The sequence below is a fragment of the Vicia villosa genome, linkage group LG1 (assembly GCF_029867415.1).
Source record: "Vicia villosa cultivar HV-30 ecotype Madison, WI linkage group LG1, Vvil1.0, whole genome shotgun sequence".
Lineage (NCBI taxonomy): Eukaryota > Viridiplantae > Streptophyta > Magnoliopsida > Fabales > Fabaceae > Vicia > Vicia villosa.
Genome location: NC_081180.1, coordinates 250,655,045 through 250,726,942, shown reverse-complemented (window position 1 = coordinate 250,726,942; position 71,898 = coordinate 250,655,045). Strand labels below are relative to the sequence as shown.

The 71,898-nt window shown below is 33.6% G+C and overlaps 6 protein-coding genes across 7 annotated transcripts; 2 read left to right on the top strand and 4 right to left on the bottom strand.

Moving 5' to 3' along the window:
- Positions 1-8,760: 8,760 nt before the first annotated feature.
- LOC131645159 (uncharacterized) lies at positions 8,761-15,261 on the bottom strand. The gene is made up of 11 exons (XM_058915820.1): positions 14,698-15,261; positions 14,163-14,287; positions 13,259-13,703; positions 13,025-13,140; positions 12,007-12,781; positions 11,254-11,703; positions 10,848-11,036; positions 10,502-10,729; positions 9,894-10,230; positions 9,606-9,789; positions 8,761-9,520 (listed from the first exon to the last, which is right to left on the bottom strand). Exons 1-11 carry the CDS (start codon positions 14,893-14,895, stop codon positions 9,040-9,042), a joined length of 3,528 nt encoding a protein of 1,175 aa, XP_058771803.1. The 5' UTR covers positions 14,896-15,261; the 3' UTR covers positions 8,761-9,039.
- Positions 15,262-41,755: 26,494 nt separating this feature from the next.
- Positions 41,756-47,643, bottom strand: LOC131599128 (uncharacterized). The gene is made up of 7 exons (XM_058871598.1): positions 46,614-47,643; positions 46,061-46,502; positions 45,062-45,978; positions 43,734-44,954; positions 43,372-43,579; positions 42,422-43,278; positions 41,756-42,333 (listed from the first exon to the last, which is right to left on the bottom strand). Exons 1-7 carry the CDS (start codon positions 47,641-47,643, stop codon positions 41,756-41,758), a joined length of 5,253 nt encoding a protein of 1,750 aa, XP_058727581.1.
- Positions 47,644-49,007: 1,364 nt separating this feature from the next.
- LOC131645158 (uncharacterized) lies at positions 49,008-53,032 on the bottom strand. Of its 2 annotated transcripts, none has more exons than XM_058915819.1 (12): positions 52,596-53,032; positions 51,892-52,159; positions 51,719-51,809; positions 51,504-51,631; positions 51,329-51,419; positions 51,086-51,242; positions 50,842-50,999; positions 50,196-50,316; positions 49,926-50,096; positions 49,809-49,847; positions 49,673-49,720; positions 49,008-49,562 (listed from the first exon to the last, which is right to left on the bottom strand). In XM_058915819.1, exons 1-12 carry the CDS (start codon positions 52,731-52,733, stop codon positions 49,308-49,310), a joined length of 1,665 nt encoding a protein of 554 aa, XP_058771802.1. In that variant the 5' UTR covers positions 52,734-53,032; the 3' UTR covers positions 49,008-49,307. The 2 variants fall into 2 exon arrangements, with proteins under 2 accessions (XP_058771802.1, XP_058771801.1); XM_058915818.1 differs by having other exon boundaries at positions 49,011-49,562; positions 49,667-49,720; positions 52,596-53,031.
- Positions 53,033-53,667: 635 nt separating this feature from the next.
- LOC131645157 (serine hydroxymethyltransferase 7-like) lies at positions 53,668-57,173 on the top strand. Its single transcript, XM_058915817.1, has 4 exons — positions 53,668-55,031; positions 55,549-55,951; positions 56,202-56,303; positions 56,409-57,173. The coding sequence occupies exons 1-4, from the start codon at positions 54,000-54,002 to the stop codon at positions 56,630-56,632; spliced, it is 1,761 nt and encodes a 586-aa protein (XP_058771800.1). The 5' UTR covers positions 53,668-53,999; the 3' UTR covers positions 56,633-57,173.
- Positions 57,174-62,660: 5,487 nt separating this feature from the next.
- LOC131599118 (uncharacterized) lies at positions 62,661-63,047 on the top strand. Its single transcript, XM_058871589.1, has one exon. The coding sequence runs from the start codon at positions 62,661-62,663 to the stop codon at positions 63,045-63,047; it is 387 nt and encodes a 128-aa protein (XP_058727572.1).
- A 5,012-nt stretch (positions 63,048-68,059) lies between these two features.
- On the bottom strand, positions 68,060-69,645 carry LOC131625675 (uncharacterized). The gene is made up of 2 exons (XM_058896516.1): positions 68,973-69,645; positions 68,060-68,750 (listed from the first exon to the last, which is right to left on the bottom strand). Exons 1-2 carry the CDS (start codon positions 69,324-69,326, stop codon positions 68,121-68,123), a joined length of 984 nt encoding a protein of 327 aa, XP_058752499.1. The 5' UTR covers positions 69,327-69,645; the 3' UTR covers positions 68,060-68,120.
- Between the last annotated feature and the right edge of the window lie 2,253 nt (positions 69,646-71,898).

Here is a 71,898-nt window from a genome sequence, read left to right as displayed (position 1 = left end):
TTCTACCAACGTATTGGAATCATTTTAGCTAGCAGAGCACTATATGTGTGCATTTACTACTTAATTTTCTTTTTCTTAAAAACAAATAGCCACATTCTAATATATATATATATATATATATATATATATATATATATATATATATATATATCTTATATGAATTTTAACTCTACAAATACATATAACTACTACCTAATTACTAGAGTAAATTTCTAAATACTCAATTTTATTCTAACTTATCTATATCCTAACTAACTACTTAAACTATGTGTATTCTCCCTACTTACTTGAAACAGGCGAATAATTTCCATGGCAGTACTACTATTCAATTGAAAACCATTTTTATCTACAACCACAAAAACTAATTAGGGATTTTCTAGTACAAAATTAATTAAACAAAACAAGGATCTATAACTATGTTTCAATTAAGATGTTCAATCTTAAATCTCTAAAACATTGAAAATAGTATATTACATCAATCTAATTCTTAACTCAAGTTTAATTTAAATTTGTATGGAAAAAGCCCTTACTAGTTTTTGTGGTTGTAGATAAAAATGGTTTTCAATTGAATAGTAGTACTGCCATGGAAATTATTCGCCTGTTTCAAGTAAATAGGGAGAATACACATAGTTTAAGTAGTTAGTTAGGATATAGATAAGTTAGAATAAAATTGAGTATTTAGAAATCCACTCTAGTAATTAGGTAGTAGTTATATGTATTTGTAGAGTTAAAATTCATATAAGATATATATATATATTAGAATGTGGCTATTTGTTTTTAAGAAAAAGAAAATTAAGTAGTAAATGCACACATATAGTGCTCTGCTAGCTAAAATGATTCCAATACGTTGGTAGAAACATTGCAAAATAAGTGACCAAGCTACTGAGTCTAGTTAAATTAGTTAGTTAGAGTGAGTTCTAAGAATGAAGTGGTAAGTCTGCTTTGTTCTTGAAATAATATAATTAGATAAGAGATTTACTATTAGAGATTTAAGGTTGTTAAAAAAATTAAATATCCATAGAAACTTATTCAAATGCATATGGAGACTTATTCAAATGCATATAGCGTTTGTTGATGCATGCTTGTGTGGAATATGAATTGAGCTTGTGTTGTTTGACATATTGTTGGTTATTATTTACTTGTATTGGAGATATTTTTTTAAAATGACTTTATATGAGTGTTTAGATGCCCCTGATAGGAAATTCAGCATACTATGCAAACTGAATTCACCTGAGAACATAACTCAAGAGTTTTGATTAAATCTTGAATGATTCTAACTCGATAAGTTGTAGGAATCAAGGAATGGCACCAGGAAGCCCCACTGCTGCTGGTACTGGGAATGGAGCGAATATGACAGAGATCATGCAGACAATGCGTGATATGGCAGCTGCCATTTCCCAACAAGCTAGTGCGACGACCTTACAAGCTCAAACTCAGGCCCAGAGAGATGAGCAAAGGCAACAAAAAGAAGAAACATTAGCAGCAGCTAGAGGACTAGCTGAGTTCCGACGCCATAATCCGCCGAGGTTTGAAGGTGACCATGATCCTGACAAGGCTGATCTGTGGCTACAAGAGATTGAAAAGATCTTTGAAGTTCTTCACTGTACTGGGGAGACCAAGCTGGAATATGCCACCTTTTTGCTGATTGGGGAGGCAGAGAGTTGGTGGAGAGGGGCTAAAAGTATAATGCAGAACAAAGGGGAAGAACTGACATGGGGAGCTTTCAGACAAAAGTTCCTAGACAAATACTTTCCAAGAAGTGCCAGAGCAGAAAAGGAAGCCCAATTTCTTCGTTTGCATCAGGGTAGTGTGACTGTCGCTGAGTATGCTGCAAAGTTTGAATCATTAGCAAAGTACTTCCGCTTCTTCAACAATGTGGTTGATGAAGACTATAAGTGTGAGCGGTTTGAGAGCGGTCTTCGTTATGATCTCAAAGAGATTGTTGTTCCACATGAGATTCGACAATATGAAGCCTTAGTAGAGAAGAGTAAGAAAGTGGAGAACCTTAAGCGTAGTCGTCCAAATCGGGATTTTGCAGGAGGACCTATGAGGCACCAGGTAAAATAATGTATATAAGTATATGTATATATATAATTAAACATTATGTTATTCCTTATTAAAAGTGTTGAGAGTTGCATCACTAAGTTTATTTTGGCAGGGGAATAACTTTTCACCAAACAAGGGCAGACAACAAGGGCCTTACGCTCGACCCCAAGGAAATGGAAGAGATCGAACTCAGGCTGATAACAAAGGGAGTCAAAGTGTGCAAAATAAGAATCAAAATCAGGATCAGCCTATTAGGTGTTTTCGTTGCCAAGAGGAGGGACACAAATCGTTTAATTGTCCGACCAAGCAAAGATATTGCTACATCTGCCAGAAGCCAGACCACCTTGCTAATAATTGTCCCGAGAGGAACAAGAATAATTCTAGGAGAAACAACAATGACCAGGCTAGACGTCTGACGGCTCAAGGGCGTGTGTACCACATTGGTGGAGAAGAAGAAAAAGACCATTCAGATTTGATTAAGGGTGAGTGTGAAATTTATGGAAAATCCTTTCCTATATTATTTGATTCTGGAGCTACTCATTCTTTTATCTCTTGTGAATGTGTGAATTCCCTACAACTTAATGTGACACAATTACCTTTTAACTTGGTGGTCACGATACCGTCCGCCGAACCTGTTACTCTTAGTGAAGCCTGTTTACAGTGTCCATTGACAGTCTTGAACATGGAGTTCAAGGTCGATCTAATTTGTATTCCTCTTAAGCATCTTGGAGTCATTCTCGGAATGGACTGGCTATCCAATAATTATATTCTTTTGGATTGTGCTCGCAAGTCACTAATATTCCCAGACTCAGGCATCACCCGGTTCCTCGAAGCAAATCGAATGAAGTTTTCCTTGCGTAGAGGTGTTCAAAAGTATGTATTCTTAAATTCCATTAGCATGAGCCCAGAAGTTGATATTAGTGTTATTCCAGTAGTGATGGATTTCTCAGAGGTGTTTCCAGCAGATGTACCAGGCTTACCACCAGTTCGCGATGTTGAATTCTCTATTGATATTAATCCTGGAACAGGACCGATCTCTATTTCTCCCTACAGAATGTCTCCATTAGAGTTAGATGAACTGAAGAAACAACTAGAGGACCTCCAATCCAAAGGATTTATTCGACCAAGTGTTTCACCTTGGGGAGCCCCAGTCCTTCTTGTGAAGAAGAAGGATGGCAAATCTAGACTTTGCATCGATTATCGGCAACTCAATAAAGTTACTATAAAGAATAGATATCCATTGCCGCGTATTGACGACCTCATGGACCAGCTCGGGGGAGCAGTAGTGTTTTCGAAGATTGATTTAAAGTCAGGATACCATCAAATACGAGTGAAAGAAGAAGACATTCCCAAGACAGCATTCAGAACTCGCTATGGGCATTACGAGTACCTAGTGATGCCTTTTGGCGTGACCAATGCACCAGCCATCTTCATGGATTATATGAATCGTATTTTCCATCCTTTCTTAGACAAATTTGTGGTGGTATTTATTGATGACATCCTTATATATTCCAAGAATAATGGGGAGCATGAGGAGCACTTGCGTCAGGTATTGCAAGTATTGAAGGAGAAACAATTGTATGCTAACTTAGGGAAGTGTGAATTTTGGCTCGATGAAGTAAAGTTCCTGGGGCATGTAATTTCGAAAAATGGTATAGCTGTTGACCCATCCAAAGTAGAAGCTGTGTTAGCTTGGGAACAACCTAAGACCGCCACTGAAATAAGGAGCTTTGTAGGATTGGCTGGGTATTACAGAAGATTCATAGAAGGATTCTCGAAGATCGTATCTCCGTTAACTCAACTTACCAAGAAGAACCAAATTTTTGCATGGACTGAAGAATGTGAAAAGAGCTTCCAAGTGATGAAGGAAAAATTGACTACTTCGCCAGTACTTGTGTTGCCATAACCAGAGGAGCCATATGAAGTTTATTGTGATGCGTCTTATCAAGGATTGGGTTGTGTTCTTATGCAGCATAAGAAAGTTGTGGCCTATGCTTCAAGGCAAGTGAAAGTACACGAGAAGAACTACCCCACACATGATTTGGAGCTTGCTGCTATTGTCTTTGCACTAAAGATATGGAGGCATTATCTTTATGGTTGTACTTTTGAGGTGTTCAGTGACCATAAGAGTCTAAAGTATTTGTTTGATCAGAAAGAGTTAAATTTACGACAAAGAAGGTGGATGGAATTTGCTAAGGACTATGACTTCACCTTACAGTATCACCCAGGGAAGGCGAATGTAGTGGCAGATGCTTTGAGCAGGAAACGAGTCCATCTCTCGACCATGACAATGAAAGGACTAGAACTATTAGAGAAATTTTGTGATTTGAACTTAAAGGAGGATTCCTCAACCGGTGGTTTACATTGTGGTACAATTACAGTGGAAAATGAACTGGTGAGCAAGATCAAGGCTCTCCAACAAACTGATGAAGTGGTGCAAGAGAAGAAGAAACTGGTTGAAGCATGGAAGGCGCCTGAATTTAAGTTAGACTCAGACGATGTCTTGCGATGCCAAGGGAGAGTGTGTGTTCCCGATGATGCAGAGTTACGAAGGACTATCCTAGACGAAGCTCATAAAAGCAAGCTAAGTATCCACCCCGGTACGACAAAGATGTACCAAGACTTGAAACAGAGATTTTGGTGGCCAGGTATGAAGAAGCAGGTGGCTGATTATGTGGCGTCATGTTTGACTTGTCAGAAAGCTAAGGTAGAGCATCAGAAGTCAGCTGGACTAATACAGTCTTTGGATGTTCCGCAGTGGAAGTGGGATAGCATTTCCATGGACTTCGTTGTGGCGTTACCGAAGACCTTGCGGAAGTTTGACTCCATATGGGTGGTTGTGGACAGGTTGACAAAGTCAGCCCACTTTATACCTGTGAGAACCAATTATAATGTGGCCAAGTTAGCAGAGATTTATGTTGGGGAGATTGTCAGACTTCATGGAGTACCATCTAACATTGTTTCAGATAGAGATCCAAAGTTTACTTCTCACTTCTGGGAAGCGTTGCATGAAGCGTTGGGTACGAAGTTGAAATTGAGTTCTGCTTACCATCCTCAAACAGATGGACAGACCGAAAGGACTATTCAGACCTTGGAAGACATGTTGAGGGCTTGTGTCTTAGATGATCGGGGAAGTTGGGATAAGTTACTACCACTTGTGGAATTTTCCTACAATAATAGTTATCATGCTAGTATTGGGATGGCACCATACGAGGCTCTGTACGGACGCAAATGCCAGACGCCTTTATGTTGGTACAAGGATGGAGAAAGTTCGATTTTAGGACCCGATTTGGTACAACAGACAACTGAGAAAGTCAAGTTGATTCAGGAAAGAATGAAAACGGCTCAGAGTAGACAAAAGAGTTATGCTGATCAGCGGAGGAGAACCTTAGAATTTCAAAAGGACGATCATGTGTTTTTGAGAGTGACACCTACAACTGGTGTGGGTAGAGCGCTGAGATCTAAGAAGCTAACTCCTAAATTCATTGGACCATATCAAATCCTCCGACGCGTAGGCTCTGTAGCTTACCAGATTGCACTACCTCCGAATTTGGCTAACCTACATGATGTGTTTCACGTGTCGCAATTGAGGAAGTATATAGCTGATCCTTCACATATCATCACACCTGATGATGTCCAACTTAAAGAGAACCTCTCTTTCGAAGTCCCTCCAATGCGTATAGCAGAAAGGAGTGTGAGACACCTGAGGGGAAAAGAAATCAAGTTAGTCAAGGTGATATGGAATCAGACAACCGGTGATGCTACATGGGAACGAGAGGATTGCATAAAGGAGCTTTATCCCGATCTGTTTGTGATCGTCTAGTTTCGAGGACGAAACTATTTTAAGGGGGTAAGTATTGTGACACCTCTATTTTTCTATTTTTTTTATTTGCGCTTAATTATATCATTAAAAACAAAATATATGTATAGTAGTTGGTAAGTTAAAATAATTAATAGTATTAATTATAATTAATCTATTGACTATTATTATTATTATTAGTTATAAAGATGGAATAATTATACTAATTAAAATAGTAGTGTTAAGATATAAGAGAGAGATAGTAGTGTTAAGATATAAGAGAGAGAGGTGGTGTACGTGTATAGTGATAGCAGTAAGAAAAGGAAGGTGGCCCATTGGAGTGTGAATAGGTCACAAACAGTTTTTATTCAATAGTGACTTCCTATTTTCTCTCCACCTTCACTTTTAGACTCTCAATTAATATCTCTCATGCGGATACATCACAAAAAAAGGAAAAAGAAATTGTATTGAGGAAGAGAAAACTTTCTGCTCTTATTCTTATCGTCAACAACTCCTTAGTCTAATTCTGGTGTTTTTGAGAGAGTATTCCTCGAGTTTATCGCTAAGAGAAGCACTTAAAGGTAAGGGCTTTTTCCATACAAATTTAAATTAAACTTGAGTTAAGAATTAGATTGATGTAATATACTATTTTCAATGTTTTAGAGATTTAAGATTGAACATCTTAATTGAAACATAGTTATAGATCCTTGTTTTGTTTAATTAATTTTGTACTAGAAAATCCCTAATTAGTTTTTGTGGTTGTAGATAAAAATGGTTTTCAATTGAATAGTAGTACTGCCATGGAAATTATTCGCCTGTTTCAAGTAAGTAGGGAGAATACACATAGTTTAAGTAGTTAGTTAGGATATAGATAAGTTAGAATAAAATTGAGTATTTAGAAATTTACTCTAGTAATTAGGTAGTAGTTATATGTATTTGTAGAGTTAAAATTCATATAAGATATATATATATATATATATATATATATATATATATATATATATTAGAATGTGGCTATTTGTTTTTAAGAAAAAGAAAATTAAGTAGTAAATGCACACATATAGTGCTCTGCTAGCTAAAATGATTCCAATACGTTGGTAGAAACATTGCAAAATAAGTGACCAAGCTACTGAGTCTAGTTAAATTAGTTAGTTAGAGTGAGTTCTAAGAATGAAGTGGTAAGTCTGCTTTGTTCTTGAAATAATATAATTAGATAAGAGATTTACTATTAGAGATTTAAGGTTGTTAAAAAAATTAAATATCCATAGAAACTTATTCAAATGCATATGGAGACTTATTCAAATGCATATGGCTTTGTTTGATGATGCATAGATTATGTAGTTGCTTTCCAAATGCACATGTATTATGTGGTTGTTTTCTATTCACTAAGGTTGGTTTCAGTTGCATGTTGTGTGTGAAGTGTGTGCTGTAGTTGAAGCTCTTATACCAGGAAAAGATATTCTCTGTTGCGCGATAGTATGACAGTGGCCAATTTACTAAAGTGTTAATTATATAGAAGCAATAAACTAGTATTCAATATAATATATAGGTTGTTATATTTTGGAAGGAAATAATGATTTTATATTTTGGTGTCTAATTGGCTAGAGTTATGGTTGTATTTTATCAGCATGACAAAATATATTCATGCGGTGGTTGCCTTAGTGGCGGGTAAAGTTTCTGTGTGGTTGCCTTAGTGGCGGGTAATTATACTTTTATTTCCATCATGCATGACATGACATATGCATTTCTGTGTGGTGCCTTTGTGGCGGGTTATTTTCCCCATCGATATGGGATGAACTCTGTGTGGTGCCTTAGTGGCGGGCTGAATATATCCGGATCATATAGTTTAAGAGCATTCATACTTTGCATCTAATTCTCTGAGGTTGTTGTTGTTGGTGTGGTTACTATTGAGTTACGTATTTGATATGCATCCGGTTATGATTACACTTCAATGTTAATAACTTTGGTAAAATTGTTCTACTATTTAATTCTCTTGGACTTGACATGGTGTATTTATATTTGTTTGATTTCTTTTACTCTTGTTTAGTTTATTTTTGACATGGAATTTGACCCTTACAACAACATTTTAGATACTGATGTGGAGGACCAAAATGATTGATGTTTACCTGATGTGTGATCGCGGGGAAGAAGGGATTTTTTTTTTATAGTATTACGTAGTAATAAGATGTCCGCATTTCATTTTGAATTTTATTTAGTATTTTCCATGGAATTAGAAACGCGATGATTTTTCGCTTAGGAATTTGGATTGAATGTTGAATGGATTACATTTTTTTAAACCATTTTATTTTTGTTTAAAACAAGTATTTAATAATTTCTAAGTCATATCTCGGATGAAAATCCGGGGCGTTACACTAAGCAACATTTATATGTGTAATCTTTAAATTTTCAAGTCTAAAATCTAACGTCCATACAGACAAATACAGAAGCGAAGATTTAATGGTCTCAAGAGAGTTAAATCCTTTTTGATATTTTGAAAATTTTGATACTTCAATGTCTTCGTCAAGTTTCATATACCTACACTCTAAATTTTATTGAGGTGGTCCCAAAAGAGTTAAATCCTTTTTGATATTTCAATGTCCTCGTTAATCACCCATGTAAATTATTTCGATGTCTTCGTCAATCATCCATGTAAATTATTCATGCAACATTATCTTAATCGAGAGAGAGGAGTCGCTTGAAGAAGAACTGACCATAAAAGGTCTCTATACCAGTGGCCAACACACCACACCACAGATTAAATTTTCTTTCAAACCCTAACAAAACAGTAATTTTCTTAAAAACTTGATTTCCCAAACTTATTGATCACATCAGCATGTGTATTAATTTTCTTTCATAATTTGAGAAAATCTTGAAATAACAATCTTAAATTATAGCAATTTTAACCAAAATTACACTTAAATATTTATAAGATCACAAATCATATATTAGCAATTTATATAAATTCAAATATCTATTTACATATTACATCAAAAGCATTCTGCTAAAGACAACCATATCATCTTTTTACATGAGCATATGTTGTTCATTACATCAAAAGCATTGCTTAAGACAGACAACCATATCCACTAATCTTTACAGGAACCTACATTACATCTTACAACTTTACACACTCCTATGTACAGACAGATACGTGTGTAATATCATTATTCATGTAATTAACAAATAATTTATGTTCACATGTTGTCAGTCAAATATTTATACCATGGCCCATGAACACCAACTGATACAGTTGCTGCCACAATCAAAACACGAGCAGCTTCCACGACCCTTTCAGTCAGAGCACCAGCCCCAACTTTCAGTAGTGCCATTTCAGCTAATTTCTTCCCACGAGCACCGGTTCCGCCGAGTACAACTGCGCGCAAAGCTGAATAAACAGCATTGAACACTCTCTCAAACACAGCATCCCCAGCTTGTAAACTCTTCCCTAGCATTCTGGCAGCAACTGCTTTTCTTGACTGAACCTTCCCTGCATCTTCCTCCCCATCGACTGAAGGCAGATTGCAAATCACTCCTACGATGTCATCAATATCAGCATCTTCAACACGGTCTAAGAGCTCCAAGAGTTGTTCTGCACACTTGGACACCGCATTTTCCATATCTGCAGAGCTTGCTACTGCCTTTTCACTCAGAATAATCTGACGACATATAAGAACGCTGCAATGCCCAAAATATTGAAAAATATTCAGTAAAGACAATACAGTTCAGACTGTTTCTTGACACAAATAATCCCGCTATTTACCTCGTAGAAATCACAATAATCTTCTGGATTTGAGCCTGGAGAGACCTCAGCCTAGAGAAGTTAAGAGATAAAGTTTCTGGTAGATTATCTTGTGTTAGACCAGATATTCCACTTACTAGTTTTAGTAAACCAAGCCTCACAACAAGGTCAATTGGTTCTCCTTTGCATTCTGGTTGCTGATCACCTGATCAAATAACACGAAAGCAGGTATCAAAATAAGTGTTGCTTGGAAGTATGTAACAGCTTAACTGAAGAATCAGAAATTAAAGTTTCGTCAAAATAGAAAACCTTTAGTATTTGAACCGTCAGGAGAAAAGACCATTGGACTGCCAGTACTTTTGAGCATAATATTTCCCCCAGTTCTGAGAGTAGTTGAAGGGAGCCCTTCTTGGGATGAAATATCAGCCAATGCTGAGGAGGAATTCTTATATTCTACCCATTCCTGGTCTTTAAAATTTGAAGTAGATGAAATCCATCTGAGCGTTGAAGGAAGAGAGGTACGGGCACCAGACGGAGATCCATATTTATTTGCAAAAGCATTCTTAAGGTACTCCAGACCAGCAGGTCCCTTAACCAAAGGCTCCATTAATCTTATCCTTGCTTTGCTTATCTCTTTCTTAAGAATCTGTCAATAATTTATCATGTCACATAACATACAACCGGGGTAAAACAAATCTTTAAAAGCAAGTGATGCAGAGTTCACTCATTAATTTTTACAGCTTGACACAAAACACGGCAAGTTTCATGAAAAGCATACATCTAGCAGCTAAGATTATGTGAAAGTAGAGGTGTATTCAAAAGCATAACCCATATGTAACCAACAAGTGAAAGGAAAAAAAAAACTGAACATATGATCAATTAAAGAGAACCAATAAAGGAATATTAAGCAGACACACCTGAATCTGTTCTAGGACAAATTGCAAACCCTTAACCAAGGCTACAACACATGCATTGTTTGCTTCATCTTTAGATTGGCATATTTCACTTAACTCGCAGAGTAATGCCTCGTGTTTGGCCTTTATTATCTTCTCAATGGCTGGAGCAGAAAGCTTCTGCAAACTGACTAGCGAAAACTCGAGAATTTTTCCAAGGTAATCGACATCCAGTTTACCTGATTTAAGCACCTTTAGGTACACAGAAAACAGATATGATCAAAAATCAGAAAATGACAACTATAGTTAGGTATATATTCCAAATCCAATGATGTGTCTAACAGGCTTGTGAAAATAATATAGCTGCTACCTGAGAAAGAATGTCTAAATCAATGGCTGCAATAATATCATCCTTCCAGCTTATTGGAGCCATCTCACAAATTTCATCCCTAACCTCTTCCACGAGTTGAATGATCTGGTCATAGTTGGGCTGATCCTGCTTAACAGATTCCATAACACTATCCCAAAAAGCCTTCTCCATTGTCTGTTTGATTTTTCCCTGCCAGGTTAAAGAGTGAATGAGAATTTAAAATCAAAACATTTCAGCAATAACACCAAAAGGATAGATTCAATATTACAAAAATTTCTTAGTCGGAGGGATAACATGAACAGTAGATCAAAACATCAATGCCTCAGGCAAAACCAAATTATTGAAGCGTAACCCAAAATCAACCTTCAGTTAAATGGAAGTAACAAATTTATAAAGATGTAGTTACCTCAATGCTGTTTTGAATGTGATCGGGGACATCAAAGCCGTCAGCAAAACTACGGTGATGTTCATGGAGAAATTCATTCACAAGAACCTCGTTTGGTGCTACCAAATTTCCAGAGGTAGTACTGGGTTGAGTACTTGAACTTGTAATAGGTGAGGAGAAGCTTGACTCTACAGAGGAAGTGTCGGTTTCCTTAAAAAGGGAGCGAACCACTCGGCTTGTCTTATTGCTCTCATTTGAAATATTTCTTTCACTTGGGCTTGCAACAGTAGAAAGTGGAGTTGGGCTTGGAGACATGTATTGAGTCATTGGAGACCCCACTGGGCTTCCGCCATCCCTTACTCTGGAGTATCTAGACCTTGTTTCAGATAGTGCACTTTCCATGCGCTCAATCCCAGCATCTCCACTCAAGTGCATCACCTTTTCTCGCAAAAGTTTTTGATCTTCAGTGACCTGTATTGTAAAACATAGAAAATAGGATTAAGCCAAAGCATACTCTATTGCAACAATATTAAAGCAGTTAAGGGAAGAAAACCCAATAATAACTGTCCATACTTTTCAGAATTCACATGTAACCGGGCGAAGAAAATATTGTAGAAGGGAAATTTTACCAACAAAACAGAAGCAAATTTTGTTAAAATATATCAATCTTACCAGTCAGCTTTTGAGGTCATTGATGTTCCAAGACATTACATGTTCAACAATAATAGTTACCACTCAAAAGGAAAACTCACAACTATTGACATGGGAAATTACCTGGTGCTGAATAGCTTTCATATCATGACTAATACCAACTCCTTCTGGAGTTAACTTGCAAGTTTGAATCATAGAAGCCTCAAGCTGGCAAGCAGCTCTAACCAAATCTTCCTCCAAAGAACGAGCATCCTTAACTTTCCAGACCACAAAACAATTCAAATACGAGCACCATGCTTTATCAAAAGCAGCAAGCTGCGATCTGAAAGTACACCGCTTCTTTACAGCTGAGACCGATTCTTCATCAGAACTTTTTATTGGCCCCTCTAATATAATTTTTATCAACAGATCAAACATTTTGACAAATTCTTGAGCAGACTTGGCCAAAGCAATCTCACGTTCTCCCATTGTACTGAAAACTGCATCTGGATGACCCAGTATCATATAAGCACAAAGAACAACTCTCACTTGATACCTTGATAACTTAGACAAGCTATTGTTTGACTTCTTGACTGAATCTGCTTTTTTTGCCGGGCTTCTTGCAGAACTCCTAGGAGTAGCCTTTTTCTTGGGGGAAACAACCCGTTTAAGAAGGTGATCGATGTTATCCAAGCTAGAAAAATAACTGGCAGGAACAACAGTTGTAAGCACTCTGAGACGGCTCTCAAACCGGTCAATTAAAGTTTTCACAGTCTGAAGAGTAGAAGCTGATTCAATAAGAGCAGCAAACTGCTCAAATGGCAATGACTTGACAGATTTCTCGTTGATCCCCAGCACAGCATATGCCTTCGTCAAGGTAAAGGTTGTTCTATTCTGCCCCAAGAACCGCCTCCAGCACCTTCAGAAAATAAATAGTTAGAATAAATCATATAACAATATCCAATAAAAGAAGCTCAATACACCCAAGTTTAATTTTGAAGGGTACAAGTTTTGCCTGACAGATGGAAAAAAAACATTGCAAACAATATTAAGGACTTCTCTCCAAAATGACTACAATTGAAGAATAAAGCAGTGAAATTAGAGCTACCTAAAACTTGCAAGTTGCAACAGAATATACATATATACTTTAAATGCAAACAACCTGGCTAGTTTTCTGGAAAGATATTCTGCCTGCGGTGACATTCTAATCCAATTCTCGTACGTATAACCACGCGATCTTCCCCTGTGCCTGAGATATTCGGCTCTTTGGCTTTTTGCCTGCTTAATGTAAATTTGGAGACTTGGTTAGAAATAGCACCATACTAAGGCCACCATGTAAAATCTGAAATTTTTGAAGCAGTGAAAATGAACCCAAAAAAACAAAATAACACCATACCCTTTGTAATCGATCTTCCAACTCATCCTTCTTTTTCCTTCTCTCAATCTCACGCTGGTGAGATACAGACTTTGCCACATGTCTGGCCTGCAAGACTTGTGCGTGTGCCCTTTTCTTCTCAGTTTCAAGCAACCGGAGCCGTTTTGTTTCAGCAGCAGCTCGTTTTTGGTGAATTGCAGCACGCACACGCTCCTTGTATTTGCTCTCTCGAGTCATTCTCCTCATCAACGACTGAGATGACCTTTCTCTAAGAGACGCCCTTCTTTGCCTGTGAGCCTTAAGGATAAGCATCCTATTAGCCTCTGCCTGTTGCACACGCGATTCCACTTTCGTCCCAAGCTTTACCCGTTCATTTGCATCGCGCATTTCAACTCCATTTTTCGCTGCTTGACGCAGTTGATCTTGCCTTGCTAAGCGCATTTGGGCCTTTGTCAAAAGACTCAACCTGTCAGAAAAGAGATCTTACCTAATTAGTTTCTGTCATCAAATAAACATAACTGACTACTGATAAAGAAAAGGACTGAAAATCAAATACCATCTACGTTACCAAATAAAAAACAACCATTCTATAATCAGGTAAGAAACATATAATTATTTATGTTTTAACATAAGTGAAATTATAACTGAACATATAAAATTGGGACAGTTTTTTTTGTTTGTTTTTGGTTTCAGTGTATTTATTAAATATATGTAAGAGTATGACATCAAAAAATAGGTGAGAGAGATAGAGGTATATGGTGTTGTCACATGAGGTGTCAAAAAGTTGGTGTTCCCAAACCCACAACCCAGATCATAATATGTTGACAGTTACTTAGAATTCTTAAAAAGAAGAAAGAAAAAAAAAACTAGTACATGGTTAATATCACAACAGAAAACCCAAGCATTCAACCTAAAGGAAACCCACCTCTTCTGTTCAGCAGCTTGCAACTTTGCTTCAAGTCTCTGACCAAGATCCTCATCCTGAGATGAACACCTTGATGGGCTTCTTGGTTTTGCACGTGCCTTGCTTGAGAGTTTCTCATAGTACTTCTGCACTCAAACAAAACTTATCAATTATTACATGAGTACAAAGCAAAACAAAACTTAAAAAAAGAAGAGAAAAAAAAGATTTTTTTTCCTTAGAAGAGAAGAAACTATCAATAAGCCCAAATGAAAAGGAAGGAACAAAACAAACCAAAATATGAATAAAAAAACTTGAAATTTATAATAGATAGACTAAAAAAAACTTGAAATTGATAATAGATAGAATAAAAAAAACTATGTATGATCAAAAATAAAAATCCCCCAAATAGAGATTACTCTGTTTTGTGGTTGAAAATCAAAGTACAAAAATGGAAAATACAAAAAAATTCAAATATTGAAAACTCAAAATCCCTAAACTTTCTCATCAAACTAACAAAAAGAAAACAGTTCTTAGAAAAATAGAATCGTAAAAACACCTGTCTGCGAATTTCAGCATCACGAAGCTTGGCTTCGATTTCCTCCACGGAACTCGGTGACTTACACTCCGTATCAAGAAGCCTTCGCCGGAGCCTCTTCGGCAACCTCACCGGCGATGACACAGATTCATCATCACCGACCGGAAACTCCATCACAATCCCAATTTTCCCCTCCGATAATTCAACTCCGGCCGCCATACTTCAACAGAACAATAAACTAACGATCACAGTCAATACGTAACGGAGTAGCGACGACGGCGATGGATGAATTTCCAGAAACGACGTCGTACCGTACCGTACGAACAGAAAACCAATAATCGTAACAATAAAAAAATTTGAAAAAAATTTGAAAAATTGAAAATTGAAATCGGTGATTTATATAGAGAGAGAAGAAGAAGGTGAAAATTTTGAATTTGAATTTGAGATGATGATGATTCAGAAGAGAAACGTTGCGACGAGTGAAAGAGCTTCGAGAGTTTCGTGTTTGGTTTTGAGATTCTAGAGAGAGAAAGTCTAGAGAGAGAAAGTAGAGAGAGTTTTTCTTTTTTGTACGAAATGGAAAAGAAGAAGGACGTGTTTGGGTTTATAAACACGAATGAGTTTTAATTTTAATTAATTTTTTAATGCGTGTATTAGTTTTAAACACTGTAATTAATAAAGATAATTAAGACACGAGAGTATTTGACACGTCAGCGTATACATCACAATTCACAACGGCACTCTCTTTATTTTTGTTTTATTTGACGATAATACCCTTGAGAGAAAGAAGTTTTTTACTTTATTACCCTCTTGGTTGGTCCCATCTTTATCTACTACCTTCTCGATTTGACATTATTACTTTTTATTTTTTACTTAAAGTTTTGTTTTTCATTTTTATTATATGGTTTTAATAATTAATGTATTTATTATTTATTGTATTTTGTTTTGTAAGATGAAAAATGTGTGGTAGATAATGGAGAATGAAAACTATAGGCAGGTATATTTCCTTTTCCAAACCTAAAACAAAGTCTTTATTTTATGCCTAACTTTTAATATGGGTTTGTGGTGATTCCAATTTTGATTTATGAAATATATATTTCATCTTTATTATCCACATGAAATTAAACTACTTAAATTTTAATTCATACTGTACTACTTTACTTCTCTTGTTTCTTTTGAGACACTTGTTTGACTATTAAGGTTCTGAATTTTATGAATGTAGACTATATATATAACACATGAACCTGGACTAAATATCCACATGTATACATTATAAAAAATTTCTTTTTCTATTTATAAATGTAAGTATATTTTATAAAAGGGAAATATATCACTAGTAGTAATAGTATTATACAATTTTTTTTATTATGGTAATATAATAAGAGTTTTTGTACAAGTATGTAAAATGACTTACTTTATGAGATTACTTGACATGTATTGTAATGTCTGTATAAAAAAAATTATCTTATTAGTGCATTACAACCTTTTATGATGATACTTTAAATATGATTAAAAAAAAGTTAAATATATATATATTAACATAGTTATAATTAACTGATAGGATAAAATATATTTACAATTAAATTTTTACTTTATTGAAAAATTACAATGCATTATAATTTATTTACAAAAACAACTAATTTGATGCTTCTCAAAATTCTAACAATATTGATTCACTTAAAATTTTATTTAATATATGTAGCACCTTGCACCACCTTCAAATAATTAGAGTTAATCAGGAGAGAAATGTCCCGAACGGTAACTTTGTATAAATTTTGTATTTGTTTAGTTAACACTATTTTTTTTAAAATAATTAGAGTTAATCAGGAGAGAAATGTCCCGAACGGTAACTTTGTATAAACTTTGTATTTGTTTATTTAACACTATTTTTTTTAAACGTATTATTAATAGCAGAGTTAAGTTTTGTCGACATTAACTTGATGTCAAGTGAAAAAATTAAGTTTAATGTATTTTTTGATCTCTTAACTTATTTTAAAGTTTCACTTTGGTCTATTAGCTAATAAATATTACTATTCAATGTCTCAAAACTTGCCCTTAACAACAAGACATTGTGGGGGATATAACTGAGATGAAACAGCTGTTGAAACTTCTGAATGATAACAATTATGTATCTAGGTACTGAACATGCGAGGATGATGTAACTATTTGAGATATATTTTGGACTCATCCCGATTCCATCAAGTTGTTCAATATGTTTTCTACTATGCTCATCGTTGATTCAACATATAAGACCAACAAGTACAAGCTTTTGAGAAGACTTATTATGTCGGGTTTGCATTTCTAGAGAGCGAAAAAGAAAAGGAAATGTTACTTAGGCTTTAGAGGTGTGTCAGACAATGTTGAAGGATAAAGAATACACGCCGAAAGTAAATGTCAGCAACCGTGATACCGCTTTGATGAATTCAGTTGCAGAGGTTTTTCCTACTTCATGTGCATTACTTTGTAGGTATCACGTCACAAAGAATATGAGAAGTCAGGTTAAACCTGCGGTAGGGACAAAACGCATTAAGGGCAAAGACGAAATAATTGTCAAAGCTAGCGTGATTGTTGAAAAACAATGGATGCATGGAATGTCATCAGGGTCGGTCCTTTGAATTTGGGTGCCTTGGGCGTATCAAAAGAGTGTTGCCCCTATAATTTTTTTAACAATAAATACATAAAGATAAAAGAAATAATTGGATAAAAACACATTTTTATTTGACATTGTCCAAAAAGAATAAAAATATGGATCTTTGAATCAATGTTTATACTACATCAAAACATAAACCACTATAAAGAGACTTCTTCTTCTTCTTCTTCTTCTTCTTGATCCGGTCTTTTTTCCTATAAAAAAATTGACCAAGCCTTTAAAATTATTTAAATATCATCCTCTTAGCATTTTTTGTTGCAAAATCGTTAATGATTTGTTCATAATCAAGGTTCTTAAAAAAAATATTTTCAATTGAAATCAACGCACGACTATTTAATCTAGAGAATTTCTTTAGCCACCTCCTAACCTTCTTGCCCACCCCTAGTGAATTTACCACTCTACCCCTTGTTTCGGAAGTTCATTTCCGAAACGGTACTTTTTTTTGCAAAAAAGGTGTTTTCGGAAATGAACTTCCGAAAACGTGTTTTTTTTAATATAAAATATTGATTTCGGAGATGCATCTCCGAAATAAAGTCACTTTTCAGAAAATGTGGTGTTTCGGAAGTTCATCTCCGAGCGCACCCCCCTTGGAGGAATTCGGAAATGCACTTCCGAAAATAGGTCTGGACAGAAGAAAATGAACAATTCGCTTTATTTAATCGGGTGAAAATTACAACGATAATATTACATAAAATTAAAGTTACATATTGTTAAACACGGGTAGGTGGGGATGAGAGAGTGGTGGGGAGAAAAAAAGGCTTCCAAATTTCAAAAGGTTTATTTATTATTTTAATAAAAATACGTACAACTGAAAGTAACAAATGACGGAGGAGGTGTAACCGGAGCCGAAACATATGACGGAGGAGGTGGATGTCCGGAGGAAGAAGACCCGGAGGTACGTCCACCGCGAGACAAAGGAGCCAATCAATGTAAGCTATAATTTATCATTATCATCAGGGGACGTCATTACAAAAAATTGGAAAAAAAATCTTATTATTTTTAATCTTGATTTTTTAGAAATGACGTCCCCAGATGATAATCATAAACTATAGCTTACATTGATTGGCTACTTTGTCTCGTGGTGGACGTATCTCCAGATCTACTTCCTCCAGACATCCACCTCATCCGTCATATGTTCCGACCCCGGTTACCACTTCCAAAAACTAACATGATAAATCCAATACAAATACACTGTGCGATACAATCCGAAATCAGAACAAAACAAAACAAAAACATGTTATTCTGCCCGACGAGCGTTACAAAATACACATCAAACAAAAAAAACACGTTATTCTTCCCGACGAGCGAACTCCTCCGAATGAAGATAATTATACCAATCCTCATCCCACTCAGTCTCAGAACCATCAGCGTTGATCACGACTCTCACGCCTGAAGACTGAGCTTGAGCATCCGGGCCCCGGGCCCCCTGGGAACGAGAAGTAGAGCCGGTCGAAACCTTCTTCTTCTCCTTCACCTCCTTCACCTCCTTCACCTCTTTCACCTCTTTCTTTGAAGAATCCTTTCTTCCCTTAGCGCCCTCTCTAGAAGACATGTTCCTGTAAACAATTGAAATCGATTAATATGCGAGACAAAATAAAAAACAAAAAAATTTGAACTTCTGATATATTTCGGAAGTTCATTTCCGAAAACTGGGATGGAGGTGTTTTCGGAAATGAACTTCCGAAACAACCATGCGATGCAATTTCCTGCAACTTCCATGGCAGACCCCTAAATCAACCTTCAAACCAAATCAAAATGCTTCTAAACAACCTAAATACTACTAACAACCTAGCCATATATCATTTATGCAATTAAAACCCTAAATAACATGCATTTGAATAATAGATCTAAAAATTTTAAAACTTACAAAGTGTTAGGATTGAGGGCTTTTGAATGTTGTTTAGCAGTGTGATTGGAGCCTTGATGCAGCTTTGGAATTCTGTTTGCACAAATTTTCGCCTCTGCCACTTTTTGTTTTGATTTAGGGTAAATGATTGGGGGAGGGGGAGTGTTTTGATAAATCTGCAGAAATCGCAGTATTTCGGAAGTGAACTTCCGAAATAATTGTTTCGGAAATGAACTTCCGAAGTAAGTCAATTTTTTTAAAAAACACGCTTTCAGAAATGAACTTCCGAAGCAGGGGTAGTTTTGGTTTTTCGCAGGAGGTGACCACCCATAGGGAGGTGGGTAAAGAAATTTTCTTAATCTATCTTGTGATATAGTAGATCTCAAATAAAATTTTAATTTAGAAAATTTTCTTTCAGCAGATGGAACACTAATAGGAGTAGTCAATATTACTCTATAATATATGCATGCATTAGGAAACCAATTAAAAGTCTTTAAAGTGCTCAACTGTTAAAACTTCTCTAATAAGTTTTCAGTTCTTCAAACAAAATTATTAGGGTTAATACTACTTTACCCCCCTGCCATATAAGCGAGATTCGGTTTACCCCCCTCTAAAAAAAAAAACTTATTGGACAAACCTTGCAAAATAAAGATTCCATCAAATTTGACCCTAATCAGTTTTTTTGGCCAAGATTCTTAGAATCTGGCCTACATGGCATTTTTGGTAGTGCTGATTGTACAGCACATTGCTTATGTGGCACAGTCAGCACTGCCACGTGGAATTTATTTTTTTTTTAATTTTTTTTTTTGAAAACTTTTTTTATTAATTTTTTTTATTAATTTTGTTGATTTTTTTTAATTTTTTTTTTAAAAAAATTAATATTTTTTTTTACGTTTTTATTATATATAAATTATAAAAAAATTGAAAAAGAATTATAAAAAATTGGAAAAATTAAAAAAAAATTACGTTTTTACGTTTTTATTAATTTTTTTTAAAATTTTTTTTCCAAAATTGTTTTACTGTTTTTTTTTTATTATATATAAATTCGCAGGTATTTTCAAATCCGTAGGTAAATCCACAGGTATTGTCAAATTTGCAGGTAAATCCGCATGTATTTTTAAAGGTAAATCCGCAGGTAATTTTAAATTCGTAGTTAAATCCGCAGGTATTGTCAAATCCGTAGGTAAATCCGCAGGTATTTTTAAATCCGTAGGTAAATCCGCAGGTATTGTCAAATTCGTAGGTAAATCCGCAGGTATTGTCAAATTCGCAGGTATTGTCAAATTCGTAGGTAAATCCACAGGTAAATTCGCAGGTATTTTTAAAGGTAAATCCCCAGGTATTGTCAAATTCGTAGGTAAATCCGCACGTATTGTCAAATCCGTTGGTGAATCCGCAGGTATTTTTAAATCCGTACGTAAATCCGCAGGTACTGTCAAATATTTTTAAAAACGTAAAAAAATATTAATTTTTTTTAAAAAAATATTAATATTTTTTTTAAAAAAAATATTAATTTTAAAAAAAAATTAATTTAAAAAAAAAATTAGTTTTTTTATAAAAAAAATATTAATTTTAAAAAAAAAATCAAAAAAAATAATAAATTCCACGTGGCAGTGCTGCTGTGCCACATTGCTTATGTGTTGTACAGTCAGCACTACCAAAAATGCCACGTAGGCAAGATTTTAAGAATCTTGGCCAAAAAAACTGATCAGGGTCAATATTGATGGAATATTTATTTTGCAAGGTTTGTCCAATAAGTTTTTTTTTTAGAGGGGGGTAAACCGAATCTCGCTTATATGGCAGGGGGTAAAGTAGTATTAACCCAAATTATTAATAATATAAGCCTTTCAATACTAAACAAAAATCCAAAAAATATTTTCATATGTGTTATACTGCTCAAATCTTCTATCAAGTGAGTCTATTGTTTGATCTATAATATATAAGAAATAATGATTTCGTAAAGTCTCTTCTGCAGACTCAAGATTCAGCTACCAAATAATCATAGCTACTAAAAATTCAAAGTTTCCAATTCCACGAGTTTATAAAGATTCAGCTCCACTCTTAATTTTGGAATCATTATCTTGTTCAACTAGTTGAAGTAGTGCTTCACTCTTAATTTTGGGATTAATAATATAAAATATTTTCTATATCATTATTTTAATTTTAGTGTCTCAATTAAACTCTGTAGTTGCTAAAATTATCGATAAATTAATTAATTTTATTTTAGAGAAATTAATTGATTTTATTCTTCTTTATATTTTATTTATGAGAAATTACATTCTTTTATTAATTTTGATTTTGTAGTGCCCCTATAATTTTATTAACCAGTATTTTTTTTAAATTTCTAGCAAGTATTTTTATATTCGAAAATTATTTTTTAATATATAAAGAGATAAGAATAAAAAATTTGGTGCCCCCTAAAATTATGGGGCCCTGGCTCCCGCCCCACGAGCCCGTGCTCAGGGCCACCCCTGAATGTCATAATAATTCCTTCTGCAAAAGAGTTATATGTCGTTGATGTTATACATTCCAGGAAAGTTTGTGAGAAATATATTGATGCCGATGCTTTTATTTTTCACGATTGAGAAATAAGAAAAGATTGAGTTCAACAACTTTGAGCTGAAGATGAGTGCATATTTAAGGGTTACGTGGAATACATTTTTCAGTTACGAAGCAAAAATTTCGATCGAGCTAGATTCGATGATTGCGAGATCAATCGAAGATTTTATGAAGATGTTGGAACGTCCACCTGAATATTGAAATATAATGTTCGATTTATGTTAACAATTACCTATGTAATATTTCATTTTTTATGTTATCAAAAGTTAATTTTATTTTTCATTCTGCATCTTTATGTTTTTGAGATTGTTTCTGGTTCAATATAATTTGAAAATATATCTCCATAAAATTTACGGAGATACATTTTCAAATTCACCTCAGACAAAATATCTAAAATATAATTCAAAATCAGCCTGAGTTATGTGTATTGAAATATGTTTTAGAGATGCATCATCAAAATCAAAAAGCATTTTGAATTTTTCACAGGAATGTACTAACAATTATTACCTTTTAAGTAATTCATTATGTTTTCCATAGCCAAAACTTTTACTATCTCGAGAGTTGAAACCTATCATAAAAGTCATTGAAAGATACTTTTATAATTCATTGAAATCTAGAAATGTTTCACTATTTTCGACTAAAAAATTTATTAATAACACTTCAATTTTGTTTTTTGTTATCCGTAGTTTGTGGTGAAAGCAAATGGTATTTAATAAAACAAAAGTAGCAATTTTAATTTAAGCAAATATTTGACCAAATAGATATCCATTCTGAAAAGCAAAGGTGTTAAGTATTTATAACCATGAAATCATGTGGCCACCTCATGAATGAAACGTACACAAAGATAAGGGTGATAATGACTAATTAATTAATCTTGATCCATGCCTTTTCTTCACTATAGGAATATTGTTCAACTTTATGCACACACGCCATGAGAAATTAAATTATCATGTAGGGTATTTAATTGCCTAAAAAGTTCAAGCATAATGGGTACTAGTATATGCGTAAAAGAATTGTAGAAGATAATTCTTGTATTTCTCTTGACCTCCACAAGATCATAGTGACACCACTTTTCTTTGTAAGGTTTTGGTTGAAAGGTTGAAAGAGAATTGAATTTTAGAGGGAGATAAAAAGAAAAAATAGATAAAGAATTATTTTTTTCTAAAATAATTTTTTTTTATAAAATGATATATAAATATTGTGATTAATATATTTATAATATTTAAATAATTATAATAACATAAAATAAATTTGAATAATTTATCAAAAACATTTCAAAATCCTTCTTTAATATAATTATTGATTTAATAGAGCATTTTGTACCATGAAGAAAATTAAACCTTCTCAAAATTTATTTATTTAAAATTTTAATTCTTTTCACTTCATTTTTTTTTTCAACACTCTCGTTTCCTCATAAATTCCTAAACAAATACTAAATAATGTTTTGTAGAAATACTTAGATGCGACCTATATAATTTAACAGTAGTTTAAACCTTTGTTAGTTGTGACTTCGCTCAAGATATTTGGAGATTGTAATCTAACAAAAAAGAGTTACATAACAAGAAATAATTATATATATTTATTAAAATAATCGTGATAACTAAAGAATTAGGCTTAATTGCAACTTTGGTCCCCCTATTTAGCATATTTCTTGATTTTGGTCCCCTCATTTTAAAAACCACTATTTTAGTCCCTCAACTTTGATTTTTTTAGGATTTAAGTCCCTATGCAAATTTGAGGCTAATTTTAAATGACATGGCATATAGTATGTTGACCTGTCAGATGCCAACTCATTTAAAAATTAAATTATTTTTGTAATTTGTTATGTAATTTAATAATTTTCTTAAATGTAATTTCCTAATTATTAATCAAATATGATTATATAAATTCTTGAATAAATATTGAACCCTAAAAATTGGGAACACTACGACTCCTTCATGCGCCTCCTTCATCCTCCAAGCAAACCGAGTGATATCTTCATCATCTCCAAACGCTTTTTTTTGTCTCCAATATCAGATCCATTGCTTATTTATCTTCTTCTTTCATCTTCTTCTCCAACCCATGTCTGAAAGAAGTTTTTCGTTTGCCTCAACAAACCAGTCTGGTTTAAGAAGAAGAGGGAGTAAATGTTGGTGTGGAATTGAGTCACCATTGATGACATCATGGACTTATGAGAATCCCGGAAGAAGATTTCATGGCTGTGGTAATTATAAGGTGATGGGGAAAAAAGGATGCAACTTTTTTGAATGGGTTGATGATGACATGAGCAACCGTGCAAAAGATGTGATCAGATATTTGAAGAACAAAAATGATGAGGTTATGGATTTAATGAGGGACACGCAGAAAAAGGAAGACTTGTTGAAGATGAAGATAAGGTTTATGGGTTATTATCTGGGTTTGTCGACCGTGTTTGTAATGTTACTTGTGTGTGCCATAGTTACAACACATGTATTCAAATGAAGTTTTTTCTATGTATTGATGAGTAATGGTTATGAGTAATTTCTATGTATTAGCTAAATATGATGACTGTAATTTCTCAGTATTAATGAAATATCAGTATTAGTTAACCATTGTGTTATCGCTTGTCTATTCTTAGGTGTCCTGTGACAAGTATGTTCATTGGTGAAACTAACTAGTTGCCAAAATTGGTTGGTAGACCGCATGCTGAACCTAATATGAAATGGACAACCTTCAATGCATTTGACAACCACTCTCTTCTTGTCATTTTTCTTAATTTCAAGATTCTTATTCTTCTCCATAGCATACTCCTTTATGGCATCTTTGATTTGCACTTTGTCCTTGAACATCATCCCTACTTCCAAATTTGTAGTTTCTTTAAAAGTTGGAAACTTTTCCATATAAACTTCATCATCACTATCCGGCGGAGTATGCAGCACATCCGAATCACAACTTTCATTATCAGAAATATCATGCATCATTGACAGTTTTTTTGTAGTAAACGTGGGGAGAATTGTTTGCCAATCAACAACAACATCCGGCTCTAAATCCAACTCATCTAAGACAGCTTCATCATTTTCCACATCATCCTCACTGCTCATGCTATAATCTGGATCTGTTTCGCTGTCTTCATTTGTAACCTTAACATTTTCTTCTACATTAAACTCCACATTTTCTTCTTCACTAACTACCTCATTAGTAACCTCAACATTTTCTTCTTCACCAAACTCCACATTTTCTTCTTCACTAACTACCTCATTAGTAATCTCCACATTTTCTTCTTCACCAACTTCTTCAATAACTTCCTCATTAGTAACCTCCACATTTTCATTAACATTTACCTCCACACTTTCCTTAACATTTTGCTCTATGTTTGCTCCCTCAACATTTACCTCCACACTTTCCTTACATTTTGCTCTATGTTTGCTCCCTCAACATTTACCTCCACACTTTCCTCCTCTAAAATAACATCATCAATAGAAATTTCTTCAACATTGTGTTCAACATAGATGTCAACGACTTTAAATCCTCTAACATCTTCCACCAACCTTAACAAATCGTTGTCACTATTTAGAGGTCGAAGTCCACGTGAGAAGGAATAGTTGGGGTTCCAATATCATAAGCACTTTAGGTTACGATACCCCTCAGCTTTGACCAATTCTTCAATTTGCATATGAGATAGCAAATCCACATCCAGGTCCCAATCTATTTCTGTAACAAGCTTGCCAACGTACAACTTGACTGGATTATCTACAAAATAGCCCCGATGATGTAACCTAAGTCTGATAAATTGGGTTTCAGGTGGCCTGCAATTGGATATGAAACTTTCAGAATCTTCAGAATAAACAATGAACACAATGCAGAATATGGAACTTTCAACAATTAGGGACCACATTACAATAGAGTACAGCAGAAATTAGGGACCACAACAATTTCAGAACATTAAATTACAACAATTCGCACAACATTACCGTTTCAGAATCATTTCAGGGACCACAACATTAACTTACGGTTTTGCAGAAATTATGGATATCACACACAAATCACATAAACACAAAAGAAAACGCATATCACTTTACAAATCGCACAGAACAAAAACCACAACGAATCACACTGAAAACGCAGAGCAAATTCAAATCGCACAGAACAAATGATCGATTTACTTACCTCGAAACATAGCTTGGGTTTGCCATGCCAATCGATTCTGAAACGTATCGTGTGCTTGTGTTCTTCGTGGGTGATGGGTTTCAACCGTTAGGGTTCATAGTCGCTTGTGTTCTTCGTGGGTGTTCTTCGTGGATGTTGTAACGTTGTTGCTCCTCTTGGGTTCACATTCACTTATTATTTAATTGATATTTATTTAATTATACTCTATTTAAATTAAATGGTAAATATAGTAATGTATATTTAATGTATTAAGATGACGTGAATAAATATTACATGCCAGCTCAACAAAAAATGTGCCATGTCACTGAAAATAGGCACCAGATTTGACGGGGGACTAAAATTCACATAAAAACTTAAAAAAGGGACTAAAATAGTGGTTTTTAAAATAAGGGGACCAAAATCAAGAAATATGCTAAATAGGGGGACCAAAGTTGCAATTAAGCCAAAGAATTATTAGGACTGAATAAAACAAATATTTTATATTTTATTTATTGTACATAATTTCTGAAAAAGTAAGGACCGAATAAAACAAATATTTTATATTCTATTTATTGCAGAAACTAATCATATGATTAAATAAAATAGATGACAAAAAATTTAACAAAACATGAATTTTTATCTCTCACTAAAATAATGAGACATTTTTTTGTCTCAAACATAAATTATAAAAAAATAATTTAATAACACTTTTAATTTTTTTATTTAAAGTATATATAGTTTTATAACAAGTTATTTATCATTCAAATTTTAACATTTAAAAAATAGTAATTATAAACTCTCTCAAAAACACACAACTATAAAGCTCCCAATAATTAAAAAAACTACTGTTGTTTTTGGTGAAATTCAACCTAACTTTACTAAGAGTCACTCATTGAACTTTGAAAACAACCTTTTTCATTTTTCAAACCTTATGAATACCATTGAATTCATATGCTCCCTAGTCTACAAATATTTTCGTTTCTTCTATTCAGCAACATTTGACTTTGCTTGGTTGAAAATGTGGTGCTTAATAGTTATGGCCTACCAATAGAATAGAGGTAATTTCTTAGCAATGAAAATAATAGCAAGGGTATTATAGTAATTACATTAACTAGTTGCTTTTGCTTTGGAAAAAGTTCATTCCTTTGCTCTGGAGGACACCGCACTTTTTGAACTGCCACGCTACCCAAAAGTAGGGGTGGAAATAGGCTGGGCCGAGCTAGGCTTTGCCAAGCCTAAGCCTGGCCTGTCAAAATAACTGAAGCCTAAGCCTAGCCTGTGGCCTGTCGTAGGTTTATTTTTTAGGCCTGAGCCTGGCTTTTTCGGAGGCCTGGTTAGCCTGTTAGCCTATATAAAAGCCTATTTGTTTTAGACATATGTATATAAGCAATTAAAATAATGTTTAAATAGATTAACTAACTAAAAGACCAAGAGACTAAAAATTTGTTTGCATTGACTTATTTTAACTTACCTCTTAACATAAGTTCTAGGAGACGATTTGTTTAAGAGAAGTTATGAAAACAATGTTCATCAGATGTTTTCATCTTATTTTCACAAGTTCTTCAAGATAACCAAATATTATTTATATATTTTAATTCAAAGTATAAAACATAACATAATGATGATGAAAAAAGTATTCATATTATTTAAATAGGCCGGCCTGATAGGCTTAAAAGGCTTCTTTTATGGCCTGAGGCCTAGCCTTTTTAACTAAATAGGCTTATAAAAAAGCCTAGGCCTTTTCTATTTAAAAATAATGTGTGGCCTGGCCTGAGCCTATATAGGCTAGCCTGTAGGCCCCTATTATCGGTCTGGCCTATTTCCACCCCTACCCAAAAGGTACATCCACTTTTGTTATTTTAAGGGACCCATCCACTAATATAAAGAGTAGAGTTAATTTTGATAAATATTATTTTTTAATTATATTATTTGTTTAAATTATTATATTGATGTTAAAGAAACATGAGTGAGAAGGTAGTACAATATTAGTTGAGAGCTTGAGATAGATGAATTGTAAGTTGTTGGTGCTAGGAGTTTAGAATATCAAATTTATAATAAATTATAAGAAAATTGTTTTGAAGAAAAAAATTTATGATATGATAATATAAAACAAAGTTTTTTAAAATTAAATACGAGTAATATGAAATAAAATGAATTAGTAGTTTCCAGAAAATGAAAGATAAAAACAAAATGGATCGGTAGTGGTACGAGTTGAGAATATTAATGTTAGTCTTGAAGGTTTTTGGAGGAAAACATAAACACTTTAATGTTCAAATTAATGATTATTAGAAGTGAGAGACATTTAGGTTAGAAATTTGTGTGTATTTTGAATTGACGTTTGTTGTCTTATATATAAAGCATTTTTTAAGGTTTGCGGCGACTTAAAATAATTCTTGGACAAATGACTATTGTTAAATAAACAAATTTCATAATATACTTTATTCTATCATCTGACGATCCATCTTCAGTCATTTTCTCTGATCAAGTGCCTTATTAGGACATGTCCATGTTGGTTCCCGAGGTTCTAGAGCATTCCTTTAGTTTATAGTTGTGTGTACGATATTGTATCTCTTGACGTCATTAGATAGACGACATGTGGATATACCAATATGGACACCTGTTATGTTATTCGGCTTCATACCTTTGGGACTTTAGTATATTTGGCTTCATAACTAGTCCGGCGTAGTTAAGGTGTTGCTAAGTGTCATATTTATGTTAAATATGTCGGCACTTATCTTCTTATTTTACAAGAAAATATCACAAAATCCCTGATTTGTGTGTAAAAAGTAAAGAAACACCTGGCTAGACTTTTCTTGTATGCATTTATCAAAAATAGGTGAGAAGAACTGGAAAACTACGAGTTAGCAAGAAGAAAACAGAGAAAAGAAAAACCCTGAAGGATCAAGACTTTCTAGGGTCCATCTACATGCCTGCTAGGCAAAGTATAGGGCTAGGTGGCAACACTTGGTGCAAGTACTTGATGGTGAAGCAAGGGTTATGCGTTGGTCGAATGGGTGGTACGTTAGGAGAAAAAATACGGCCAGGAACATGTGGAAGACATGCAAGCATTTCTTAGTGCGAAAGATAATAGGTTGGTCAAGGTGTCAAAGAAGGGTAAGGGCGTTGGTTGAGAGGACATTGCGCCCAACGCGAGGCTCAAAATTTTGCCTATAAATAAAAGTTTTCAGTTCAGTGCAGAGGGAATTTCGGTGGATCGGAGGAGTACATAATTATAGTAGGTTCATTATGATCTATAACTAAAGAATAAGAAAGAAAGTTTGAAGGCGGGATCGTTGCTTAGGTGACGGGGAAAATCCTGTCTCTAAAGTCGACGTATATAGAAAGACCAACTGTTTTGCTAACCATGTGTAAGTGTAGCTAATATTTCTATTATTTGGGTAGTCATAATATTTATATACTAAATAGGTCATGACGTTCTATGTAAATCTACTCATGTTATAATATTGGCGATTCCTTAATCTTAATGTTTGTTTTAGCTTTGCAACCTAAAACATGTTTTCATGGTGTAACAAGACATTGATACATGGTTTTTACTAGGGGTGGCAAAACGGGTCGCCCGCCCCGCCTAAAGCCCGCCAAAAAACGAGCGGGCCAGCCAAGCCCGCCTAGTAAAATGGGCATAAGAATCATGCCCGCCCTGCCAAGGTGACGCGTTAGCGAGCGGCAGATTTGCCCGCCTATTTTTTAATTTATTTTTCTTTTATTTTTTAATAGATTAATAGTCTTTTTTTTACCTTTCAATTAAATTTTTCACTTATTTTTTAGAATAATTTTTTATAAAGCATCTTTTAAATAAGTTTTACCTAAAAAAATATTGCATAAATTTACAAATAAATGTATAAAATAAAACCGTCAAGAATTTAAATTACTAGAATTAACTAAAAAAAGACAGACTTAAGGCGAGACAAGCTTAACAAATAGGTGAGACGGGCTTTAGAGGGAGGTGGGGCGAGCTTTGGTGGGCGGCGGACCCAATATCCAAACCAAACCCGCCATTTTTTGTCGGGTTCACGGGTCGGCCCAGCGGACTACCACCCATTTTTACACCCCTAGTTTTTACATCGACATTTCAATTGTTTTTTAATTCATTTTAGCAGTATAAATGTGTGTTTCTTCTTCTTTTGTGTGTGTTTTTAGGAAAATAAGGCTTGCATAAAGAAAAGGATCGAAAAATACACCTCCCAATACATTTTTCCAGCACCAAACACGTGCAGGCCATGTCCATCAACGCACATGTGTTGGCCATCAAAGAAGTTCCCTCAAACATGGTACTAGAAGCCAACACAGTTGGACCGTGCTACCCAGCACTGACCGTGTTGGCCACCAGTGTAAAAACCTGTCAACAACACATGTGGGTTGTGTCAGTTAGCACACCCTATGTTGCCCAACACCACCACCCCGTGTGCAACAACAAACTCATGCTATGCCCAATTTTATATGTGAATTTTAATATTTTGTAATGTTTCTCCGATCTTTTAGCTTCCTAGCTGTTCAACGACAATGGTGTGTCTCGTTATTGATTTTAATATGAATTTACAACTCTTTGACTATAATCTTTCTATAAGTAACTTATAATTCATATGAGAAAAAAAACATTAGCTTATGCCTTAGAACTCTATTTTATTTTCTCTACAAGTTTTTTTTTTGCAAATTCATTTCCATTACAAGTGCTATAAAACTTAAGCCTGCATTGGAATTTTTATTTAATCAAGTTATCTTTATCTTCAATCCAAGTTTTATTTACTTATTGTTATCGTTATTGTTTTCTTTTGTTAATGTATGAAATTGTGATGTATGTTTTGTTTGCTTCATTGTTAAATATGAGTGAGTGGTCCTCTATGGACTAAGAGTCATAAGGATTGTCTCATGACATATCTCTATCGAACCCTTTATTGTTTGATTATGAGAAACTAAGCTAAAAATTATTTTTGGAATATGAACTTTTAAATCATATATCTTAGACGAAAGTAAAGGTAATTTAGGTATCAATCATACCCTTGAAGGGTATGTTTCGATACCCGATAGCAGAATTTTAGACAACTGAGTACAAGAATACAAAAGTGTCTCGGACTCAGTTGAGAAGTATAATCCTTATAGCTGCATAAAAAATGATCTAAGATAAATAAATCGGACCAGCGAGAGTGGATGAGTTATTTATCTAAGACACGATAACACACTGACGAAAATAGGTGTTGTCGAATTTTATCTATTTTCTATAATTTATCTTGTTTCTCGTAATAGAACCAGAGATTCATTTGAGTATGTGTAGACAAAAATCTTGTACCCTAGGTCCTGATCTTTTAGTATAATTTTCTACCCTTACAATTTTACGTGTTTAAACTAAAAACCCCAAAGTTTTCAAATCATTCTACAATTTATGATATTGAAATGCGTATTTTATTTTTAATGCTTCCGATTACTTTTAAGGAAGAAGAAGCAAAGTTGTTTTTCTGAAAAGCAATTGCAAGCTTGAAAGCTGAGAGGTTGCGAAAACATCCAAATTCTTGACTCACTCTATTTATAAGCAATGGCAGTTGGAGGATCAAGACCTACAATGAACAGAGATCACCAAATAGATAGATCTTCCCTCATGGATACACATCAAACTTAAGTGCACTAAAGCACTCCGTGAACTACGCCACACCATAGCTGGCCACATCACTGCACATGTTAGTAATGGGTGACAAAGTGTCTCAATGACAGATCATGTAACGCCCCAGACTGCTTTCGGGGTGATCGACTGACCCTACAAACCAACACGGGTCTTTTCAGCATGCTTTGATCTCACTCGCACGCTTTCTGGGAAAGTTCCCAGAAGGTCACCCATCCCAATACTACTCCAAGTCAAGCATGCTTAATTGTGAAGTTCTTATGGAACGGGCTACCGAAAAGAAGATGCATCTTGTTGGTATAGGTAGTACCCATCAATCCTTATAAGCTTTCCTTCAACCATGCAGTCTCATACCCGCACAGTCTCAGGATCCCTCTCATTCCGATGTGGCGACCACCCTTGCCCTATTTTGCCTCAGGTGTTACATGTGGTCCAACCACCCTTCGCCTTTTCCGGCCTTGGGTGTTACATAACACCTTTAAATATGAAGGGTTGATGACTTTTTGTTCCTTATAAATACCTCAAAGTTCATTTTTAGTCCCTCTAAAATTTTCCTTCAAAGAAGAGTCCTCCCAAATTACACATATAATGAAAATAGTGAGATTAGAAACAGTGGCTATTACAAGACATATTGAATTGCAAAACAGTTCCGTTTGATCGAAATAGCTGAATTAAGCGATATAATTAGTTGTCCGGAATTTGATGAAAATTTACGTGGTAGTTAAGTTTAATTAGTACATTAACGTGGTTGTGTTCTTTTGTCGGAATTATGATATTAATTGGTCGATTAAATTAATAGTTGAATTAATTTTTAATAAGCCTATTTAATTGGAATAAACTTGAACTTAGATTAACTATTCAGTTTATCGGTAAATTACGATATCTTGAGAATTTAATCGAACGAATCAAATAACCGGTAAAGAATAGAATTGTATCCGAATTAACCGGTTGAGTTGTGTTTTTGGTGACTTGGAAGTGTAACCCAAAAATTCGTAAAGTCGTGAAAATTAAGGATTAGGATATATATAATTAATTAGAGAATATTAGGTGAATGGATTTGGTTAGTTGATAGTGGGTTAGTGGGTTAATTAAACGACTAATTTATAGAGAATTATGAGACTAATGTGAATTGACTCAATGTGTTGATTTGTTGTGATATACCGAAACATGATGATATTGTGATGATTTTGTTAATATGTGAAGTTATATGTTTGTCGTGATATACCGAAACATGATGATGTTGTGATGAGTTTATCGATATGTGAAGTTATGTGTTTGTACCGAAGCATGATGATATCGTGACGATTTTATTTCTATGTGAAGATGAAAGATTATTTGTAACGTTGAATTACCTCTGATAATTGGTAATTACCAGTGATGTAGGTGTATGCCTCGCAGTGACGTGTGATTGTGATGAGTATGTTGTGTATGTCTTGTTTGTCGAGTCACATTGCATATGCATACTCTATGATGGCCTGGATTGGCAAATTATTGGCGAAGGCTTATGCCTTATGCCTCAGATTCGGGAAATTGGTGACGGGGTGCTGAAGCTCAGATTGGTACCACATGCATATACATGAGTCATGTCCCATGTGTCTTATGTGATTCATAGTTGTGATGTTTTGTGACTATATCGTGATTGTATATTGTGACTTGTTAAATGATGGAAGTATGTGAAGATGTGAATTGATGATTTTATGAATAGTATGATGATGTCAATGTTGTGAATGCGATTAACTGAATATGTCTGGTGTGACTTATACATGATTTTTTGTGATTAGCCGTATATGTGATATTTTGTAATTAAATGTATATGTGATGTTTTATGACTAGATGAGTGACTTATATGTTGTAATGTTTTAAGACTAAAATTGTGATTTATACTCGTGATGTATCATGATTTGACTAGCAAGTGAATGACTGATATGTTTATATATAATTGATGCGAATGTGAAGTAGTGTGACTTATGATGCGATGAGAAGTATGTGAGATTTGTGAGTTAGTGAAAGTATGAAGTGTATGGCAATATTAATACTGGTGATGTGATAACTATATATGTCTGAATTCAAATATACAATTTATCATAATTTATCATACGTTCACTTATATGATTTGATATCTCACCCTTTTCTCTTGTTCGTCGCTGCCTTTATACTAGTGACGTGCAAGTGCTCGAGTATGAAGATTTAGTTGACGTTAATCGAGTCGGTTGTCGCTCTGATACGTAGCACTCGGGGGGATAATTTTATGATATATCTATGATGTTTATGATGTTGTTGTTTATCATTTTATCTTAGTTGAATAAGATGTTATTGACTCGAAGGTTGAGAATTATGATTCCGTCATGTTTACATAAAATAAATTATTCTGTTTGAAAGTATTATATGTTGAGTAATTGTTTGATTGATTAAAGAAGTGCTATGTATCCGCTAAATGCGATGAAGTGATTTGTTAATGAAGTGAATATGTGACGCCTCGTTTATTTGTTTGAGAAATTTTGAAACTCTGATTCTTGTACAATTATCAGGTAGAAATGGGGTGTTATGTTAGTGGTATCAGAGCAGGTCGTTCCGTCCGGCCAAGTTGTCGAGTCTGTTGAGTTTGTACGACAATTGAATATTGTCAGTGTTTTATCTTGTAGTACGCGACAGGTGTGTGGAACACTGTTGGTACTTGTTTGTTTTATTGCAGGGAGTAGTTTGACGATGAGTGGGGGAGAAGCCTTGCTTCTCGAAGAGGTTTCTGTTGTAAGAGATAGTCTGGTATGCTGTCGATAGGCAACGATGCAAGTGATGCTGAGGGTTTTGGGATGTTACCCGGATTCGAAGGCGACATGAAGTTAAGAATGATTTTGGGAAGCAGAAGTTAGAGAGCTACGATATTCAACACGATTGAGGATTGTGAATTTGTCAGTGCGAGTAACCTTTGTGTGAAATGCCGATGTTTGAAGAGTAAGAGAGTAATGAAGTTGTAGTGAATATTATGTTGGACTCGCATAAGTGATTGTCGGGTGTAGTTGATGCATGAAGTGTTGTGAATCGCGAGTGTAATTGTAAAAAGAATTATTTTCTCGGTGATATCAATACTGGAATTTCGATGAAAGAATACACCTCTCGAGTTATAAAGAGTTTAAAGATGAGGAGTTATGCTAGAGAGTGTCTGAAACATGCTTAAGTCGAAGAAAAGTGAGTTTCAGAGTGGGATCTCCGTAGGCGAGTCGCAGGAAATTCAGAATCATTATGAAACTTTAAGAATTCATGACTAGAGTTCCGGATATCCGACTTGAGCTCCGTTTGAAGCGTCGGAAAGATAACAAGATGAATGGTATCATAAGAAGGATTGTAGAGAATTTTTATCACCAAGTTGATGTGAGGAAGACTTTGGTTGAGACGAGATGAATTGTGAAGCATGAGTATAGAAGTAATTTTGGAGATGGAAAGACGTTGAGGATTGTGTGATGCTAAGTGACCGTGAAGCGAATTTTTTAATATGTTTGGATGTCGGTGTCTCATCGACGACATATAATGAGTAGGAAGTTTTGGGGATCATAAAAACCCAAAGTGAATTATTGGATTATGACGTGTTAAGGATTCAAGTGAGAATTCGGGAATGGAGCTATTACGAATTAACGACGGTTTATACTCCACTATGGTTGTCGAATACTAATTGACAATTTGGGGAACTGATCACCCTCAATCCATTGTTAATGGTAGGCAAAAATCGTGTTGGATGTTATAGCTTTGTCGTGCTATCCTAATAGTGGGGAAAGAGTATTGATGTTGTATTGTGAAGGTAGTCGTTCACCAGTTTGTGTAACTTGATGAGAGTAGTGGTTGAGTAAGAGTTTGACGAAATGAAAAATTCAGAGTAGTGAGTTTTGTGCAAGCGAATGTCGCAAGGTGAAAGATTTGGAAGTAACAAGTGAAACAACGATGTGAGGATGAGTATTAAGGAGAGTCTGCATTGGATTGAAAATTGGTAAACTATACAGTTGACGGAATTTTAACAAGGTAGTAACTTAAAGAAGGATTGTCAGAGTTGCACAACAGAAGCATTATATGGCACTGTTGTTATACGACTTGTAAGAAGTGAGGGACTATATGTCAGAATTCTGCAAGGTGGAGTTATGTTGATGTGTGGATTGATAGACTGTTGGAATAAGTGCAATGAGCCAGGATGATGCATTGAATTGTAGATTTGTGAATCTTGTAAGAATAGCGATGTGAATGTATCGTTATGGAACCGTTATTGGATTTTTGTGACTGAGTGATTATCGGAATTATTTTGTTGTTGTGCGGAGTTACCGAAATATTTGTGGTGTTGTGTTATCTCAAATTATTGGTAGTAATGGCAAGTAAAGATGTTAGTGCATGTTGATAATGATCGCCGTATAGTTGGTATATATATGTGCGCGAGGGAAGCAACATTCGTATTCTTATATCAAAGGTATCGAAATGGCAAAAACGTGTGCATTGATTTATATCTTGCGGAGTCGTTGTTGTGCTGAAGAGGTAGCGATTGAAATTATTACCAAGTGCGACTTGGAGACAGGAGACTTGGAATACGAGGTTTGTGTTTGGGATGGTGTTAGTAAAGAAAGAAGAAAGAGAGGCTATTAATTATTGTTGATCCATTTTCACCGTTATTTTTGTTCTTACTATGTTATTTCTCTTATTTTTTATAAAATAATTTTATTAAAGTTTTTTTTGGCTAAATTAAAAACTAATTTAATTATAATATTATATAATAATAATGATTTTAATTAATTTAAAATTTATCTAATTCAATTAAGTTATTAGAATTGCATTTAGTTATATAATAAATGATTTTTTTAATTAAATCTTTTAATTCAGGGTATTTTAGTTCTTTAAAAATAATCATCGCTTTTTTCCCCTCTATTTCTTATACATTTCTCTTCTACCAATCAATATATCAAATCAACTCTATTTCTATCATATTTCTCTCTTCTTTAACCCTCTCTTTTCAATTTCTTCTCATTGCCAATTAAACTCTTCTTGTTTCATTTAGGTTAGAAATGTTAATATTCAACATGCTTTAATAATAAATGTTTCTTAGGTTTCACGCGGATTACTAATGACAGAATCTTGAGCGTTGATAATCATCAAATAAACGATAAATATTTGTTTAAGACCACTGAAAATCCTAAAAAAAACGCTTAACATATTCCTCGGTTCAAATAAAAAACAAGGTGAATAAGTTTTTTTTCTTCTGTATTACATTGTTTACACCGAATACTAAGCTACACTGTTTACCACAAATCTCCGGTGATATTCAAATTTTGTTGTATACCCTTTGTTCCCCCAAAAAAAACTCCACAACTTATCCAACTTATGATTAATTAAACATGTTAAATGTTGCATATCAATTAAATTGTTAAAAAAACACGACATACAATTATGATTAATTAACCATGTTAAATGTTGCATATCAATTAAATTGTTAAAAAAACACAACATACAATTATGATTAATTTCAACACTCTCTCAAACACTCACTCTCTTATTGTTTGAAACATGTGAGAGTCCTCATTTTAGAAACTAGTGTGTATACCCGTGCGAGGCACGAGATACAATTTTTTAAAGTAAAAAATATATTTTATAACTACTTAAGATTTTCAAACCAAAACCAACCATCCAACGAATGAAAAGTGAAAAGGGAAACCAAAACAAATAATTATAAACAAATATAAATAAGAAAGAGTGAACAATATTGTTAATGAAAAGAAACTCGATCAAAGGACATTGTTCAATTTTAATCGTGACATCATCTTTTTTAAATATTTTGGTCAAATTTTACCTATGACAACACATTGTGTAATATTGTATGAACATAGATTTTTTTGAAAAAAGGACTTTATGGAACTTAAGTATATTTAAAGTTTTGATGCATGAGACAATTGCCGAAAATTTGTTTTGAAGTAGCAGCCAAAAATATAAAATAACACCTTATGGATTTATAATATAGAAATTTATCTGTCCAATACACTTTTTTTACTACAGGGACTCAAATTTTAAATGTTTTGAAAGTTTCAAACTATGAAAAATAGACACTTTATTTGCCTTTTGTTTGATACATGATAATTTCTTACATAATCTAACGAGTACTGGAAAACGTTATACACTTTGACAACAATAATTACATCTTTTCTAAAATATGAATATTTCTTGTCTAAGATTTCTACTCTGTAATTTAAGACGAACAAAAAACTGAACTAACCTCACAAGAATTTAAAAGACAGTAATTTGCATTGCAAAATTACTAAAATATCAAATGGAATGCAATAATCAATTTATCAATTACAATCATAAATTAAGAAAAATACATGGTGCAAAACTATATGAGCTTCTCCTTTATTATTTAACAATTCAGTTCCAGCCAGATCTAGATTCTTTTCGAAGCATATTGATAAACTTTCGTACGACATTCAAGTTTCAAGCAATAGCGGAGGACACTGTGCTATCCATGAAATGTTTAAATCAATAGTTTGGATTGTACTTATTTTTAAAGTAAAACAAAATCAACAAATTTCCCAAAAGGCTTTAAACTATGCCACTTCGAATAGTAGAAAGTTGGTTATATTTTGTTAGAACATAGAACCACATATTTTACAATAATTTATTACGCAAGCAAAAGATTACAAAATGTATAAATTTTTTGAAATAAATTATAAAATGCAACATGTATAAAAATTTACAATTTCTCAAAAACGTATAAGGGTGATTATGAGGCTGCTAGGATGCATAAGATTAGATGCAGGGACTGATTGGGGCTTACTAAAAAAAACTACACCTTAAAATAAGTGATTGATAAATATTCCAACTCAAATTGATCTAGAAAAGAAGTGGAAAAGAAAGGAAACACATCAATATGATTTGATAAAAGATTACTTATATGTTTAACTTACCATCTTGGTCAAATGAGAAGCTTGTTCAACTTACCATGTTGGTTTAATGAAATGCTCCCTTTTAGTTTTGTTTTAGAAATAGCTAATATAACAGGACTTGAGATTTAAATCCGTTGAGATTATATGTAGTTCCCAAAACCAAATTTGTGGTGACAGAAGAAGTGTTAACCCGAGTACTTTGATACTTCTTTTGAGCTTCAACGAAGCTACTTCCAAGAACATGTTCAACCCAATCTTCCACTACTTTTTGATAACCAAGCAGCTGCAAGTATCTATAACAACACCTCAAAATCAATTTCCATCACATAATCCAAAATCAAAACGGCTTAAAAACCACTTTTCAAAGAGCATTGCAACTAGGCCACCTATTTTTAGTATATTTTATCTGATTACCCACAATTTATATACATTCTTGCAACTAAATTTGTAATTGAATTTAAGAAAACCAAAATCAATTCGAACAATAAAAATCATATATTTAAACATGTAACTTGAAAAAGTGAAGTTATAGTTTCTCCAAAAGGTTATTAGTAAACTTAACTCGATCGTCGTCCTTGTTAAACTTGTTACCTGTTCATATTTCCAAAATCAACTAAAAACCAAATGAAACAAAGAAAATTAACAAATGGCAGAAAAAGTGTGAAAAAGAATTGCTTACAAATCCTGCTGCAACAATTGTGAAATCCCATTGAGATTCAACAGAAAATGAATCTTGAAGTTGTGTATGTTGGTATATAAAACGGTGCTTTCAACGTTTCTGCAATTGGAAGTATCGAAAGAAGTGTGAAATGGGAGAATAAATTGTTCCTATTTGTATTACTTGGAAGTGTAAAATCAACAGAAATTGAAAAAAAATTACCTGAAAATTGAAGAAATGACATTGATGATTAGAAATTAATAGAAGAGAAATTAGAATTTAAGGGTTTGCATGGAGAAACCCATTTAAAAGTGAACCGGAAAAGTTGTTGTTTGTGTTCAGATATGGAATTCTAGGGTTTATATTGAGAACCCTAAATTGGACGTGAACAAACGGCTTGGTTATTCTCAATGATTCGCTTGTTTTAAGAAACCAAAATGGGAGAAGAATCGGCAGAGAATTTGTTTGTTTCCCAGCCCAATTTAATTAATTATTAATAATGAATAATGAATTTAAAACAATAAAAAATAGTTAGAAAAATATAAAAAATAATTAAAGATAATTATAGGAAGGTTACTATTAATAGCAAGTTTTAAAATAGTAAGCACTCTAAATGATTGACAAATGGCAAACTTGTCAAATAACTCCTTTTGCTTTATTATATTTAATGATAACTAGTAACAAACCCGTGCATTCGCACGGGTTCTCGTACGGGACGCGCATTTATTGTAGATGTACATTTTTAAATAGAAAAATGTTTGGTATCCGTGAAAAAAATAATAATTAAAGGTATAGAAAAATGTCTGGTACCCGTGAAAAATAATAATTAAATGTATAAAAAAATGTCTGGTACCCGTGAAAAAATAATAATTAAATGTACAAAAAAATGTCTGATACCCGTGAAAAAATAATAATTAAATATATAGAAAAATGTCTGGTACCCGTAAAAAAATAATAATTAAATGTATAGAAAAATGTCTGGTACCCGTGAAAAAAATAATAATTAAAGGTATAGAAAAATGTCTGGTACCCGTGAAAAAATAATAATTAAATGTATAAAAAAATGTCTGGTACCCGTGAAAAAATAATAATTAAATGAACAAAAAAATGTCTGATACTCGTGAAAAAATAATAATTAAATATATAGAAAAATGTCTGGTACCCGTAAAAAAATAAAAATTAAATGTATAGAAAAATGTCTGGTACCCGTGAAAAAATAAAAATTAAATGTATAGAAAAATGTCTGGTACCCGTGAAAAAATAATAATTAAAGGTATAGAAAAATGTCTGGTACCCGTGAAAAAATAATAATTAAATGTATAAAAAAATGTCTGGTACCCGTAAAAAAATAAATTGAATGTATAGAAAAATATCTGGTACCCGTGAAAAAAATTAAATATTTTAATCAATAACTTCATGTTCCCATTAATGTTCAATATTTTGATCAGTTATTTGACAGTCCCGTTAATATTCAATATTTTGAACAGTCACTTCACGTTCCCGTTTTAATTATTTTAATTTGGTGTTATAAAAAATAAAAATTATCATCTTAGTAAAATACTATTTTCAACATCGAAATTATCATTTTTAAATATATAATATATAAAGAAATTGTTACTCATTCATGTTATGCATACAAACACACACAAAAAAATTCAATAAGGAAAAAATTGTTGCTATATTTCTTCATCCAGAAAAAATAATTCAAATCTAAACAAAAATTAAATTTATTTATATATTACATTAAAACATCATTGGTATGCGTTTAATATATAATTGCAAAATAGTTTTATATAAAATGAATTTTGGGGACTATATATAATGGCTAGTGTAATTTATTATATTTCATTTTTAATTGAAGTCATTAGTCAAATTTGACATTAACTCAATGAAGATTTAATATGTTGAGACCATGCACCATGTAAAGTAATTATCCAATCATTTCAAAATAAAAGAAGTGTGAGCATAGGTAGAGTAGGAAAAGAAGAAAAAAAGTTATGTTTCCAAGAAAAATTTGTTTAATTTTTTAATTAGAAATATTGAAACATACAATGAAAAGTAATGGAAATAATGCAAGAGTAAAAAAAGTAAAAAAACTGGAAGGAGAAGTGTTCCACGTGGCACCATAATAAAGCAAAGGGGCAGATTGGTACTTTCCACAACAGTTTCTTTTCTTATATTGTAGATGATAGGTCTCACATAAAGTGGTAAGACCCACACATCTTTTAACAAATAAAACTAGTAACAAACCCGTGCGTTCGCACGGGTTCTGGTGTTCGACGCGCATTGTTGCAAAAAAAAAAAATTATAGTTAAACAGTAAAAAATATGATTAATGTTAGAAAAGAAGAAAGTTGGTTGAACGATATAAGTAATTTTATTAGTAGTTGAGTTAAAATTTTTTATAAAAAATGATATAATTTAATTAATGTAATAAATGGTTATAATAAAAATAAATTGTATAAAATTAAAGAGATTATAAATGAAATTCAAATTTTAAATGTCGAATAAAAGGCCATGAAGATTTAAAACTGTTAAAGTCAATCATGTTGAATCCTTGCTGGTGATAAAATAACTCCATGCTGTCAATAACATATTTCCTTGCAACATTTAGTAATATGTAAATTGAAAGTGTGAATCAAATTTATTTTGTGTGGAAAAATAAATTACATATGCAATAGTTGAGAGGAATAAAATGAGGAAGGGATGGTATAAACAGTTACCATTTATATATTGGCGAAGACCTCTTTGTAAACGACGTTTGCGGTAGACGACTTTGGCTTGTTGTTTTCGTCGTGAATCAAAATCTTTATTCCTTTTTTACTTGTCACTCTTGATATGGCCACGTATAATTGGCCATGACTAAAGACATCTTTAGGAATATATAATCCAACCGAGTCCAACGATTGTCCTTGTGATTTGTTAATTGTCATTGCGTAAGATACAATGATTGGGAATTGTCTCCTACTCAACTTGAAAGGCCAAGGTGATTGGGATGGTGACATATCCATCCTTGGAATGTACGTAAGTTTGCCATGTCCTTTTCCCCCCATTATTTGAGCTTCAATTACGTGATTTGCCATTTTGGTAACAATTAACCTAGTACCGTTGCACAAACCCTCGGATTGATCAATGTTTCGCATAAGCATAATTGGGCATCCAACTTTTAATGTTATTTGATGGTTTGGCAATCCAGAAGTTCGCAATGAGCTGAGAAATTCAGGAGTTAGGACTTGAAGGACGCTACTGTCATGAATTTCTGACCGGTCGACTGTGTTAGAACTATAATATTCCTTTGATTCTCCTGTGGAAAAGTAACTTTGTTAGGTCAAATTGATGTTATATTATCTCTCTTCCAAAATAATAAATAATTTATGCCGACATAGACATACCTGGCATCAAGTTAAGTATGTGATTATTTATTTGATCAACAACATCAATGGTTGATGCTAAAATAGCCCTACTTTTGAGGTAATCGTATGATTGGTAATTATCCAAGAAAGAAGGATAAGTACTTTCCACAATAGCAACAATAGGGTCTTGAAAATCTTCAATTAAAATCTCCTTCGGAATTTCAATGTCGGCATAACCATCATTTGGTTCGGCTATCCTGCCCTCACCTAGTTTTAGAAGCCAGTTGGAAAAATCTGCAATATCTTTCTTCTCTTGATCAGATTGACCTCCTTGCAATCGCATATTTTTAGTTAAAGTTAATACCTTAACTGTTTCCCAAATGTAAGATACATTGATTGTAGAGTGAACAATATCCGATCGACTGCCTCTAGGGATAACAGGTAATATTTGTCTGAAATCTCCGCCAAAGACGACAACCTTACCACCAAACACCTTCTCAGAGTTACCGTACGTACTCATTACATCCCTCAAAGTTTTATCCAGGGCTTCAAAACAAAATTTACTTGCCATCGGGGCCTCGTCCCAAATTATCAACTTACTTTGCTGTAGTAGTTCGCCGTAGTCATCATCATAGTCAATGTTGCAAGTAGAATTTTCTAAAGTTGGTACAGGAAGTTTGAACTTAGAATGTGCTGTTCTACCTCCGGGTAACAATAAAGACGTTATTCCGCTTGAAGCAACAGTTAATACAATTTCATGTTTTGACCTCAAAGACGTTGCAAGTGTTTTCCACATGTAAGTTTTGCCCGTACCCCCATAGCCATGCAAGAAAAAAACTCCTCCCTTTTGATTCTCTACCGCCATCATGATTTCATCATAGATCCCACGTTGTTCAGCTGTGAATATATGTTTCAAGAAGTTAAACTAAAAAAACAGTAGTAATAAATTTAACAAAGTAGCCATATTGAGATAAATACCTGTTAGAGCTTTGTAAAGTGATTGGAATTCAGACTTCATAACCGCAACATTGTAGCTTCTTTCTTCATATATAAGTTTGTTTCCTAGTTGTTCAAGAACATAACCGTCTGGATATGGAATCGGCTTGAAGTCACCAAGTGTTCTCCTATTAGCTTGGAGTAAGATTTCAATTTCTGTTAGAGTTAGATTCTTAACATCATCTTCACTCAGTTCCAGCTCTGAGACACGACATAAATTCAAATAAATGTGATGAGTGATGTATGTAAGACACTGCATGTATTACGTTAACCGATACTGGAAATAGAATAACAGGCGCTAAGATAGTGGTGCATAACATGAGTTTCAAGTAAGACATATTTGAATTTGACATACCTGGATTATTGGCTAAAATGCGCTGATGGTGTAAAACTCCGTCAGAAAGGCATTTCCATGTTTCATTCCATAAGTGCGCAGGTCTACTTACCGCACCCGACAACAGCATAATGACGAATAATTTCCGAAGAAAATGTCCAGAACCCCAAACACTTGCTTCTATAATTGCACTGATATATTCCCTATCATCCGTAAGGAAACCCATTGCAAAGCATGCATCACGAAATGAATGATATTGTGTATCACCAACCTTTCGGATATCTTCGTAAGTTTTCGGTCCTTTGACAATAGTGAGCATCATCCTAAGATAATATAATTCTCCTGTAGTGGGTGGAACCCAAATTAGGCGGCCAATGGTAAATCCTTTTCTGCGGGGCTTCCATGTTCTCTTCTTCTTATCGTAGACAAATTTTGAAACAAATTGTCCATAAGTTAATTGAGAAGCTTCTTCATACTGTCCGTTAGCAATCAACCATGAACTGAACATTGATTCTGTTACACTTGCTTTCTCTAGTACGTTCTCCATTCTTTCATGATCGGTATAGTAAACAGCTTTCTCACCAATTAGATGGTAAAACATGCGTTCCACAGCTGGCTTTCTTCCATGTATTTTGTAGGAAAAGATCCTCCAGCATGCCTCGCTGGGTGAGACGTACCTACAATCAAGGTATTCCTTGATTTCATCAACCGTATCAGGATCAACAGACGATGAGCTTTTGGAAGGAACGACGGATGCCGTTATCCGATCATATCCTTTGTTGATATACTTGAACAGGTATTTAATTGAAGTGCTTTGGTTACACCATTCCATATTGATGTGAGCTTGATACTTTAGAAGTAACCGTGTATTATATGGAACCACAAACCTATTGTCCAAAGTTATACCATTTTTTACAATGCTGTGTGACTTTGAACTCCTCTTGTAAACTGGATAACCGTCGTGATCTACAATGGTTTCTTCATTGTATTTCTTGGGGAAAAACTTAGAGCATTTTCTGTTTTTCATGCAAGTAGAAATAGGTCGTGCAAGACCGCAAGGACCATGCATCATGTGTGCTTTTACCAGGTTATACAGTCTTGGATGAAGCTGAGGGTCAGGAATTTCAGCAGATATGATGTTGTCAATGTCGGACGGTGTCGGGTACTTACTTTGTGGATGCAGGAATAGAAGAATGTGAGCATGTGGAAGCCCTCTTTTTTGGAATTCAATAGTGTATATGACTGTAACAATAAAAATCGGTAGTGAATATGAATAATACATGTACAGTAGTTAAATACATCTTTGAAACGTTGTAATTCCATGATAGTATCAGAAGTAGAACACTTACATGCTAACACTCTGCCAAGAACATGTCGTTTTGTTAAATCAGCCATCATTTCATCAAACTTTATCTTGAACACTTTAGAAACAATATCGGGTCGATCATGCGGCTTCAAATTGCTTTTGCTAAGTAATCTAGTTATTTCCGGCCAATTTGGGTTGCACGTAAAAGTGATGAATAAATCTGGAAAGCCGAGTGCACTTGAAATAGCCATTCCATCAAAATAGAGCTGATCCATGAATCGCTTAGATCCGACAAATGACGAAGGCAAGACAATACGTCTACCACGTTTGTGCCTTTGATTAGGATGTTGTTGCTGGGATTGATCATTAAGCTTCTGGTATTTACCGACTCGAAGTTTGGATTGGTTTTTCCTCAACCAGTTTAGACGTTCAGTCTCCATCATTGTGAAGCCATCAACTAAAAACTGTTGCAGGAGTCTTCTGGAATGCAGTAAGGTTTTAGCCTCTTCAGTCCGTTCTTGTAATCGAAAACATAACCATTGTTTTACTGTTTGACGATTTTTCCTGGTTATAAGTTGTTCATGTTTATATTTGTGCAGTATGTTTGGTCTATAACCATCTTCCCCATAAGGGAAGATCAAAGGGTATTGGTACGCAAGGTAACTTTTGTGGAACTCATCAATTCTCTGTAATTTTCCATCACGATGTTGAACTATGATGTCTCTCTTAGATCCAGAATCAATATCCCCAACGATTAGAGCAGCAACTTCAGACACGGTAGGGTGGTTATAAACACGACCTTCCTCAGATCTGTCAGCAATAAGCTTTAGCTTCACTTCTTGGTAACCAGTTTGTTTCATCATATCCCTTGCCATCCTGAAAGCTTTAGCATGAGGGTTGTACTCATCCAACATCAACTTCAACTGTGTAACTATATTCTTATCTATATTTGTATTGTCCCTATGGAAAGCACAGATAAAATTAGAACAAATGAAAAGTAAAAGGGATGCAAAGTTTTGATAGATGAATCAAATTGTCGTACTTGAAACACTTCATTCTGTTATCGACCTCATTGTCAGTGTCAAAGATATATAGTTGAGCATACTTGGGAGTTGATCCTTCTGCAGGTAACAAACTACCGATTCGGTGGCACGTCTGACCATGTAATCGTAATGTAGGAGGACCTGCCCCGGTGGAATGTGTAGTGTCAAATTTCATCCCCGGTGATGTAAACGAAAACATGGCGTTGTATGTTCGTATGCTTTGTTGAAAGTTCTTGGCGTCTGGATGATTGTGATGAAACAAAAGCTTATTTAATACAGGTGGCGGCGTTTGTAACATATCAAGGACAATTTTCCCTCCTTTGCAACACAGTGGAAACTTTGGCACAGTTGTATGTCTGGACTTATCTTTACGTTCTTGATACCACATCAACGCACCACAGTGTTGGCATTCCCATACCGGATCACCGATATCCAGAAATTCTGCATGTAACATTAAAAATTAAATAAAGTATAAGATTAAACTCAGTAGCTATTTAGAAATGCAGATGAAGTTGTTAATAACTATAGTGGTGGTATTGAAAAGTCTTATACCCTGGTTATTCGGATTTCCTAAAGCAACAGGTATTTCACAATCATCCAAGTCAGAGTCGTTTTCAACAGAGTTGTCGGAATCAGAATTGTTTGAATTGTCATCTGTAGAATCTCCATGGTGGAATGAGTTGGGAGGGTATATTGATGGCATCATTGCAGGGGTTGAAGTTGGTGCAACATGGTTATGTGAACGCTCTATATTTGGATTCTCGTGTTGAGAAGGTTGTGCAGAGTTGAACATGTTGATAAGGTTTGCTCCATGTTGAAATCCAGTTCTTGCTCTTTTAAAAGGATTTCTTATGTTGTGATGACGTTCAGAGGAGCGGGTATGCAGTGGATTTGTTCTTGAACTTGACGGAGGACATTGATGGGGTGCATAATTGAATGAAACAGGAGTATTAAATTGAGCATTAGGACAATCATTTGGAGAAGGTTGCGGAGGATTAATCATGTTGTTTCCATTGACTCCATCTTGAAGATTACCTCTTGCTCTCTTCAAAGTGTTTCTTAGGTTGTTACGTCGTTCAGACGACGTAGTATGAAGTGGATTGGTTGAAGTTCTTGATGGATTCCGTTGAAGTGGTGGAGTATTGAAAGAAACATGTGTTATTGATTGAGCATTCATGTCTGTTGGGTTGATATTTTCCTTGTTCTCACCAGCTGTGGAGACCATTCCGCCAGGTATACATGTTATTGATGCCATTGTAGCTTGCGGCTGACTGAACATATTGTTGACATTCACAATTTCTTGAAGATTACCTCTTGCTCTCTTCAACGTTTTTCTTAGGTTGTCACGTGGTTCAGACAGTCCAGTATGGAGTGGATTTATTGAGGTTTTTGCCTTAATAGTGTGAAGGGGTGGAGCGTTGAAAGAAACACCTGTTATTGATTTAGCAGTTGTGTTTGTTGGGTTGATATTTTCCTTGTTCTCACCAGTTGTGGATAAATATGTGCTAGCCATACTTAGTCTCCTTCGCTTTCTCTCCTGAGACACCGGTGTTTCGTTGCAGTCATCACTTGAAGGATGCATGCGTATAGTGCAGGTAGCAAACAAAGTTATGAGAAAAAACAAAAGGTAGAAGAAAAGAGTTATTGTGGAGAACAATTAGTTTAAGATTAAAACTATATGAAATGGTTGTTCCAAGATGGTGATTGATAGAGATTCACGACAGTGCATTTATCTATTTGGTGTGTTGTAACTTGTATTAGCTACTGTACCTTATGATAAGTGTAACCACAAAGTTGACAAAGGAGCATAGCAGTCATGTTTTTTTATTCAAAATGGATGTTGTAATAAGAATAATTCCAATCATATATTGTTACAAAAGTTAATTTAGTAAAACAAAATTGAATATAAAATAAAGGAAAAATGAAAAGAATAGTAGAAGTTGTCATTGGTATCCGGGAATGGTTGTAAGTTTTAGACTGCATAAAAGTAGGAATAGGCTGCATAAAAAAGGAAGTAGTGTGTAGTTTTGTTAAGAGTATTAACACAAGCCAGCTATTTTTTCCTACAATTTTTTTGCAATGATGTTTAAAAGTTTTAATCAAGTAGTTGTCCCTAGCTTGTACAACACTCAAAACTGCAGGTTAAGTGTGTAATAATATCAATATTGAAATGAAAAATTTCGGTGGGAAAATAAAAAGTCATGTGTACTAAAATATGTTGTGGCTTCGGTTTAATGACATTGAACCGGTTCATGTGTTCTGATTATGCAGGTTTTAAATTCATAATGAAAATGAATCACTGTCTTAAATTCAAAATGAAAATTAATAAAATTCAAGTGTTTTTAGCCATCATAAAGGACATGCAATTGTCCAAGCTCTGACAGTATAAATGTAATTCTACTATATAGAGCTTAACCACCAATGTTCCAATAGTCTTTTTTGGCGTTTTCAATATCAATGAAAGGAAGTTCATGAAACAAAAAAAAAAAAATTGATGGAGCCAACAACAATATCAAACTGATAAATGGATATTATATGTAAGGAGGGATGGATTCTCTTGGTCACGTGGCCAAGGCTGTTATTTTGAAAAGAATTGGACATATAATCCTTACATTGCAAATGTGGATGGAGGCAAAAGTTGTGAAGTTAGCATTCTCAATAATCTACATGCTTCTGCTTGCTTTAAAGTTGATATTTCATATGCAACTTAACTATAAGCATAAACAAAGACTTCAATTTGAAAAGAGTTGTAAACAAACATAAAATAAAATTGAATCTAAAAACATGTAATGTAAAGAAACAGAATGGATTTGTCCACCATATGCATGTTTGCTATCATAATACATGTTTGCTATCATTTTAGTGGAACCACCATATGGTTGTTTTGAAGATAAAAAAAAAGTCATGTCAAAATTGGATGCATGTTGAAATTAAAGGACATTAGTGAGTAAGAGTAACCATTGAATACCAGTATATTAAATTGTAGACATCATTTTAGAACATTAGAATGATATTGTAGTCATGAATAAGAGTAACCATTGATTACATGTATATTACTTAGTTAGTGCAACGATAGCAGTAATATTGATTATACAAAAAAGACTATGATAAGCCCATTGTTAAATAAATTGGAATATAAGGTCTTAAGGAAATCTTAACAAAAACAGCATAGTATGCAGTAGTGGCTGAAAACAGGCAGGTAGAAAATGAACTTAAAAAGCAAAATATATAGATAGAGTTCCTAGTCTAAGGTTGAATGTTTTTTTGAGGACTGTTTTCCAACTTGATGATTTTCTTCAATTTTGTTGTAGAACCTTGTTCGTCACAGAGACCATTAGCCAATGTGAGATCAAAAGATCCTTGGGGCGCAAATCTTTTGGAGGCCACAGATGTTGTAGCTGGCAGAGGGCTGTGCTCGGTAGATATTCCTGGGGCATCAGTTTTGGAGGTTGCACTTGGGGTAGGTGTCAACATGATCTGATCGGAGGTTACGTCTTGCTCCTACAGTATACAAAAAAAAAACTAAGATACTATCATATAGAAGTTTACCCAATTATGGGTAATAAGTTATAAATGTACAAAAGCTAATATGCGAAAAATGTTACATCAACCACATTCCAGTCGTCAATTGGCAAAGCATCATTCACACTTTCAGTAATCTACAACATACAAAATACAAGAGTTGCGTGAATAGTTTGGCACACACATGATTAAATAAATGCAAGTCAATATCAGTATGTTCAATACCTGCAGTTTCTTTGGTGTTGCGGGAGATGGAGATGGTGCCTGTTAGAAAGAAATATATTAATGAGTTGTGATCAAAATTGCATAAATGAATGCATTATATCTCAAATTGAAATTCACCAATGGCTGAGGCATTAATTTTTCTAGTTCTTTGATCACAGCTTTATCTTCGTAGATGGATACGACAGTTGCATTGTTCCATGAAGGCTGCCACTTGACCTTAAATGCCAAATCTAGTCCGACCAAAGCATCAAGTGCTAAAGGAAATTCAAGGGGGTCAGAGATCCCAGCCTGTTCATTTGAATGGTAGCAGCAATATCAGTACATTAAACAAATGCACATAAATATATAATTTTGTGTCTGCAGCCAAAAAAGAATAAACAAATCAACCTCAAGCAAGGTGCTCCGCATTTGTGCCGAAGTAATTTCCAACAGCTGCAAACATTCGCGGTCCCATAGAACAAAAGTAGTTTCACACCCTTCGTGCACGACATCAATAAGAATTTTATACCTTATGATTACAATTGAAAAGGCAATAATTTGATTAGTAGAACATACCATTAAGTTAAAATAGGATACACATATTTAACATAACAGGCAGCCATCCATTTCAAATAACTCGATCATAAAACATAGAAATAACTCTAATAACTCAGTTGGACAGTTAAGTAAAATGTAGATGGTAGGTTGGAGAACAATCAGTTATGTTCCAGTTTTTAGTAATGCCCTGAAATGAGTTAATATGTTTTTTATTCCTACAATATTCTGAAATTTGATGCTCATAGTAGAATTCTGATTATCATGTAACAGTATGTAAAAGAGAATGAAAGACTAAGAGTTATTTTAGGAGAACGGAGCACCCAAGCTGCCAAGGTATTATTCGTAATAACTGTACACGAATATCTATCAAATATTAATTGAATAAGATGAACTGATATTTTTTTATTCAAGTAAGAAAAAGTAATAGTTTATAGGTGAACTTAAAACTAATTGTGGAAAACATAATATTAAGTCAAAAACTTGCAAGGCGTATTACCGGTAAATTTCAGTCTCTGTCTGATGTCCTTTTCCACAAACATATGGTGGTTGATTACCCTTAGCAACCATTGTACATGCATGGCAAGCTTTGTAATACCATCCACCAGGTGCAGCCTTGAGTCTGGTAGTTTTTGCCACAGTTATACACTGAGTAACCTGAAACAGTAAATTTTAGAAAACTGTCAGGACCAGAATAAGTAGTTATAAGAGGGCTAAACATGATTAAGGAAAAAATAGCTTACGGATTTTAGGTTGACAATTTCACGCAGAGGGAGTAATATAGCCTTATACATGAACTTGTCATAAGGGCTAAGGTGAGTAGTGCCGCTTGTTTGTGAATGCTGTGAAATGGCACCAATACCTTCGGATGATATTTCGCCCATTGGCAGTTTAGGGATGCTGCGGGGAAAAAAACAAAGTCGGTAAGTTAAAAAAATCTTATACAGATCAACAGAGGAACAAACATGAATTAAAAAAATTGAAACCTCTTTAAGAAGTTCTGAATTTCAGGGAGATCATCGTTGATGTGCAATTTGGTAACGTTGAATGTGTTGGAAACACATAAAGGATATTTGCCTAGGCAAAGCCAGTAAAGATGAATCAATAATGTGTAATGGCAATAAACATAATGTAAAAAAAAGTTTTAGTGAAAAAATATACCTTCCTCTTTGACTCTGGCAAACTGCAAAACAATTACCGTTGGTATTGTGAAATCTTTTCTTGAACTATAGAAATCATGAAATTGGACCGCATAACTTTCCCACAATGTACAATTAAGGATGTTGTTTCTGCAAAAAAAGAAAAGATTAATTAAATATGGTGGTTAATATCAGTTCATTTTTTGAAAGAAAGTTGGAAGTAAAAATTGTTTGTACCCCAAATCCTTGAGGACCAAATTGATCTGCTGCTTTTTGTTAGAATTGTGAATCTGGGTGTATCCAATTTCCACAACGATTCCTATGATATCTACAAATGGATTGGAAACGACAAAAATATGTTATGTTTAGGCATTTAGGATATAATATAAAAGAATCATTTAGAAGCATACCAATCAACACATCCCTATTCCCTTTGCTGGTAAGAATATCACCAAAAGGAGTGAAGATAAGTGGTTTTTGTGGTATGTCGTGTTTGTTCTTGTCAGAAACAGAAGTACCACCGGTGAAAGTTAGGATATATTTATGCTGGGAAGGCTTGAACATAAGATCATTCAAAGTAACTTGGAAATTTGAGATGGTATATGTGTTCTTAACCGTTAAAACAGAATCATAAGTATGTTTAAGCGCACTTGGTACTCTGCAGTGAATATCAGTACCCTGAAATAAATACAAATCAAATTCGGTTTTTAAATAAACATGTAATATTAGTAGGTAATATCAAAACGAAGTTTATTATGAACTCTTTTTTGAATAATACAATTAGGTCTAATATAGAAAAAAAACAACAGCAACAGCAAACTACGCAAAATATAATTAACAGCCAAATCCAGTAGTATTTGGTGTGTGTAAGAAACAACAACAACAACAAAAAAAGTGAAAACAATTTCAGGGCAAAAAATCAATAGCAGCCCAAACCAGTATTTCCATTACTTATAAAAATTCAAGTATTTTATTAAAAATGAAACCTTTATTTGTGATTCAAACAACGAAAGAATAAATCGATAATAAACCTTTATTTGCAAAACAAACATGAAATCTGAAACGAAACCCTAACTGTAAATGGCAAGTATTTTCATAAAATTAATCGACAAACCTCTTTATCGACCAGAATCATTTCGAAGTGCTCTTTGGTCTTCGACAAAACTGTCCATTTGTGATGGATTCTGACCGCGATTTTCCAGAGTTCCTTACTTTCATTGATTTCCTTCAAACTCGCACAGGGTCTTGCCATAGTGAAGCTCCGTTTGCTTTTTTGCGTAGAGAGATGGAGAAGAAATGAATGTATTTGTTGTGGAAAGAGTCAGAGATATTTGTAGGATTGTGTGTGCAGGAAAAAAATCAACTCGGTAGCGTGTGTGAAGCCTCATGCTTGCAGCCGAAAAACAACTTTTTGCAGTAATTGTTATGGTTTCAAGAAAGCTTTGGGGAAAAGCAGGGTATGAATGGATTTGATTAGTCGTGTAGAGGAGAAAAGAGATTTTGGAAAATTAAATTTGGTACCCGTGCATTAGATTGTCGTGTAGTCAGGAAAAAAAAGCAGTTTGGGAAAAATCAATTGGGCTGACAAAAAGTGAATTCTTATTATTACTATACAAATAGTTATTATAACTATGTAAATAAGAAAAAAGACTTTTTTTGCCCTGAAATTATTTCTTTAGACTAAGTTAAACAAAGGGTATTTTTGAGAAATCCAGAACAGTAAATTTTCTTATATTATAGATAGAGAGTGTTTGATAGAGTGTTGAAAAGAGAATTGTCTTAACATTTCTCATGTTATATATAATTAAATTCGTGAAAAAAAAATACAACATACAATTATAATTAATTAACTGTGTCTCTTACATATCAAATAAATTCGTGAAAAAAACACGACATACCATTTTGATTAAATAACCGTGCTTTTGCATATCAATTAAATTCGTAAAAAAAACAAGACATACCATTTCGATTAATCAACCGTGTCTTTCACATATCAATAAAATTCGTAAAAAAAACACGACATACCATTTTGATTAAATAACGGTGTCTTTTGCATATCAATTAAATTCATGAAAAAAACACGACATATAATTATGATTATATAAAATGTTACATATCAATTAAATTCGTGAAAAAAACGCGTCATACAGTTATAATTAATTAACCGTATCTCTTTTGCATATCAAATAAATTCGTGAAAAATACAGGACACTCCAAATTTATACAGCAAAGCATCATCAGCGTCCAGGTTCATCCCCCAACCCTTCAAAACTCGATTCTTCTTAATATTAGGGTTATTAATTAGGGTTAGGGTTTTCTTCTTCTTCTTCTTCCTCATCCTCACTTCTTCAATTTCTTCTCTCTCTGCAAAATCTCAATGTCCTATTCTTCAATTTTCCTCTCACAATCTCTACTCAACCATCACTGCAACTGTAAATTCTCTCATCAATTTTGTTCTTGTTGTTCTCGTTGTTGTTGTTAATCAATTTCATTTCATTGAACCGTTTTTCGATTTTCGATGGACCTATCTCATCATCAATCCAATTTATCTCTCACTTTTTCATCCTCGCACGCTTCACCGCCTCGCCGTCCTCCGATTCCCGACGACTCGATTTCGCTTCATCTCGAATCCAGTTTTCGCGATCCGTCACATCCGGTTCCCACCGTTCCTCTCCAGCTCATGGAACCGCAGACGGAGAAAGAGAACGGAAGTATCGACACCGATTTGAATATCAACGAAGAAGACGATAGAGAAGTTGAGGAGTTTCGGATTCTAGGTCATTCTATGTGTCTGAAAAGACGGAGGGATTGCGATTCTTCTACAACCATCGCGACTAAGAGAGCTTCAGTGGATCATGATCTGGAGTCGCGCAAGGTTGCGGTTCGATCATGGGGAGATCAACCGTTGCAGTCTGCGGATCCTGATGTATTCGCGATAATGGAGAAGGAGAAGAATCGTCAGTTTAAAGGGATTGAATTGATAGCTTCGGAGAATTTCGTGTGTAGGGCTGTGATGGAAGCGTTGGGGAGTCATTTGACGAATAAATACTCTGAAGGAATGCCGGGTGCGCGATACTATGGAGGGAATCAGTATATAGATGAGATTGAAACGCTTTGTTGTGAGCGTGCGTTGAAAGCGTTTAATCTTGATCCTAAGTGTTGGGGTGTGAATGTTCAGCCGTATTCGTGTACCTCTGCTAATTTTGCTGTGTATACTGGATTGTTGTCGCCAGGGGATAGGATCATGGGGTTGGATACTCCTTGTGGAGGGAATACTAGTCATGGATACTATACTCCGAATGGGAAAAAAGTTTCGAGTGCTTCTATATTCTTTGAGAGTTTACCTTACAAGATTAATCCTCAATCGGGTTTTATTGATTATGATAAGCTTGAGGAAAGGGCACTTGATTTTCGTCCTAAGATACTTATTTGTGGCGGGAGCTCTTATCCTCGAGAATGGGATTATGCTAGGTTTAGACACATTGCAGATAAATGCGGATCCGTGTTATTGGGCGACATTGCTCAGATTAGTGGGATTATTGCAGCTAAGGTATGTATTTGGCTCTTCAAATTTAGTCACGGATTGTGTTGGTGGTCATTTATGGAAGTTACTGATTGCATTTGTTTATGGGTTATGGGATTGTAGCACTTGTGTTTGTCTTTTCTTACATTTATTTTATATGATTCTTTGCCATTTCATTGTAAAAACCAAAAGTTAATCTGCATTTTACACTCTTAACAGTTATTGAGTTTAATTCGATTTAATGGCAGTATCCCTTTATTGTGATTAGTAGTTTGCATCATGGACTATTACTCTACAGATTTCTGCTTATCTTTGGAGACCTTTGATATCACTATATGGATCCATAGGTTTCAACTAGTTTTAATTAAATTTTTTGCTAATCCTAAATCAAGTTTTGCCCGTGTTAATTTTAATGTCATCGACCATTTTCTGGATGGGTGGAATTATTGCCTTTTGCAGAAATATTTAATTAATGGAATGCTTTCAATTTTGTAGATGTGTGCTCGTCATTTTCTTTAACAATACGGTTTTATGGTCTTTGCAGGAGTGTGTGAACCCTTTTGATTATTGCGATGTTGTTACATCGACCACTCACAAGAGTCTTCGTGGTCCTAGGGGTGGTATAATTTTTTTCCGAAAGGGAACAAAACCAAGGAAAAGAGGGATACTTATTCAGGGACATGAAAGTGATCAATATGACTTTGAAGAAAAGATAAATTTTGCTGTTTTTCCATCATTGCAAGGTGGGCCTCACAACAACCACATTGCTGCGCTAGCTATTGCGTTAAAACAAGTGGCCACTCCTGAGTATAAGGCATACATGCAGCAGGTGAAGAAGAATGCTCAAGCTTTAGCATGTGCTTTATTGAGAAGAAAATGCCGCCTAGTAACTGGGGGTACAGACAACCATTTATTACTTTGGGATTTAAGGCCCTTGGGATTGACAGGTATTTTATTACCATGTCATATCTTTATAGTATTGCAGATTGCATCCTTGTTTGTTTAGTGCAAACATGCCACCAACTAAACTCATATAGTTTGCATGTTTTCTGCTCTTTGCATTGGCTGAGTTTGATAGCTGCTTTGTGATCACAAATAATGTTTGAATCATATGGTTCAAGCTGGAGAAATAGTGATGTTTGATATTTATGTTTCTGTATATGATAATAACAAGACCTATGTTTTTTTCGCTTGCAGGGAAATTTTACGAGAAGGTCTGTGAAGCATGTCATATTACTTTAAATAAAATTGCGATTTATGGTGACAATGGAACTATTATTCCTGGAGGAGTAAGAATAGGTAAGCGATGATTTTCATGCTTGAATCTATTATGTTCTGTATGGTCAGGGTATTTGATTGGTGGAGCATTCTTATGAGACATATTTTTTATGCTCTATTACTTAGGTACCCCTGCCATGACTTCAAGAGGGTGTTTGGAGGCCGATTTTGAGACAATGGCTGATTTTCTCTTTAGAGCTGCACAAATTGCCAACATGCTGCAGAGGGAGCATGGGAAATTGCAGAATGCTATTTATAAGGTACTTGAGAGCAATAGGGACATTATTGAGCTCCGGGCACGGGTTGAAGCTTTTGCAACTCAGTTTGCGTTGCCGGGTTATGACATTTGAACATAATGCAACTGGTGGGTTGCATTATTGATTTTTTGTAAATGCTACACTGGTGGGTTATTGTGTCAGCTTGTCACAAAAACAAGTGATCTTGATGTGCAGATATTTTGTCGAGCTTCTCTCCACTTTTTGTTGTACACAGTTGTCAGGTTTTTGCATGAGCTCTATAAGTGAGAATCACCACTGAGATTTCTTTTGGTAATCAAGCATCCTGTTCCTGCCTTGATTGAGGGTACACCATTCCTGCCGAATGCAGCAAGTAGCTGGCTTCTAACAGGGGTTGGAACAGAGATTCTTGATCAACCAACCGAGAACAGAATTCTTCTGAGAAATCTGCTGAAAATAATTAATCTGATCAAGGTTAGTCACCTTGAATTCTTTTACCTGCTGTTTCATGGTGTAAACAATGGTAATCCTGTTTTTTCTTGCTACATATTTACCCGTTTTTTCATATGATAGTTGTACTCTTTTTCAGCAACAATACAGTGCTGAGTTAATTGTTAAATATACAGGTTCATGTGTTAAATAAGTGATTGCTTCTCGCACCCTTGTATAAAATATCAATTATTTTTCTCAAAAAAAGTTTGATGATTCTATTATAGTTGGTAATGGAAATACTTTTCAGAAGCTCTTTTGAGTTTATTCAACTTCTGTGGCAATTTTTATTGACTTGTACTAGGGGATTGCAAGGGAGCTGTTAGGTTCATACATATTTATATACATTTATTAAATTAGGTACTTTGCCACATTTACTATTATTATTTTTTGGAGAGATGGGTGTTGCATTTGGCAAATATGTTTTTTTTTTTTATTTTTTTTTATGAAGGACTCTTTGGCTAATAGTTGGCATACTTGAATTAGTCTTTCTTGTAGATGTGCCTAGTGGGTGTAGAATATCACTTGTAAATATTTGGTTTGGTGGGAGTGTAGAAGGAAATACAGTATGAGATGATAGTGTGTATGTGTATGCCTTTACTGTAATGAACATTAGCATTTTCAACTATGTAAAATGAATACCCCATAATATTTTATGCATTCTCAACCTCCATAGAAGAGTTATTTATTTATTTATTTATTGAGAATTATCATTGTTACTTTTAAGTGTTTGGAAATTCTCGCAGAATTCATTTCATTGTCCATAGAGGAGTTGTTAGTAATTTATTATTTTGAGGAGAATAATCAATATTACAAACATATGACCTAAGTGATTCAAAGTAATTATTGGTTCCAATTTCCAAAGTGATTCAAGACGAAGATTCTCCTCCATCAGAATGCCAAATCAGAATGCCAATGTACTTGAAGGGGAGGTTTTGGCGATAAAAATGAAGGAACTTACATAGTTCTTCTAAGTAAGGTTCCAATTTGCTGCAGTTTCCAATTAATTGATCCTTGATTACTCCTTGTGTATTTTACTACACAAAGTGTGAAACAATATCATAGAAGCTACTATTATAACTAAAACATAACCAATCTAATATGTACAATAAATTAGGATGATCATGACTTTTTTTAAAAACTACATATGCTATGAAAAATCATTTAATCTGTGTGCTTATTATGGCACATAGAACAATGACAATAAATCTACATAGCCTCAAGAAATAAGCAATCTACCAATTAAATGAAGGATAATCATAAGAGATTACACTTCCAATCAAGATCACAAAAAGAAATTGCAAATGAGTTACAAGTAATCAGCTCAACAAGTTCATGAAAACATTTCTTAATTTCTTCCTATTTGTAACTCAGCCTCTCATCCTCTTAATACACATATCATTCAATCTCAAAATATTTAAAAGTGTTTACCAACCCTAGATAACCTGTAACGATCTTTCGATTTTTAGGATTAGAGAACTCCCTAAGAATTTCTCTATTTGTCTCTCTAAAAATCACATATCTTTAGAAAAATGACAGAAAACAACTTTAAATATAAAATATACTTCGAGACACCTACCCTGTGCTGGTTGTGCTAGCTGAAACTAATACTTTTTTTTTTTAGTTGTTGAAACTAAATTAGAAGTAAGTATATATACAAAAATAATATGTATCTTAACTTAATATGAAATTAAGTCAAGAGATAAGCGTCCTTAAAAATAATATGTATTCATAAATTATTATTTTGGGTGGTCCATATACAATATCATCATGAAAGATATACCTTGAGTGGTAGGGTGGTAGTAGGAGTTTAGAATGTGAAGTTGTTGATGATTTAATGTGGTCCTTATATTGAATCATCGTTCTCAATTGTCACTCATTACAACTACTAATCATCACTGCAACAAGGTTTGTAAGATTTTGAGGAAAAAAAAGAGTTAACCTATTTTGGTAACATTATAAGGTCTATATCAATTCTGACCCTTGGCTAAGAGGTCATCATCGAGTCTGTAGGGTTGGAGAGCCATTATGAATTATTTCTAAGAGTGTATTTGTTTCAAGGATAGAAATTGTATTTATGGGAATCTAACATTCGAAATCCAACAATCCCATGTTTGTTTCAAGTTTTTAAAATTTATTCTCAAGTGTATTTATTTCAAGGAATATTTTTACAGATCTTTTTTGTCATAATTATTCCCATGCTTAAAGGGTAGGAATCTAATATTTCCATGAGAATAAAATTTAACTAACTCCAACTTCCCACTCCTACTCACATATATTTTATTTTTATTTTTTACAATTTTTAAATTGAATAAATATTATAAATATTCTTGAAAATTTTAAAATTTTGAGGAATACTATTTTTGGAAATAATAATCGTGGAAATAAGGTTCCAAGGAATGATATTTTATAAAACAAACGCACCCTAAAGGAACTTTTACGACCATCTCTCTTGCACCCAATTTTCGTTAATTTTCCTGACAAATTGATCATTTGACTTCCCATGACCTTTCTAATTGTTGGGTCGAAAAAATAAAAACCGTTATTTATAAAATAAGGATATAGATATCATCTATCACTAACACTATTTGGGTCATGCTAACGGATTTTTCAGGGGCATTTTTTTGTGATAGAAAATACAACTTCATTAAAATGTAAACAAGCAAGGATTACGAATGTTATGAGACAATTGAAATGGAACATACTCCATACATAACTTAAAAGCAATTCTAAGAGAAAATACTACATAATCACAAGAGACATTATACATAGAATTTTCAAAAGCTAAGGCACAACCAAACCAAAAACAACAACATATCAGCCAGCAATCCACTCTCTTCCAAATACAAACAATGGCAATGTGGAAGTGAGAATCCATAGTCTTTTTCCAAATCCAATTAAGAATGATTTCTTTGACTCGTGTTTGCAAATTTCGACATTCCTTGGCCTCAAAATTGCCTAACCTTTTTGAGTGTTCACAAATTAATAGATGACTATAAATAGTTATGAAATGAATGTTGAACTCATAAACTTCCTTAATCACTATGAAATTCCAATACACACATAACCATATTACAAGCCACAAAACTCTTTTGAGTCATTTTGTCAAACACCAAGAGTGCATCATTTACTACTAAAACACAAAAATACAAAACAAAAATTGAGAAAACGAAATCAAACATCTCTGTTAGAATTTTCATACTGTATAACCATGACGGCTTCGGTGGTGAACGAAAACTTCCGGGCCCCAAGGTTGTAGGAGCAGCTACCGTAAAGAGAGATGCTTCTGTCGTTGTCGCATTTGAGATGTGCAGAAAACCCACAACTAACTTGTCATTTCTTGGTGGTGGTGGCTCCGGTGGCGGTTGCAAAAGAATAAAAAGAAACTTGACAGTTGATAATGGTGGAGAGAGGGAGATTCTAGTGAGAAGCTTAGTTATGAGGACATGAGAAGGAAGATTGATGGAGAGAAAAGTGCTCTCGAAAGAGAGGGAGGTGGCCACCATAGAGGTGGAAGGAGAGGACCACCATGAAGGTGGGGAAAAACCACCAAACCCTAGAGGATTGAGGGAAAGTTTTCTAGAGAGAAGGAAGAACATCTCTCTCTCTCTCTCTCTCTCTCTCTCTCTCTCTCTCTCTCTCTCTCTCTCTCTCTCTCTCTCTCTCTCTCTCTCTCTCTCTCTTAATTCCTCTGGGGCACTCTTTAATGATACTAAATAAAGAGAATATTATTTACAAAAGCCAATATTTTAATTTCAATGCATTTTCAATATTTTGAATACACACTCAAAGATGTTTACATTCAACACGACAAAGACAATGTAGAATCCTATAACTAAGTGGGACAGAGAAACAATTAAAGAAACAAACGAAATTGGATATCGTAAACGAATCGAAATACCACAAAGACATCAAATGAAAGCACATGTGGGAGTTGGGACTAACTTGGGACCACAAATTTGCAAAGTATAAATCTTCGAAGAACGAAAGGGATCTGGGACTACAACTTTCAATATGAGAAATCTTCAATGTTGTTAGGACCACAACTTTCAGAATGCGACATAATCAGTTGGGACCCCATCTATCAATGGAGAACGAACATGAAATGTATTGGATTTCAATGGTGACGAAAGTATGACCGGGGACATCTGAGAGTATTTGGAAATTTAAGGTTTCTCTCTGTATATTACTTTCCAATTCAAATAAATTACTCTGTAAAATAAGTACATGTGTATCACCATTAAAACCGAAAAAAAAACAAGTTAAAAATATATTTTATTCCACCTGTCATGCCACGTCATCCTCCGTTAGAGGCATTTAACGTCAGAGACTAATTGTGTGATGACAAATTTTAGAGTGAGCATTCTTTGAAGGAAAATTTTAGAGGGACTAAAATTGAAAATGACTATATTTATGCGGACCAATAACATATGTAACCCTAAATTCTAATATAAAGCAAAAAGAGAAGAGGCAATTAATGAGAATTAAAGAGGGTAAAGAAGAAAAATTAAAAAAATTTGTAACAACTAAAATATAATAAATGTGCAACTAATTCTTACTAACCTTAAAAATTAGAAATTGTAGTTTTTAAAAGCGTGTTTGAATTGACCGTGGACAAAATTAATTTTGAAAGAAATAAATTTGTTAAAATTAATTTTAATATAGTCGGATTTAGTATAACTGATTTATATTTGGATAGAATCATATATATTTGATTGCTATAAATAAATATAATAAAAAAGAGTTATAACAAATAAAATATAATATAATAAATATAAAATTGTTTCTCCTAAACTCAAAAGTTAAAAATGGTAATTTCTACAAAAATTGAAAACCTAAAATACTTTATAAGTGTAAGCATGCTAGCTATAGGTATGTCATTAGAAATGGGAGATGATTGCTCTGATATCTTACACTAGTCATGTCATACCGCCGAAAAATTACAGTTTCATTATTGCTTGGGTGAATGAAAGAATAACAAAGAACAGTGCAAGGATCTCAATTGCATATGTTGTTCATAATTGTTTCCATAGTCGTTTCTCACATCACATAGTTAATATAGAGGGAATCTCATTATATACTAGTACTAGTATAAGAGTACATTTATTTTTGAAGGTACACGTAAAAAGACATACTGTATATATGTCTCTGACATTAAATTTATATCCATTTGCAGGTATATATATATATATATATATATATATATATATATATATATATATATATATATATATATATATATATATATATATATATATATATATATATATATATATATATATATATATATATATATATATTCATTCTCTTAAGGATGGAACGTCTAGTTAATATGGTACTATTGTCAAATATAGAACTGTTACCACAAGTTTTGTTTGATATTTGTCATAAATTTTTGCTAACCATGTATATATACAACACATAAATATATACGGGTCGTGTTTATAGTTTTGTAAAATAGGCTATAACACATAGTCTCAGATATTTTAAGATAAACACCTCAAATATTCATGGCATTCAAGTGGTGAGAAGGGCTCCGAAGATCTCGCATCTTATTTTTGTTGACGATAATTTGCTTTTTTCAAGGGCAAATCCCACTGAAGCTGACAAAATCATGAAAATTCTTATCCGGTCTCAAACATCTTCAAGATAAATGGTTAATCTCGAGAAGTCAGAAGCCTCTTTCAGTTCAAATGTGCTAGAAATTGTCATAGAAATGATCTATAACAGGATGGGTGTTAAGACATTGCAATCTCATTCGAAATACTTGGGTCTTCCGGTTCTGTTTGGTAGATCCAAAAAAGAGGTGTTCTCTCTCGTGGTTGATTCTGTGTGGAAGAAATTGAAAGGGTGGAAGGAAGGAGTTTTGTTTCAGGCTAGAAAAGAGGTTCTCATTATAGCTGTTGCCCAAGCAATCCCTTTGTATATTATGAGTTGCTTCAAAATTTCGGAAGGAGTGTGCAAGGAATTAGAGAGTATGATGGCCAAATTCTGGTGGGTATCTAGAGAAGGAGAAAGGAAATTGTATTGGGTTAGTTAGGAGAAACTTGATGTGGCTAAAGGTGATGGTGGAATGAGGTTCAGAGGAATATTAGATTTCAATTTGAGCTTACTGGGAAAGCATTTTTGGAGAATCTAGACTGGTAGAAGCTCACTTCTGAAGTCCTAAAGAATAAGTACTTTCCTAAATGTTCAATTCATGATGCCAAGGAAGGTTATGCGCCAAACTATGTTTGGAGAAACTTCCTTTGCTCGAGGGAGGTGGTTATGGCTGGATCTTGATGGAGGATATGTGATGGAACTAAAGTTAAGGTCTAGAAAGATAACTGGCTCCCGAAGAATGATAGCTTTAAAGTGATCAGTGCAGGTAGAGGCGTAGATCAGGAGGCTCTAGTCTCATATTTAATAGACCATGATTTGGCTTGTTGGAAAAGAAACATTATGAATGACTGGTTTGAACCTTGGGAAGCAAGTAAGATAGCTAGCATTCCAAGTTGAATTGAATGGTTGGTTTTCCCCTTTTGTCATAATCACCCTAAAACTTTACAACATGTTTTCTTGGATTGCCATTATGCTAAGCTAGTCTGATTCTCTTCCCCCTTGGGGCTTCGTATTTCACCTAACTCTGATCCATTCAAGTGGTTGGAAAAAAGGCTTGATCTAAAGGTTTCTTTTTGGTGTCCACCTTGCTTGTACTATACCCTGTGGAGAATCTCGAAAAACAAGAATGAGTGTGTTTTTTATAATAAAGCTTTGAGTTCTCAAGAAGTGGCGAAGAACGCTATGGATCATGTGGTGGAGTTTAACAGAGCTAGTCCCCAGTTGTGTGCTAAGAAAAAGACCATTGAGTGTAGGGAGGTTGGTGAGAGTCCACGTGACTGTTTCATAGTGCAGGTTGATGCTGGATGCTTTATGTATAATGTTATGGCACTGGGCTGTGTCATCAAAGATAAAGATTTGCAGGTAACACTGGCTGCGTGTCGAAGAATTCAAAGTTCAGCTGACCTTAGTATTGCATAAGTGGTGGCTATTGGGTAGGGGCTTCAGTTGACACTCGATTTAAAGCTTAAAAAGATACTCCCTCCGTTCCTTTATAAGTGTCACTTTTGTGAAAAAAATTTGTTTCAATTTAATTGTCACTTTCAAATTTCAATGTAGTAATCATTATAGTTTTGTCAAAATTGCCCCTAATTAATTATTATGTGAGAGAAAAAGTATATTAAAATGATTAAAAGTTAAGGGTATTATAGACAAAATAAAAATTATAGCTTAAAAAGTAACAACTATTATTAATTTTCTTAGTATGTGTAAAAACTCAAAATGTGACAATTAAAAAAGAACGGAGAAAGTAGTTGTCCAATCAAATGCTCTAGGGGTAGTGGATTGTGTTAATCACATTGTTGTATCGACAGACTTAGAACCTTTAGTGTTAGATTGTAACATTTTAATGAAACAATTTGATGATGTTTCTGTTATGTTTCTTAGGAAAGAATTTAATGTTGACTCCTACCATATGGCTGAGATCGGTAGAGTAGTTGTGTATAGAACTTAAATAGTTTTTGTTATAAAAAAATTAGTTGATTAACTTTTTTATGAAATCCATATCGAATGAGCGGAATGGACTTAACACATTACCATTCTTAAAAAAAATATACTTTATTAAAAATTAAAAATATAAGAGTTAAATATGTTTTTAATTTTTATAAATATCTCAAAATTGACTATAAATATCTCAAAATTGACTTTAAGTCTCTATAATTTTTTTCTTCATCTTTTAGTCTTTATAAAATTATTTTTGCATGACGTTTTAGTCCTTCTACATGAACTAAAATTACATACATAAATAATTTTATAGAGACTAAAACATGATTTTTTTTATAAGAACCAAAAATTAATTTTAGTAATTTTATAAGGACAAAAAACATATTTAACTCAAAATATAATCCGATTATACCTTACAAATTCTAAAATTTTGTATTTTAATCTAAATCAACCTAAATATGATATCAGAAGTTCTAACTATGTGTGTGAATCGGAATTGGTAAATGCCACCCTTTCATGCATGCACTAACTTAATTTAATCATATTTTATCTGTTGAGGTCTCAAATTACTTTAAATACAAGATTAAGATTTCGTCTTATTCCATGATATTGTCTCATGAAAAGGGATATTGTCGACCAAATCCTGCTTATGATTCCAAGGTTCATACTAATTATAATTACCCATTTTTTTAATGGGGTCACGAATGTGTAAGCAATGATCTTTTCTCCATCAAAGTTGAAAATTGTCACATTTGTTACTTATGCTAATTAAAATGAATAATCACTAGCTAAACCCTAATTAAAGTTAAATAGGATGTGAAATAGACAATTAGACAAGCAAGAATTGGAAGGTGAAAAATGATTTGTTATTTTGATGAAAAACATTAGTTTGTCAGTGTGTCTAGTAGGCAGGCAGCAGAATCCAGTTTTGTATGGTATAAATAATGATTAATGATTTCCACTTTATAATTTCCCATGTGAAATGGAACCACTTTTTGACTTTTTCAGAGGAAGATCTTCTTTTGCTTCTAAAATATCAACTACCTTAACACTAACACTAGAGACAAAGTATATATGTTTTGCTTTTCAGTTTTTTTTTTTTTTTAAAAATTTGATATTTGAATTTTATACCGATTAATTTATAAAGATTAATCACACTGTTCACTATGAATGCTGATTTATAATTAAAGTAAAATTTTGTACAAATTGATTCAATTCAAAGATGGTTAACACTTAATAAAACTCGAACAAAAATCTTTAAGAGAAATATACAAATAATATATTAATATAGGTGAAAATGATCACGGTACTAGTTAAAGTATTATTTATTATTAAAAAAAAGTCAAAAAGACTACCAAGAAAGCAAATAAAATGCAAAAGAAAAACTCAACAAATATAAAACAACTAAAACATCGAATGAGGCTAGAAAGATCCCACAAATAATAATCTAAGCTGCTAAAAATTCAACCCTATAAAATTCAGGCAACAACTCAAATCAGCAGAATCACTATTAGCCGATCAAAAGCCACTTAAAGAACAACAAAATCATTAAACAATACTAATTTCAGAACCTAAACAAATACTCGACCCACTATTAGTTAAGTCAGAAGATAGAAAGAACACGAATTCACCTTTGATCTATTTAAAAACCATTTTCAAAAAAAAAAAAATACTCTTCTCCTCTACTTCTTTCACAATTTTTATAATTAGATATGACATTATTATAGGCTCTCAAAATATACTAGACAACATGTCATATCATAGCAAAACCACTCATAGACTTAGTCCTACCACCTAAAGCGAGAAAAAACTCAAATTGAAGCCTACAATCACTAGGAAAATCATATGTCAACCGAATCACTAGAAGATCCTATACCACATAGACTGAACTAACTCACAAGTAACACAAAGATAGGAGGCTGACTTAACTGAATTCTCACACAAGAGATAAAAGATCATACTACTCATCCCATTTTAAATAGGTTATCTTTAGTAGAAAATCTATCTTGCAAAAACTACTAAGAGAAGACTACCAACATCTTATGAGGAGCCCAGCTAACCTAAAGAGGGAGGGTGAAATTCTCAATATTATGAAAAAGGATATAAGAGATAGAAATATCCAGCAAAACACGGTATTCAGAGACAATAGAAAAAAAAAATACAATCTCTAGTATGATTTCAATTCCACTTATCTCTATCTTTAAAGAGAATAACACTTCGAAACAGAGAAAAAACTATCGATCACAGATAGCTCATAGAAAAAAAAGAAAGCTTTTCTTGACCTGAGAGTCCAAACCAAATTTCCGTTTTTCACTATGCCAATCCCTCCCGTCGATCTCTTTGTCGTCGTGTGTGTATATATATATATATATATATATATATATATATATATATATATATATATATAATAAAAAAGACACACTAAAGAACTTTACTTGAAAGGTAGTTTTCACATGTAGGAAATCTTTAGGCTTTATGTCTTAACCATGTCAGATATTGCTAACCTAAACTTTGTAAAAAGGCTATATCACATTTCTTCACTATAGTACAATTTCTTTTTTCTCTCTTGTTTCGCATATTACAACTGCAAAGTCCCTTTTCAAAGTCAATAAAATATAACACCACAATCATTTCAGTCATGCACTTCAAAATTGCATTCTAACCCACATATTAACATTATTTTTACTTGTAAATAGTAAGCCAGTTAAACTTGATTGAGAACATGATCATGTCAGAATAGCTTCATGGTTTCAAATTCTATAATCATACCAACATTCAATTGATTTTTTTGAGTATTACAAATCTGTTCACTTCATCATTTTCTATAGACAATATCTATAAGATTCAGAACTTTTATTCAAGCTATCTTTCCACACACACTAGAATACAAATTTGTAATAGAGTGGAAATTCTTTCATAGATCATAACAAATCAGAATACTTCACAAAAGATTCTTATTGACTCTACTCAAATATTTTAAATTTTTATATAAAAAATATATATTTCTTTCTCTTGAAGTTATCATCTTCTCAATATTCTTGATTCTTATCTAAGAATAGTAATATTTGCTTTTCTTTAAAGCAAGAATCACATTCTATTCTACCAACTTTCCAATATTCAATTTTTTATGAATATATTATCTTTAACCTACAATTGTAAAAACTAATAATCCGAATAAAAAATTATTATAATATACGATATTTTTTTAGATTAAAAAATTTAATTTTGTTGCGTTATTAGGGTTCGATTCTAATATTATATATACTTTTTTATATATAGATCAAGTATTTATTCTTATACAATTGTAAAGATCAATTTATCGAGTTGAAAAAGACTAAAATAAACAATAAAATTTTTCTTTAATGAATTTAACTCGACTGTATTATTTAAAACTGAATTCGAATTTAAAATCTCTAAAAATCTTGAAACATAATATAATATTTTAAAAAAAAATAAATAAGAAAAAGATTTAAGATTAATGCATAAAAAAAGGACAACATTGATTCATTAAATATTTATTAAAACATTAAAAAACAAAAAAGTACTTGATATATTAAAATTGTTTAAAGTTCTACCTATGGCTACACATATCCAAAAGTTTCTTCCTTCCTTCAACAATTTCATCAAAGAAATCATCAAGTTGTCCTGTGATACTTTCTACACCACATCTCAACAAACCAAAGCAACTCTTCACATTCTCAACTTTTTCTTGAATCTCACAACCATGTTCATCATCATTACCATAACATGTTACTCTCTCCATCTCAACTTTCAATTCCTCCATTGCAATCTTTGCTTGTTGAAACTCAAACAAGAGAATCCTATGTTGTCCATCATTGTTGTCTATTTCTTCTGCCACTTTTTGTTGCAACATTGCCATTGAAACCATGAAACCGGATCCAAAAACCATGTGTCCTTCATGGTAACCTTGTCCTAGTCCTTGATGAAAACAAGAGGAAGACCAACAATAAGTTATTCCACAAAGAAGGATCATCAAAAGCAATGAACTAACACTCCTCATTGCGAAAAGTACCCCTCGAAAACCACTATATCCATTTAGTTTCGAATTCGAATCGGCCGAAATGTTCGTGTTTTGGTTCAAACATTGAGATAGTTGTTGAATCCTTGTTTCTGTTAAACTCTTGTTCTCTTCCTCCATTCCTATAATCTCCCTTTGACAAACATTTATCGCGCGAATAACCTATATACATATTGCAAATATTTCATATACAAATTTAGGGTTATATCAGAAGATAATATAAACACGTCTATGTGTCTGGTGTCTGACACGTGTATGTGTATATTAATATTTTGTGTATATTAACATTAATATTAATATGTACATTTCATAATACAAGATTTAACATCAATAGTAAATTTTAATCAATGTGAAAAGTGTTTTATGTAGTAATGTACAACGAACCTGACGAGAAAACTCGGGAGTAAAGTGATGGTAACCATCTAAAGAGGAAACTATATTAGAGGAAGATGAGTAATAGTTGTCCATTCCAGAAATGGCAGATTTGAGTACATGACAAGAATCCCAAAGTCTTGAGCTTTCGTCCATGTATTCATCAAGCCATTTACCTCCAACGGGCAACCGAAGTTTGCGAACCAAAAGGGTGAGATGAGAATGGAAGGATTGAAGAGAAGAGATAACTTGTGAAAGGAATTGGAAAGACATGAAGTTGTGGGAGATGAAGGTTTGGTGAAGGTCATTGAGTCCTTGGTTAAGGATGTTGTAGAAGCCATTTATTGAGGAGTTAGAACTCATCATGCAAAGGTGGGAGGGAAAAGAGAGTTTGTTTGTGATGAATGTTGATGGAGATTGATATGGATTTATATAGTTGGAAGATTAAGGAAAAAGTGATAGTAGCAATGAGTTGAAGTTGGTGTAACATAGGAGATAGATGTTGGGTGCAATTATGAGTGTTTTCTAGAGAGTGGAGGAGATGATTGGGAATCTATTGTGAAAAAAGAGAGAGAGAAAGCTATAAGTAGTACAAGTGGTGGAAAAAGAATATAAACAAAAATTGAAGCTCATTCTTCATATAAAGATATGTTGGATTGTGTTTCTTAATTAGGTTTTTCAAGTTTGACTACTTTGACCATATATACTATAAGATTCTCTTCTCATTTTTCCATTTTGATTTGGTTCTCTTTTGGATTGAGTGCTATAATTCTCTATGGCTTCATCTTGTTGTATTCTTGAAAAGAGAAGTGAATGATGATATAGATTCTTCTTTCTTGTTTAGAACACAACATTCTATTGTATGTTACCCTATTAATTAAATCAACCTCGTTTGCATCAAATGATATATAAAAATGTCTAAACATGTTGCCAAATGCCAACTATTATTCTTGATAGATATATTGAGTGAGATCAATTGACAAAGATGTATCTCATATTCTATCATATAGTTTTTAATTTGTGGTTATTTTCAACAAATCATGGGAGAATTTGGGGAGGATTTGCAAGGTGAATTGTACAATGCACCAAAGCAAAATGATGGAAAGGATATCTTGAAAGGAGGAGACTTGGATTAAATCCCACTTTTCAAGTAGCTGTATTAGCAGATTTTAAGGGTAAATGTAACCTTCAAAGAAACAATACCAAATATTTAAGGATATTCTTTCCTTCTTTTAATAATGTTTTTTTTTGTGTGGATATGATATAACCATCTTTCTTAATTAAGCTAAGGTGCCCACATTGATTAAGAAAATTTCTTTACCCACCTCCCTACTTTCTAGTTCACCTCCGGTGAAAAACCCAAAATACCCTCACTTCGGAACAAAGTCTCCCCGAAGGCACTTCGGGAATGGGGGTGGCATAAATATCCCCCGTCCGTTGGAGTCCCCGCCCCGCCTAAAGTAACATAATGTCCTTAAGTTTTATATAATTTTAAATTATTATGGAAGTTTATTTGTCATTTCATATAATTAATCTTATACACAAATTTAAAATATATATGTCTTGTTAGTAAAAGAGTGAGATATAAATGATTATTTCAATTTTTTTAGTTTGAAATTTTGGTGGTCATGACACTCAATATTATAGATTAAATATTGTTAAAACAATATATTTATCATAAAAGAATAATTTCTAAATTTCTTATGGTTAGTTTTTTAAGCTTTTACTATTAATTTGATTTAAAATAATAAATAAAAAATATGTTTATGAATCTCCGTATGAACCATGGGGATCCGTGGGGATCCGCGGGGATGGGGATGAGGGACAAAATCTCCCCGTAGCGGGGACCCGAAGTGGGGATGGGGAATAAATTCGAGGGTGGGGATTGTGATGGGAATGTATTCCCCGCCCCGCCCCATTGACATCCCTAGATAAGAACATATAAAATGGATAAAACACATCATATAATATCAAATTATATTTATCAAAATGACATAACACTGGATAATAGTATAAAATTCCACAAGACACATTAATTTTAGGGTTAATAGTACTTCACCCCCCTGTAATGTTAGCGAATTTTGCTTTTCCCCCCTCCCTACCTTTTGGCAACGGTTTTTTCAAAAAAACCGTTGCCAAAACCTACCTTTGGCAACGGTAGGGGGGTAAAACGAAACACGCTCATATTACAGGGGGTAAAGTACTATTAACCCTTAATTTTATAAAATATGTAAGTTGGAAATGATACAAAAGAAAATAAGAAATAATATTTAGTCTAAATTCATTGATATAATAGTATTATTGGTGCAGAATAAAGTTTTTTTGAAAAAATTATGGTTAATAGAGAGATAATAATTTTATATTTTTATTTAAAATAATAATAAAAATAAAAAATTACCACATCAATGAGTTGGGTTAACGGGTCCGCAAATTGCAAAACTCAAATTCAATACCTGAACAAAAATTATATGGATTGTTGCGGGTTGGGTTGAGTATACCCATAAATAAACAGATAATTTATGGGTTGGTTCGATTTGGATTAGCGGGTTCGTGGGTCGTTCCGCACCAATAAATACCCCTACCTCCTAATATCAACTTAGTATTATTTTTTAGAAAATATTGACAAGTATTTTTACCAATCCTTTTCAAGATAGTATATCATGAGAAATATGCATGATGACAATTAGGTTGCGAATTTATGCACTCAATTAGTATGACGTTATGCATGTGCCTTGCTATTGGACTCATAATGTTGGTGTACCTTTCAATTTCATACACATTAATCCAACACTAACATTTTAGATTATTTAGTGCTAATAATAATTGTGTGTTTTTATTTTTTCATGTGTGATAACTACGTCAAAGCATGATAGTTTGGTGGTTGATCAAACAAACTTAATATTGACATGTTCAAATTCAATTATGCAAATTAATCTAA

What these genes read in the sequence shown, in the direction of transcription:
- LOC131645159 (XM_058915820.1), bottom strand. Translation starts at nt 14,895, where the DNA reads ATGGCGGCCGGAGTTGAATTATCGGAGGGGAAAATTGGGATTGTGATG. An exon ending in ATTTAGACATTCTTTCTCAG is followed by an intron (nt 10,730 to 10,847) that starts GTAGCAGCTATA and finishes GTGTACCTAAAG; the next exon opens with GTGCTTAAATCAGGTAAACT. An exon ending in ATTATTGTGATTTCTACGAG is followed by an intron (nt 9,521 to 9,605) that starts GTAAATAGCGGG and finishes TGGGCATTGCAG; the next exon opens with CGTTCTTATATGTCGTCAGA.
- LOC131599128 (XM_058871598.1), bottom strand. Translation starts at nt 47,643, where the DNA reads ATGCATCCTTCAAGTGATGACTGCAACGAAACACCGGTGTCTCAGGAG. An exon ending in AACAGAATGAAGTGTTTCAA is followed by an intron (nt 45,979 to 46,060) that starts GTACGACAATTT and finishes TGCTTTCCATAG; the next exon opens with GGACAATACAAATATAGATA. An exon ending in CATACTTAACTTGATGCCAG is followed by an intron (nt 42,334 to 42,421) that starts GTATGTCTATGT and finishes ACTTTTCCACAG; the next exon opens with GAGAATCAAAGGAATATTAT.
- LOC131645158 (XM_058915818.1), bottom strand. Translation starts at nt 52,733, where the DNA reads ATGGCAAGACCCTGTGCGAGTTTGAAGGAAATCAATGAAAGTAAGGAA. An exon ending in TGCCAGAGTCAAAGAGGAAG is followed by an intron (nt 51,420 to 51,503) that starts GTATATTTTTTC and finishes GGCTTTGCCTAG; the next exon opens with GCAAATATCCTTTATGTGTT. An exon ending in ACGACTGGAATGTGGTTGAT is followed by an intron (nt 49,563 to 49,666) that starts GTAACATTTTTC and finishes TGTATACTGTAG; the next exon opens with GAGCAAGACGTAACCTCCGA.
- LOC131645157 (XM_058915817.1), top strand. Translation starts at nt 54,000, where the DNA reads ATGGACCTATCTCATCATCAATCCAATTTATCTCTCACTTTTTCATCC. An exon ending in GTGGGATTATTGCAGCTAAG is followed by an intron (nt 55,032 to 55,548) that starts GTATGTATTTGG and finishes TGGTCTTTGCAG; the next exon opens with GAGTGTGTGAACCCTTTTGA. An exon ending in AAGGCCCTTGGGATTGACAG is followed by an intron (nt 55,952 to 56,201) that starts GTATTTTATTAC and finishes TTTCGCTTGCAG; the next exon opens with GGAAATTTTACGAGAAGGTC.
- LOC131599118 (XM_058871589.1), top strand. Translation starts at nt 62,661, where the DNA reads ATGGTTAATCTCGAGAAGTCAGAAGCCTCTTTCAGTTCAAATGTGCTA.
- LOC131625675 (XM_058896516.1), bottom strand. Translation starts at nt 69,326, where the DNA reads ATGATGAGTTCTAACTCCTCAATAAATGGCTTCTACAACATCCTTAAC. An exon ending in CTCCCGAGTTTTCTCGTCAG is followed by an intron (nt 68,751 to 68,972) that starts GTTCGTTGTACA and finishes ATATGTATATAG; the next exon opens with GTTATTCGCGCGATAAATGT.